At 36.1% G+C, this 72,089-nt stretch overlaps 2 long non-coding RNA genes across 4 annotated transcripts; one reads left to right on the top strand and one right to left on the bottom strand.

Moving 5' to 3' along the window:
• Positions 1-32,172: 32,172 nt before the first annotated feature.
• Positions 32,173-36,398, top strand: LOC130228561 (uncharacterized). Its single transcript, XR_008837778.1, has 5 exons — positions 32,173-32,235; positions 32,525-32,584; positions 34,611-34,779; positions 34,876-35,033; positions 36,190-36,398. It is a non-coding gene; the product is annotated as an uncharacterized LOC130228561 (long non-coding RNA).
• Positions 36,399-40,011: 3,613 nt separating this feature from the next.
• LOC130228560 (uncharacterized) lies at positions 40,012-42,375 on the bottom strand. Of its 3 annotated transcripts, none has more exons than XR_008837777.1 (7): positions 42,054-42,375; positions 41,577-41,632; positions 40,791-41,158; positions 40,599-40,706; positions 40,463-40,516; positions 40,197-40,371; positions 40,012-40,100 (listed from the first exon to the last, which is right to left on the bottom strand). It is a non-coding gene; the product is annotated as an uncharacterized LOC130228560 (long non-coding RNA). The 3 variants fall into 3 exon arrangements; XR_008837776.1 differs by having other exon boundaries at positions 40,463-40,519; positions 40,791-40,968; positions 42,054-42,369; XR_008837775.1 differs by having other exon boundaries at positions 40,791-40,968; positions 42,054-42,367.
• Between the last annotated feature and the right edge of the window lie 29,714 nt (positions 42,376-72,089).

The following is a 72,089-nucleotide window of genomic DNA, read 5'->3' as shown; positions in this document are numbered from 1 at the left end:
CTCAAATTAGTGAAGCCTGTTCAGCAGTGTGGAGCCACAAAACAGATTAACAACAATCTCATAATAGATAAAACGTCATATATAAAATGTCACTATAAAAAAATGTACATTTAAACAAATTGATAATCTTAACAAAGACTTTGATAATGTGTTGTAAAAACACCTTTTCTTTGTCACAGTTAAAATGCATAGGGCAATCCCAGAAGGGACACAAGATCTTGAAATGAAGTCAAGAGCCGTGTTTCCACTCTCACCAGAGCCAGTCGCGTTTGAACAGTCACTTCCGGGGCCTGATCAGATACCTTGGGCCAAAGCGGGCCAGTGGGGGCTTTGGGGCGGAGTGAAAGCAAACTTTGCCCGAGTATTTGAAAGATAAAGTCTATAAGAACTTTAACACCTTCGATGATGATGATGCCAGTGTCTTTAGGTGGCCACTTGTAGAAGACAGCCATTCTGGTCAACATTACTGCCATCACAAACCGTTCAGTTCCTGTCGGTTCTTCATTGTCCAACACTACTGAGCAACAGTAAGAAAAAAATGAATAAAAAATAAAATGTTAACAATCTGTTATGTTATAATATGTACAGCCTAAAATAATAAATGTCATAAACTCTACCTTTAGTCTTACTCCAAGGCATGCTCGAGTGACGTCACTGTCGCTGTCACCGGACGGTAGCTTCGCTGCGTTTGTTTAGAGTTTAGATTCGCAATTTACATTTTTATCATAAAATACCTCCTCATTCACTAAATATTTATCTCTCCTACTTGGGGTGAACAATCCCTTAACACACTCATACAAACAAATCTACTTTTAAAAGTTCTGTCTCTCGAGCATCCGCTTGGTGTTTGTAGCTTTAGCCTGCTAGCACCGCTGGTCAGCTAAAGCTACCGACCTCTTTCATTCACTTATTTTCTCACTTACTGGCTTTGCTCTTCACCTTGTACAATGTCGCATGCGTGTCTGTCCTTGAGTGCAGGAGAAGCATCGATGGAAATGAAATGAAATGAAAGGTTCAGTAGACTTTTTGCTCTGAATGAATGGCTATTAACATGGTGTGAAGAACAGAAATTGCTCTTTGCCAATAACTGGAATCTTTTCTGGAAGCGTCCTAGGCTTTTCCGCGCTGACGGGCTGCACCCCAGTCGAGCTGGAGCTGAACTCCTGTCGGACAACATCTCCAGAATACTTCGCTCTATCTGACTAGTAAGTAAAAATTCACAAAATTCACAATTTAGCCATACAGACTCCTATTCGTCCCACATAAATAACAGTAATGCATACCTAGCTAACCCCATAGAGACTGTGTCTGTTCCTCGCATTATTAGATCAAGAAACAAACGTACTGTGTGCTCCAGAAATAATCTATTAAGAATTAAACCAGAAAAACCACTAAAAAGTGAAAATACAAATTTCATGAAGCTTGGTCTCCTAAACATCAGGTCACTAGCACCTAAAGCACTTATCATAAATGAAATAATAACAGATAACAATCTTAATGCACTCAGTCTCACTGAAACCTGGCTGAAACAAAATGACTATATTAGTTTAAATGAAGCAAGTCCTCCAGGATTCTTATATAAACATGAGGCTCGTCAAACTGGTCGTGGTGGTGGAGTTGCGTTAATCTTTAGTGATATTCTTAATGTTAATCAGAGAAACGGACTTATGTTTAGCTCCTTTGAAGTATTAGCGCTTAATGTTGTCCTTCCAAACACTATGCAAAAACCTATGTTATCTCTCGCTCTAATCACCATATATAGACCCCCAGGACCCTATGTCAATTTTCTAAAAGAGTTTTCTGATTTTATCTCTGACTTACTAGTTAAAACTGATAAAATACTAATTGTAGGAGACTTTAACATTCACATAGATGACGCTAACGACACATTAGGGCTCGCGTTTATGGACTTACTACATTCACTAGGGATAAAGCAAAATGTTATTGGTCCAACCCATCGCCTAAAGCATACACTAGATCTAATTCTGTCTTATGGAATTGAGGTCATTGATGTAGACATTATACCACAAAGTGATATTACAGAGCACTACCTCTTACTATATAAGTTGTGTTTACCTGAAATTAGCAGATCGGCTCCGATATATCGCCCTAGTAGAACTATTGTTCCATCCACCAAAGATGAATTTATAAATAACTTACCTGATCTTTCTCTACTTCGAAATGCACCCGCAAACCCAAATGACCTTGATGTAGTAACCAGCAGTATGGATGCCATCTTTACTAGCACTCTAAATACTGTGGCACCCATCAAACTAAAAAAGGCTAGAGAGAATAAAACTACACCTTGGTATAATAGTCATACCCGCGCTCTCAAAACAGCAACCCGTGCCCTGGAGCGTAAATGGAAAAAAACTAATTTAGAAGTCTTTAGAACTGCGTACAAAGACCGTATGTCCAGCTATAGGAACAATCCTAGATTCTTATTTAACACCATCGCTAAATTAACAAATAATCGGTCATCTTTGGAACAAAATGTTCCACCGCAAATTAGTAGTGATGACTTCATGAATTTTTTCAGTGATAAAATAGAAGGCTTTAGACAGAAAATAGGAGATATTAAACTTTTTGCACCGCCTTATACTTCAGAACCAGTAAACACGCCACTGAATCTAAATAACCTACAGTGCTTTAAAATCATAAAACAGGAAGAGCTAGACAAAAGTATAAATAGCTCTAAAACGGTATATTGGACCCAATTCCAACAAAATTACTGAAAGAATTGCTACCTGTTATAGGAGAACCTCTTCTTAACGTTATCAACTCTTCTTTATCTTTAGGCCATGTTCCAAATCCTTACAAGTTAGCTGTTATTAAACCTATTATTAAGAAACCACAACTGGACCCCAGCAACTTAGCTAATTATAGGCCTATTTCAAACCTTCCATTTATACCTAAAATACTAGAAAAACTTTTTTCTGCTCAATTATGCTCCTTTCTGCAGACGAACAATGTTTTTGAAGTGTTTCAGTCAGGTTACAGAACTCATCACAGTACAGAAACTGCATTAGTGAAAATAACCAACAATTTACTCTTAGCTGCTGACCAAGGGTGCATCTCGCTATTAGTTCTACTCGATCTTAGTGCGGCATTTGACACCATTGACCATGGTATCCTCATTAATCGCTTAAAGTCTACAGGTGTTCAGGGACAGGCCCTACAATGGTTTAAGTCATACTTAGCTGACCGTTACCAGTTTGTGAATATTAATGGACAGCCTTCACAAATCAGCCCAGTAAAATACGGGGTAGGATCTGTTTTAGGCCCTTTGCTGTTTACAATATACATGCTACCCCTGGGAGACATTATTAGAAGACATGGGATCAGCTTTCACTGCTATGCAGATAATACTCAATTATATATTTCAACTAAACCTGACGAGACGTCTAAACTGTCCAAGCTAACTGAGTGTATTAAAGATGTTAAAGACTGGATGACCAACAATTATCTTCTCTTAAACTCAGACAAAACAGAATTATTACTTATTGGGCCTAAATCCTGTACACAGCAGATCTCACAACTCGACCTACAATTAGAGGGATACAAAGTTGGCGTTAGCTCTACTATAAAAGATCTGGGTGTCATATAGACAGCAATTTAACTTTTAAAAATCATATATCCATGTCACAAAAACTGCTTTCTTTCATCTGAGAAATATCGCTAAGTTACGAAGTATGCTATCCATCTCAGATGCAGAAAAGCTAGTCCATGCTTTTATGACTTCTAGGCTGGACTACTGTAATGCACTGTTTGCTGGCTGCCCAGCATTCTCTATTAACAAACTTCAATTAGTACAAAATGCAGCTGCCAGAGTTCTTACCAGGTCTAGAAAATTTGATCACATCACCCCAATTTATCCTCCTTACACTGGCTGCCTGTTAAGTTTCGTATTGAATTTAAAATATTGCTTCTTACATATAAAGCTTTAAATAATCTAGCTCCTGTTTATCTAACCAATCTTCTGTCTCGCTACAATCCAACTCGCTCTTTAAGGTCTCAAAACTTAGGGCTTCTGGTAGTACCTAGATAGCAAAGTCGAGTAAAGGAGGTCGAGCCTTCTCATTTATAGCTCCTAAACTCTGGAATAGCCTTCCTGATAACGTGCCGAGGCTCAGACACACTCTCCAAATTCAAAACTAGATTAAAGACCTATCTGTTCAGTAAAGCATACACTTAGTGCACCACTTAGGGGGCTTCCACACAGGTTCTGCATCTGTTGATATACACTATGAACAGCAGCTACGCTAATTATTTTCTTTATTCTCCATTTCCACCTGGGGATACTCTTCCCGAGGCCCTCAGACTATGCAGAGTCACTGATTCGATCCAAGACCAACGACGAGATGATCCCAAGGTTTCCATATCCTGACCAGGCCGTATCCTGAGCAGCTACTGTGGTGGTCATGGAAGAGTGGAGAACATGAGACTGATTCCTGTGACGCTCCAGAGACAGACGAGTCTTCGCTGAGGCCAGCTTCCAGCCTCCGCCACTGAGACTGCAGCTCTGCACAAGATGTTTGGCCAGCTGAGAAATTAAAATGGTCGTGCCCAACTGAGCCTGGTTTCTCTCAGGTTTTTTTCTTCACTTCCGCCATTTAGTGAAGTTTTTTTTTCCCTCTCCGCTGTCGCCACTGGCTTGCATGGTTCGGGATCTATAGAGCTGCGCATCGATGGCTTTGCTCTTCAGTGTTTGGACTCTCAGTAGTGATTATTAAACCACACTGAACTGAGCTAAACTGAACTGAACTTAAACACTACAAACTAAACTACACTGTTCCAATTTACTATGACCTTTTATGTGAAGCTGCTTTGACACAATCTACATTGTATAAGCGCTATACAAATAAAGGTGAATTGAATTGAATTGAACTCCAAGAGCTCCTCAGCAGCTGTAAAGATCCATAGGTCACAGTGGCTTTTCTCTCAATTCACAACCTTAGAAATGTAATGACAGAAAAAAAAGTTTACATGATTGATTGCATTCACTTTAACAGTAAGCTACTGTGACTTGTTTTACTAAATGTTGTCTACTAAATCACTGTGAAATTACAGCCATATGTGACTTCAAGGTAGATAGTAAGGCCCATTGCTTTGTAGAATTAAGTATATTTTACTGTGAAGTTACTATTAATGGCAATAATCGGTCATCTGTCAGACAAAATTCAAGTCTTTCTTCAGGCTGACTGGCAGAATCAACTGATCCTTTGTCATCCCACTCCCTGAGAACACGGCAGTGTAGGTGAGAAACTTGTTGAATGCTCAAAAGTGTATTTTAGAATTTCTGAGTTTATATTTGCAAACACAGAGCCTGTAGTGTGAAGCGATGCTCAAAAACACAATTTCACCACGTGCTGGAATACTTAACCTTCACACATTCATATTTTCATGTTAATCTGGCCTGTGACATGCATGAGATATTACTTGAAAATTAGTTTTATTGTACATTTATAAGTTAATTACTAATAAAATGTACTTGTTTTCTGACTAGCATTAATATAGTAACTGCAATAAATGTCTGTTTCTCACTGTTGATTTTAACACAATAAATGTATTTTATAATCCATTTGCTATTAAAGTTTTAAACATTTGTATAAAATATATTAATATACAATATAGTTTTTATTCCTGTGGTGAATATTGTGATTCTGCATATTCTGATAAAAGCTTTAGTACATAATTGCAACTTGAAAACTTCATGTCATCATAAGCCTGATGTTAGCTATTGGTCTGTCTCCAGCACGTCTGCATGTTCTGTTGAGAGACTGGATTCTGAGAGCGAGATCCTGTGAAGTGTTCATGAAAGCTAAAGAGAAGAATTGGGTCAGCGTAAGTTTAAAATGTGACAGAATGTGTGTCTCTGTCTGTGTAGAGGGATCGTTCTGACTGGGATTTTGGTGTCACATTTAGGTTTTGCAACTGTCAAGAGTTGGTGGAAGCCGTATCACCCAGAGGAAACCCACACAAACACGGGGAGAACATACAAACTCCACACAGAAACACCAACTGACCCAGCCGGGGCTTGAACCAGCAACCTTCTTGCTGTGAGGTGTTTGTTTGTCAAAATGTTCGCTTTGTCAAAGCTTGTTTTTCATTTAATCAGAAAAGCACAGCTGTGTGGAGTGAGAGCAGAAGGTGTGTGTGTTTATCCATAGATTGTTATAATATCTGCATATTTGCAGTTCTTTGCTACAGAAACTGTTGTATCACATGTACCCCAATGTCTTGGAGGAGCAATCGGGTTTCAATCTACTGTTTCCTCGGCGCTCCCCTCATCAGCACAGCTGTTTTCTCCAGCGAAAATGTAACTATTAACAGACATTTCGCTACATGTTTATTTCAAAATTAACTATGACTATAAAAACACATTACAGTGCATATGACATTAACTATATCATGCATTCATGCACAGGATTAAACATAGTCACAGAATCACTCAGTGAATGCACTCATTTTAACTGCATATCAGAGTGAAACATGTGTTGTATCATAATAAAAATTTTCCTATTATGACTTATGACAGTGAAATATGTAAATTAGCCTGTACATTTTTATATGGTTATTTATGCCATTTCGAATTTAAAAAGGGGCATTGAAAAATACTTGAGTATAGGCTAGTATTTGAGTTTTTGAAGAAGTGTGCTTTGCTTTTGTTTTCCCGATTAAAAAAAAAGAATAGTATTGTTGACAACATACAATACTTGATATAGCTGTCTTGAAATTTTTTTTTAACGGTATTTAAATAAATACCCTTTTTTATTTTCTTTTTTTAGTAGGCTTATTTTACAAGTCTCTTTAGAGTTAAACAATTAGCTTTTACCCATGTTTTACCACAGCTTAATATACTCAGCCAATCTCTGGGTCTGCTGAGGGCACTATTAGCTAAGCATAAGTCATTGAATAGGATTAGACTATTAGCATCTCACTTTAAAATGAACAAATTTGTTTAAATATTTTTCCTTTTTTAATGGATAGTTCACACAAAAATAAAAATCATTTACTCAACCTTTACTTTTGCCACACTTGTTTGCCTTTTTTTTTTATTCTGTTGAACACAAAAGAAAATATTTTGAAGAAAGCTGGACACCTGTAACCATTGACTTCCATAGTATTTGTTTTTCCTTTTGTGGAAGTCAATAGTTACAGGTAACCGATGTTAAATAAATAAATGTAAAAAAAATAAATATATATATATATATATATATATATATATATATACAGTTGAAGTCAGAATTATTAGCCCCCTTTGAATTTTTTTCTTTTTTAAATATTTCCTAAATTATGTTCAACAGAGCAAGGAAATTTTCACAGTATGTCTGATAATATTTTTTTTCTGGAGAAAGTCTTATTTGTTTTATTTTGACTATAATAATAGTTTTTATATTTTTTAAAAACCATTTTAAAGTCAAAATTATTAGCCCCTTTAAGCTATATTTTTTCGATAGTCTACAGAACAAACCATTGTTATACAATAACTTGCCTAAATACCCTAACCTCCCTAGTTAACCTAATTAACCTAGTTAAGCCTTTAAATGTCACTTTAAGCTAAATACTAGTATCTTGAAGAATATCTGTCTGTCGTGGCAAAGATAAAATAAGTCAGTTATTAGAAACGAGTAATTAAAACTATTATGTTTAGAAATGTGTTGAAAAAAATCTTCTCTCCGTTAAACAGAAATTCAGGGATAAAGGCTTATATATTTATATATTTATATATATATATATATATATATATATATATATATATATATATATATATATATATATATATATATATATTATTTATTTAACATCGGTTACCTGTAACTATTGACTTTCACAAAGGAAAAACAAATACTATGGAAGTCAATGGTTACAGGTGTCCAGCTTTCTTCAAAATATCTTCTTTTGTGTTCAACAGAATTAAAAAAAAAGACAAACAAGTGTGGCAAAAGTAAAGGTTGAGTATTAGGTATTAGTACACCACTTTTTTTAGGACTACACCACTGGACATGGGTGAATATGTGGATATGGACACTTGTAAAATGCTGAGTGGGAGGGAATGTGTATGTATTGACATTTTACTGTTCATTCATGAAAACATGACATTAATCCTTGATCTATTGTAAGTTTTTAGTTGTAGGATCGTGCAAAATCATATTCCCTTCCCTCGGATGCTGTGGAGTCTATATTCTAGACACAGAAAAAGATGCAGCAATGGAGGAACACAGCGAGCACCTTCCAAGAAGAGCTGGAGGATATTAGAAATAAAGACTCCAAAATAACATTTCACTTGTGTTGTCCATAATTCTGTTTTGTTGTTGTTTTATTAACTTATAAGGTGTGTGTTTAGCAGTGATGTAAATCTGTCACTATGTTAAAACTACTAAAATGCACATTAAATAATTTAGCTAAATTGCAACACTATTGCATCCTCAAATAATATATTAATTATGATGTACACGTAATTACAACATTATAAAGACGTTCAGGCATAACTGAACCGAAATCTAACCTCTTAAGAACCTGATTGCCGTTCACAGCTTTAAATAATGAGTGTGATTATTTTATATGTATAATTAGGCTATTAAAACACATAAATAACGCAGCAACACATCTTATAAACAATCATAATGAGGCATATTTACACGTTCAGATGACATGCAGAAAATGCCAAATCCAAAACGTCATTTCAATTCCCGTTTTGGATACATTTTTCAACCATGACACAAGGTGTCAGAGAGACGTCTTTTTTCAACGGTCATCGGACGTTTCTTGGGTACCTTCAAGTAGGCCGCCATCTTGGATCAAGCCCCACAACCAGAGATTTCGGAACGCGCGTTCTAATGATGGCGTCACAGAACGCGGGTTCGCAGGAGTGTTCAATAGAATCTTCCAATCAGTTCAAGCACAAGTAGTTTACAGCTGTCAAATCGAGTTTGTGAAAGAAGCTCAGTGCAGAATTATCGAGATTTATCAGCTTTGCTATTTTGAATTTCCATATTTACTTGTTGTTGTAACTAACTGTAATGGAGTACGTTTGGACGTTGATTGGTTTTCTTAAAGGGGACACAAGCAATTGTCCCCGCCCTGAAGCAGAAAACATCAGCTCAGGTGAGTGTACTATGACAAGACTCTTCATTTCTCCAATTCTAGTTTGATAAATGTTGTCCTTAAAATACAGTTTGTTAAGTTGAGCAATATGAAATGCTGGTTGTGATTCAGAAAGAGTGCCATGGGTAACAAACTAAAGCCATCCCTTACTAAATGCCCCGTGGTATTCCATATGATAAAACACAAAAACTGCAGTGGTAATTGTGTAGTGCTGTGTTGTTGTAGTTTTCTAAGGTTTTGTTGGGTGTAATATTTCTGTGATGAAGTGAATAACTTCGATATATCTGTAATATTTACCACAGAATTTTGTTTACTGTAATATTCTCCAGGTAAAATGTAGTATTAATTTCACATTTTTTGTAATATTTACCACAGGATTTTCTTGTACTGTGCAATATTCCTGTAATGTTCTTGTGGTAATCAGTTGATATCGCCACATGAAAACAACAGAAAAATCAGATGCATAATTTTAAATTCTTGTGATACACTACTACAGAAAGTGCTGTGGTGATCCTGTCATACTTTGTTTAGCAGGACAGCAGGATTATCAATGCTAATTTTTTGTAAAGGATTTAACATGGATATGAGTATGAAATTGGGTTTATGTGACCATTTGATGACAATTTGTTACATGCATAGAAACAACCACAGTGTCACAGATTATAATCACTTGTCAATTGATTTTAAAGAAAATTTTGATACTTTGAAAAATATAAAATCTATTTATATCATGAAAATTGAACAAAAGGTATATTGTATCTAATCCATTTTAGGAGGCAGTAAAAGAAAAGCAGAGGAAGCTTTTCAGGATGATAAGGATCAGGAGGACTTGATGCCGACAAAACGCCGTAAACCAACACAGTTCCCTGATGAAAGTGATGAACCCGGCACCAGCTCAGGTCAGTTTGCTATGACAAGACCCTTAATTTCTGTAATTCTACTATGATAAATTTGGTCCTTAAAATGGTCCTTAGAACATAATGATATGATAAAACAGAAAAAAACTCAAAAACAGGACTGTTTTTGAGTTATTGACAATCAATATATCATCAAGTAATCGTTTGTATCCCTAACTTTAATATATTCATGGATATTTCACCCTAAATTCACTATTAAAAGGAGAGTTCATCCAAAACTGAAAATTCTGTCACCATTACCTCACCTTTTACTTGTTTCAAACTTGTTTTATTTTTTATTCTGATGTTGAACAATAATATACAATAACTTGTAGGGTAATGTCTTTGGTTGTTGAAATCTTGAACAGTAAATGTTAAATTAAGATTGTTCTTTTGTTTATTATTTTATTATTTATATTGTCAGCTAAAACATTTTGCAAAATGTGTTAAATCAGATGCACAAAGCAATTGGCATGCTGAAAATCCTATAAAATTGATAGATATAAAGATTTGACATTTATTGTAATAGTTATCGATATCGACTGAATTTTTTTTGCCATATCGCCCAGCCCTAGTGTCCAGCGACCTTTGGTGCTTGTATTTGTATGTCGTTTTGATTTTATGTTGTCATTTTAGTGTTTTTATTCTGATATCTTTGAAAAATAAAAAAAAATAAAATTATATAAAAAAGAGATTCAGAGTTCAGCCAAAAATGAAAATTCTGTCATCATTTACCGACGCTTTATTTGTTCCAAACTGTTGCAATTTTCTTTTTTTCTCTTAAACAAGAAAGATTATAAACATATATACAGAAGAAAGCTGTAAACCTGTCATCATTGAATTCAATAGTATTTGTTTTCCTACTATGGAAGTCAATGGTTAGAGGTTTTCAGCTTTCTTCAAAATATACTTTTTTGGGTTCACCAGAAAAAATAAGCCCATAAAGGTTTGTTACCACTTGAGGGGCAGTAAATTGTGAACAAAAAACATTTTTGTTGCTTAAAATTCTACATTGTAAAGTAAGGAGTGAAACATTTTAATCAGTTAATCAAGAACTAAATTAAAATAAAAAGTTTATTAAAATTAATTAAAAATAACCAAGTAGTAGTGGTGTGCCTGAATCAGGATTTACATAGTCTAAATTTAATTCTGTATTTGACTGATAGTCAAATCATATGGTTTGGGGCCGGAGTAGAGGAGGGTTGGTGTTTGGGAAAATGGAGATTGGCGGGGTCTGATAATCAAAAACTAAATAATTAATAAAATAAGTAAATAAATAAATAAATAATCACACGTAAAGCGCAAAACTGACACGCAGAAAAACATTAATATAAAATTAAGGATTTTTATTTGAACAGAAAATATGTCAATCTTTTCAACTAATTAATATACAAAAGTAAATGTCAGAATCAAGCCATAAGGTATAGACAAAATGTGTTCAAAATGATTAGTGCAGGGAACATGTAGTCAAAATGTGGATCAAAAGTAGTTCAATAGATAACACTGAGTGATTGATTAATAAATAAAAAAATTATTTAAAAGAAACTATTAAAATTGTGAAATAAACAGAATGTCTTTGACTGCAGATAATTCTAAACTTACACTAAACTAAAGCAGTCTTTTTAGCCACACATGCACTCCTCTCTTTTGGAAATGATGTATTTTGGCTCAAGTGTGTGCGATAATAATAGCAGTAGTAATGAATGAAGGAAGATTACCAAAATTAACGATAATCTGTAATTACTCTTCCATATTTTGATCCCCTTTAGGAGGCAGAAAAAGAAAAGTCAAAGAAGCTTTTCAGGATGACGAAGATCAGAAGGACTTGATGCCAGCAAAACGCTGTAAACCAACACAGTTCCCTGATGAAAGTGATGAACCTAGCACCAGCTCAGGTCAGTTTACTAACACAAGAACACACTTTTCTACAGCTTCGTTAAAGAGAAATACTTCACCAAAAAATGAAAATTCTGTCATCATTTACTGACCCTTTACTTGTTCCAATCCTTTATGATTTTCCTTTTTTCTGTCAAACAAAAAAGACGATGATTTGAAGAAAGCTGGAAACCTGTCATCATTGAATTCAATAGTATTTGTTTTCCTGCTATGGAAGTCAATGGTTAGAGGTTTTCAGCTTTCTTCAGAATATCTTCTTTTGGGTTCACCAGAAAAATTAAACTCATAAAGGTTTGTTACCACTTGAGGAGAGTAAATTGTGAGTAAAATTTCATTTTTGGGTGAACTATCTCTTAATTTGGTGCTTCAAATTCTACATTGTGATGTAAAAATAACCAAGTAATAGCAGTGCCCCTGAATCAGGATTTTCATAGTATAATCTAAATGTACAAATTCTGTATTCAACCGACAGTCAAATCATATGGTTTGGGGTCTGGGTTGGGGAGGGCTGGTGTTTGTGGGAGTGGAGATTGATGGGGTCTTATAATAAAATGAATAAATAAATAAATAATCTCATATGGAGTGCAAAACTGACACTCAGAAAAATTTATCTGGTCAAGTTTGGTAAAACAATAGGCTATATACCAATTTAAGGGATGAAAACTGGTGGTTTGATTTGAAATCAGACATTGAGGAACCCCCATATAGCCAAAATGGCATGATCCTCGTTTCATAATTTACCTTTGCAAAAATTCGACTGAGAGATTGGTAGTTGCGAAGCTTCGACTATTCGGGGTCACCCTATAGCAAGTAGCAATGAATGAAGGAAGATTACCAAAATAAGCAATAATCTGTAATTACTCTTCCTTGTTTTGATCCATTTTAGGAGGCAGAAAAAGAAAAGTCGAAGAAGCTTTTCAGGAAGATGAAGATCAGGAGGACTTGATGCCAGCAAAACGCTGTAAACCAACACAGTTCCCTGATGAAAGTGATGAACCCAGCACCAGCTCAGGTCAGTTTACTAACACAAAAACACACTTTTCTACAGCTTTGTTAGAGAGATATACTTCACCCAAACATGAAAATTCGGTCTTCATTTACTGACCCTTTACTTGTTCCAATCCTTTATGATTTTCCTTTTTTCTGTCAAACAAAAAAGACGATGATTTGAAGAAAGCTGGAAACCTGTCATCATTGAATTCAATAGTATTTGTTTTCCTGCTATGGAAGTCAATGGTTAGAGGTTTTCAGCTTTTTTCAGAATATCTTCTTTTGGGTTCACCAGAAAAATTAAACTCATAAAGGTTTGTTACCACTTGATGGGAGTAAATTGTGAGTAACATTTCATTTTTGGGTGAACCATCTCTTTAATTTGGTGCTTCAAATTCTACATTGTGATGTAGGGAGTGAAGTAGTTTGAATCAATTAACCAAGAAACAAACTAATAAAAGTAAATTAAAATAAATTAAAAATAACCAAGTAATAAGAGTGTTCCTGAATCAGGATTTACATAGTCGAATACACATGTACAAATTCTGTATTCGACTGATAGTCAAATTATATGGTTTGGGGTCTGGGTTGGGGAGGGCTGGTGTTTGTGAGAGTGGAGATTGATGGGGTCTTATAATAAAATAAATAAATAATCACATATGGAGTGCAAAACTGACACTCGTAACATAATGTAACATAAATCTGTTAAAGGTTGGTATAACAACAGGCTATATACCAATTTACTGGGCAAAAACTGGTGGTTTGATGTGAAATCAGACATTGAGGAACCCCCATATAGCCAAAATGGCATGATCCTCGTTTCATAATTTACCTCTGCAAATATTCGACTGAGAGATTGGTAGTTGCGAAGCTTCGACTATTCGGGGTCACCCTATACCGAGTATTAATGAATGAATGCAGATTACCAAAATAAGTGATAATCTGTAATAGGGTTTTCACGATACCATATTTTCAGGCCACGATACTATACCAGCTGAAGTATCACGATACCAAGTAGTATCACAATGCTGTAATAATTCATAACTCAAATCTACGAAATAAAGCAAATAGTCAGAAATACTATATTTTATATGTCATAATACTTAAATTGGTGAGGCAGTGGCACAGTAGGTAGTGCTGTCACCTCACAGCAAGAAGGTCGCTGGTTCGAGCCTCGGCTGGGTCAGTGGGTGTTTCTGTGTGGAGTTTGCATGTTCTCCCTGCGTGTGGGTTTCTTCCGGGTGCTCCAGTTTCCGCCACAGTCCAAAGACATGTGGTACAGGTGAATTGGGTAGGCTAAATTGTCCGTAGTGAATAAGTGTGTATGGATGTTTCCTGGAGATGTGTTGCAGCTGGAAGGGCATCTGCTGTGGCGACCCCAGATTAATAAAGGGACTAAGCCGAAAAGAAAATGAATGAATGAATAATACTTAAATTCAATTCCCTTATTATTGATAAAGTAATTTTTGTACAGACTTTCTCTGCTTTTTTGTATTTACTGTGACTCTTTTGTTGTTATTGCAATAATAAAATTAATAAATAAATAATTGATCACGCCATATGATCTGTCATGACTGCAGCAAACTATTACCCGTATGCAGACAGTTAAAATAAAGTATAATAAAGTGGTCTATTGATTATTTGCTGGCACAAATGTTTGAGCATTTCAGTGACTTTTCCACATGCAACATATTGTAGAATCGTTAATGACGATATTACCGTTTACAAACTACAGTGGCACCACCAGTATTTTGGAGCAATAGTATTGTGGTGTCACCGTAGTACCAGTAAAACGTGCAACCCTAATCTGCAATTAACTGTTTCATATTTTGATCCCCTTTAGGAGGCAGAAAAAGAAAAGTCAAAGAAGCTTTTCAGGATGATGAAGATCAGGAGGACTTGATGCCAGCAAAACGCTGTAAACCAACACAGTTCCCTGATGAAAGTGATGAACCTAGCACCAGCTCAGGTCAGTTTACTAACTCAAAAACACACTTTTCTACAGCTTTGTTAAAGAGATATACTTCACCCAAACATGAAAATTCTGTCTCATTCTGTTTGTGGGAGTGGAGATTGACGGGGTCTTATTATAAAATAAATAAATAATCACTTATGGAGCACATAACTGACACGCAGAAAAACATATCTGGTAAAGGTTGGTATAACAATAGGCTATATACCAACTTAAGCGGTGAAAACCAGTGATTCGATGTGAAATCAGACATTGAGGAACCCCCATATAGTCAAAATGACATGATCCTCATTTCATAATTTACCTCTGCAAATATTGACTGAGACATTGGTAGTTGCGAAGCTTCGACTATTCGGGGTCACCCTATAGCGAGTAGTAATGAATGAAGGAAGATTACCAAAAAAAGCGATAATCTGTAATTACTCTTCCATATTTTGATCCATTTTAGGAGGCAGAGGCAGAAAAAGAAAGGCCGAGGAAGCTTTTGAGCATGATGAAGATCAGGAGGACTTGATGTCGGCAACATGCCGTGAACCAACACAGTTCCCTGATGAAAGTGATGAAGCCAGCACCAGCTCAGGTCAGTTTACTGTGACAGGACCCTTCATTTCTCTAATTCTACTATGATAAATTTGGTCCTTAAAATACAGTTTGTGAAGTTGAGCATTATCACATGACTGTCGTTGCTGATTGTGATTCAGAAAGAGTGCTATGGGTAATAAACAAAAGCCATCCCTCACAAAAATATCCTGTGGTTTTCCATATGATAAGACAGAAGAAGAGTTGTATGTATTATTCTTGTAATGTTCTTGCATTAATGAACGATTTAACTTTCATATTGTTATAATATTTACCACAATATTTAGTTTACTGTAATTTTCTCCAGGTAAAATGTGGTATTAATTTCACATTTTTTAATATTTACCGCAGGATTTTCTTGTACTTTATGCAAAATTCCTGTAATGTTCTTGTGGTAATAAGTTGATATCGCCACATGAAAACAACAGAAAAATCACATGCATAATTCTAAATTCTTGTAATACTCTACTACAGAAAGTGCTGTGGTGATCCTGTCATATTTTGCTCAGCTTATTTGTTCAGTGGTAAATTTGTTTTATTCAGCAGGACAGCAGGATTACTAAAGCCCATTTTTGTAAAGGATATGACATGGATAGAAGTGTAAAATTGGGTTAATGCGGCCGTTTGATGACACAAATATGTAAACTGCATAGAAACAACCACAGTGTCTTAAAAATCCTTTTGTTTGAGGAAACTGTCACAGATTATAATCACTTGTCAATTGATTTTAAAGAAAATGTTAATAAAATATAGAATATCAAATCTATTTACATTATGAAAGTTGAATAAAAAGTTTATTGTATGGAATCCACTTCAGGAGGCAGCGGCAAAAAAAGAAAAATCGAGGAAGTTTTTGAGGAAGATGAAGATCAGGAGGACTTGATGCCAGCAAAACGCTGTAAACCAACACAGTTCCCTGATGAAAGTGATGAACCTAGCCCCAGCTCAGGTCAGTTTACTAACACAAGAACACACTTTTCTACAGCTTTGTTAAAGAGATATACTTCACCCAAACATGAAAATTCTGTCTTCATTTACTGACCCTTTACTTGTTCCAATCCTTTATGATTTTCCTTTTTTCTGTCAAACAAAAAAGACGATGATTTGAAGAAAGCTGGAAACCTGTCATCATTGAATTCAATAGTATTTGTTTTCCTGCTATGGAAGTCAATGGTTAGAGGTTTTCAGCTTTCTTCAGAATATCTTCTTTTGGGTTCACCAGAAAAAATTAAACTCATAAAGGTTTGTTACCACTTGAGGAGAGTAAATTGTGAGTAAAATACTTGTTTTGGGTGAACTTTCTCTTTAATTTGGTGCTTAACATTCTGCATTGTAAGGTTGAAAGTGAAGTATTTTTAATCAATTAACCAATTACTAAATCAAAGGAAAATAGTAAATTAAATTACAAGCTGTAGGAGTGTTCCTGAATGAGGATTTACATTGTCGAATCTAAATGTACAAATTCTGTATTCGACTGATAGTCAAATCATATGGTTTGGGGCTGGGTTGGGGAGGGCTTGTGTTTGTGGGAGTGGAGATTGGTGGGGGTCTGATAATAAAATAAATAAATAAATAAATAATCACATATGGAACATATAACTGACACGCAGAACAACATATCTGGTAAAGGTTGGTATAACAATAGGCTATATACCATCTTAAGGGGTGAAAACCAGTGATTCGATGTGAAATCAGACATTGAGGAACCTCCATATAGCCAACATGGCATGATCCTCATTTCATAATTTACCTCTGCAAATATTGACTGAGACATTGGTAGTTGCGAAGCTTCGACTATTCGGGGTCACCCTATAGCGAGTAGTAATGAATGAAGGTTGCCAAAATAAGTGATAATCTGTAATTAACTCTTCCATATTTTGATTCATTTTAGGAGGCAGAGGCAGAAAAAGAAAGGTCGAGGAAGCTTTTGAGCATGATGAAGATCTGGAGGACTTGATGTCGGCAACTAGCCGTGAACCAACACAGTTCCCTGATGAAAGTGATGAACCCAGCACCAGCTCAGGTCAGTTTACTGTGACAGGACCCTTCATTTCTCTAATTCTACTATGATAAATTTGGTCCTTAAAATACAGTTTGTGAAGTTGAGCATTATCACATGACTGTCGTTGCTGATTGTGATTCAGAAAGAGTGCTATGGGTAATAAACAAAAGCCATCCCTCACAAAAATATCCTGTGGTTTTCCATATGATAAGACAGAAGAAGAGTTGTATGTATTATTCTTGTAATGTTTTTGAACTAATGAACGATGTAACTTTCATATTTTAGTAATATTTACCACAATATTTAGTTTACTGTAATATTCTCCAGGTAAAATGTGGTATTAATTTCACATTTTTTAATATTTACCACAGGATTTTCTTGTACTGTATGCAATATTCCTGTAAGGTTCTTGTGGTAATGAGTTGATATCGCCACATGAAAACAACAGAAAAATCACATGCATAATTCTAAATTCTTGTAATACTCTACTACAGAAAGTGCTGTGGTGATCCTGTCATATTTTGCTCAGCTTATTTGTTCAGTGGTAAATTTGTTTTATTCAGCAGGACAGCAGGATTATCAAAGCCCATTTTTTGTAAAGGATATGACATGGATAGAAGTGTAAAATTGGGTTAATGCGGCCGTTTGATGACACAAATATGTAAACTGCATAGAAACAACCACAGTGTCTTAAAAATCCTTTTGTTTGAGGAAACTGTCACAGATTATAATCAGTTGTCAATTGATTTTAAAGAAAATGTTAATAAAATATAGAATATCAAATCTATTTACATTATGAAAGTTGAATAAAAAGTTTATTGTATGTAATCCACTTCAGGAGGCAGCGGCAAAAAAAGAAAAATCGAGGAAGTTTTTGAGGATGATGAAGATCAGGAGGACTTGATGCCAGCAAAACGCTGTAAACCAACACAGTTCCCTGATGAAAGTGATGAACCTAGCACCAGCTCAGGTCAGTTTACTAACACAAGAACACACTTTTCTACAGCTTTGTTAAAGAGATATACTTCAACAAAACATGAAAATTCTGTCTTCATTTACTGACCCTTTACTTGTTCCAATCCTTTATGATTTTCCTTTTTTCTGTCAAACAAAAAAGACGATGATTTGAAGAAAGCTGGAAACCTGTCATCATTGAATTCAATAGTATTTGTTTTCCTGCTATGGAAGTCACTGGTTAGAGGTTTTCAGCTTTCTTCAAAATCTTCTTTTGGGTTCACCAGAAAAATTTAACTCATAAAGGTTTGTTACCACTTGAGGGGACTAAATTGTAAGTAAAATCCTTGTTTTGGGTGAACTTTCCCTTTAATTTGGTGCTTAACATTCTGCATTGTAAGGTTGGAAGTGAAGTATTTTTAATCAATTAACCAATTACTAAATCAAAGGAAAATAGTAAATTAAATTACAAGCTGTAGGAGTGTTCCTGAATGAGGATTTACATTGTCGAATCTAAATGTACAAATTCTGTATTCGACTGATAGTCAAATCATATGGTTTGGGGCCGGGTTGGGGAGGGCTGGTGTTTGTGGGAGTGGAGATTGGTGGGGGTCTGATAATAAAATAAATAAATAAATAATCACATATGGAACATATAACTGACACGCAGAACAACATATCTGGTAAAGGTTGGTAAAACAGCAGGCTATATACCAACTTAAGGGGTGAAAACCAGTGATTCGATGTGAAATCAGACATTGAGGAACCCCCATATAGCCAAAATGACATGATCCTCTTTTCATAATTTACCTCTGCAAATATTCGACTGAGAGATTGGTAGTTGTGAAGCTTCGTCTATTCAGGGTTACCCTATAGCGAGTAGTAATGAATGAAGGTTACCAAAATAAGTGATAATCCGTAATTAACTCTTCCTTATTTTGATCCATTTTAGGAGGCAGAGGCAGAAAAAGAAAGGTCGAGGAAGCTTTTGAGCATGATGAAGATCAGGAGGACTTGATGCTGGCAACACGCCGTGAACCAATACAGTTCCCTGATGAAAGTGATGAACCCAGCACCAGCTCAGGTCAGTTTACTGTGACAGGACCCTTCATTTCTCTAATTCTACTATGATAAATTTGGTCCTTAAAATACAGTTTGTTAAGCTGAGCATTATCACATGACTGTCGTTGCTGATTGTGATTCAGAAAGAGTGCTATGGGTAATAAACAAAAGCCATCCCTCACAAAAATATCCTGTGGTTTTCCATATGATAAGACAGAAGAAGAGTTGTATGTATTATTCTTGTAGTTTTCTTGTATTAATGAACGATGTAACTTTCATATTGTTATATTTACCACAATATTTAGTTTACTGTAATATTCTCCAGGTAAAATGTGGTATTAATTTCACATTTTTGTAGTATTTACCACAGGATTTTCTTGTACTTTATGCAATATTCCTGTAATGTTCTTGTGGTAATGAGTTGATATCGCCACATGAAAACAACAGAAAAATCACATGCATAATTCTAAATTCTTGTAATACTCTACTACAGAAAGTGCTGTGGTGATCCTGTCATATTTTGCTCAGCTTATTTGTTCTGTGGTAAATTTGTTTTATTCAGCAGGACAGCAGGATTACTAAAGCCCATTTTTTGTAAAGGATATGACATGGATAGAAGTGTAAAATTGGGTAATGCGGCCGTTTGATGACACAAATATGTAAACTGCATAGAAACAACCACAGTGTCTTAAAAATCCTTTTGTTTGAGGAAACTGTCACAGATTATAATCACTTGTTAAAATTAAATAAAATATAGAATATAAAATCTATTTATATTATAAAAATGATTAAAGTGTTTATAAATCTAATCCACTTTAGTTGAAGAAGCTTTTCAGGATGATGAAGAGCAGGAGGACTTGATGCCGGCAACAAGCAGTGAGCCCTCACAGGTCCCTGATGAAAGTGATGAATCCGGCCCCAGCTCAGGTCAGTTTACTGAGACAAAAACACAGTAGGTGCGTTTACATGGAGCCTTTAAATCGGTTTAAAAGTTTAATCTGAATGAAAAATGCTCCATATAAAACTCCAGTGGAATGAACTTGGTCAAACCAAATGAAATTGTAATCGGTTTGAGAGGGGTGGTGTAAACCTTGCCGGATTTGAGTTTTGTTTGTATTGTTTGATACTTTCAGGAAGCACATATAATTAAAAGTTCAGTTCATATATCTGACTGTTTTTGTTGTTTTTAGTTTTGTATTAAATAACAAAATTGTTTCATGTGAATAATATTAAAAACTGTGTGTATCGAATGCTTCGTGATGTAGAATTAGATCAAATCTAACCAAACCATGAGGACAGTGAATGTTTACAGCCCTATTAAATAATGTTTGTAGCTCAATGTGTGCTTAAGCCATGTAAGTGGAAGTGTGTGGAGTCAGGGGTGAACAAGGTTCAAGGAATGTTTGTTGAAGAATGGAGGCGCTGTAATGGTGTAATAAAAACAAGCTAAAGCTATAAATTATGGGTCCTGTTCCTCTCACAATAATAAACCTTTGTTCATTTTAATCCACTTAAGGAAGCAGAGAAGGAAATGCTGAGCAAGATTTTCTGGATGATGAAGATGATAAAGAGGATGATGTTTCTTCCAACTGCGACTCAGAAGTTAGTACAACAGACACCAGCCCAGGTCAGTCTTCTATCACAAGATCTCACGTTTCTTCTGTAATTCCTGTAACATGGTATCATGTTTCTCCTGAGAAATCTCTGGTAAATTCTGGATCATTTTTATTAGAGGTGGGCAGAGCGAGGATTCATGAAACACTGAAATCCAAATCACCACCAAATCTATTAGTCTCAACCCACTTTGACAGAGAAACAGTCAAGCAAATTGAGGAATTATTATATGTTGTGTAAACCGTTCATTCCATCAAGTGATGGAGAGTGGATAATGTTCATGTCTGGAATGCAGTTGTCATGAGTTTGAATCCAGGGCAAAGCATGTAATAAACATTTAAAATATGTGTCTTTATAGTTCTGTTCTTGTAATGTGTTCGCTCTGACATCTGAATAAGCTCTTTGTATAGAAATGCAAAGTTTAAGAGAAAGAGTAGGAAGGTCCACAAGCCAGGATTCAGAGCATCTGCAATGTGCTGTAGTTGCGGTACATGTTGGCGCACTGCCCACTAGGCTATGTGTGATTGTGTGGTTTTTCAGACCCTGTCAATCAAACGCAGATTCAGAAGGGATGTCAAGTCTCTGATCACCGAGTGAATGTGACATGTGTGTTTTAAATCAGTGTTTGAGTAGTGCTGAGCAAAGGTTAATCGCGATTAATCACATCCAAAGTAAAAGTTTGTTTTGACATAATATATATGTGTGTGTATTATATATACAATACAGTGTTGGGGGTAATGCGTTATTAATAACCCAAGTTACCTAATAATCTTACTTTTCTAAGTAATGAGTAAAGTAACGCATTACTCAAAAAATAAAGTAATAATGTTTGAGATACTTTTTATGTAATGTAATGTAATGTGAGTAACTTTTTAGTTTAATTAATTCATTTTTCAAAATAAATTGCTGAATTAAAATTAATGTTGAATCCCGCACTCAGTGAGAGAATAGTTTCCCTGCAGAAACAGACAGAACTTTAATTTTCTTTGATGAAAATATTCTCATTAATCTCAACACATGGAAGAAAAGGAAAAGCGGATTATAGTCTCAGTGCTCATTTAACTTCACTAATAAGACAAAAAGTACAGAAGCATCAGACACATTGCTTTTAACATTCATTCATCTGTAAATACGGCATGTACTGTATAGCTCTGAGGTCAGGAAGTTCTCAGAAGATAACATTAATCCCACATTATTAGTTTTTGGTGTGTTTTTAAGGTAAATGAAGGTTATACCGTGTGTTGTTAAATGCAGAGCTCCTCTATTTAAAAAAAAAACGGTGAAAGAAATCAAGGCAGGTCAGAAAAAGTAACTTAAAAGTAACGTAATGCATTAATTAACATAAAAAGAACTGGGTAATGCAAGGGCGACGCGGTGGTGCAGTGTGTAACACGTTAGCCTCACAGCAGGAAGGTTGCTGGTTCAAGCCTCGGCTGAGTCAGTCAATTTCTGTGTGGAGTTTGCATGTTCTCCCCGTGTTCATTTGGGTTTCCTCCGGGTGCTTCGGTTTCCCCCACAGACCAAAGACATACAGGTGCATTGGGTAAGCTAAATTGGCCATAGTGTATGTGTGTGCTTGTATGTGTATGGATGTACCCCAGTGATGGGTTGCAGCTGGAAGGGCATCCGCTGCGTGAAACAGATGCTGGAATAGTTGGTGGTTCATTCCACTGTGGCGACCCCGGATTAATAAAGGGACTGAGCCGAAAAGAAAATGAATGAATGAATAATGCAACTAGTTACTTTTTGTGGATTATCTCAGTATTGCAATGCATTACTTTCTAAAGTAACTTTTCCCAACACTGTATAAATATATATGCACAGTGGGGACAGACACTATTCAGACCCCTTTAATTCTCCACTCTTTGTTATATTTCAGCTATTTGCTATAATCATTTAGGTCTTTTTTTCCTCATTAATGTACACACATGTTGACAGAAAAACATTTTGTTTGTTTTTCAGGATCTCCTCTTGACAAATACGAGCTTGGAAGAAAACTGGGAAAGGGACACACTGGCACTGTCTACTTGGCAACCCGTAAATCTGATGGAAAAAAGGTAAGTCACTTTTGCTGTACATGTTGTTTACTTAATCTTTCTTCTTGTAAAAGGAGTGGTGTGTATGTGAACGCATGTCCATGTTGTATTATACACATGTATTATTGGATTTATTATGATCTGTTTTTCATTGCTTTGGGAAAAAGTATTAATATTTTGTTGCTTTTGCAGGTTGCCCTGAAATTCGTTCTTGATTCTGACATTCCCGCATGGCGGATTGTAAGTAAACACAACACAATGAATATACGTGTTAAATCTTTGCTGTAGGAATCTATATTATACACATTATATTATAGTTATAATTATGCAGTTACATTATACAGTACACATACTCTAACCTTTTTCTGATGTTTTTCTCTAGTCTGGACATTCCTATTATGCGCCTTTGGAAGCTAAAATACTTCTTGACCTGAAGACGCCTCCCATATGTCCCCACATCATAGAGTTGTATGACTTTTTTAAAGTGGGAGAACATCGTGTTTTGGTCCTGGAGTACATGCAGCCGAGTATGACCTTGACTGCATTCATCAGGAGAAACAATGGCCGCTTGACTGAAGGTGTAGCACGTCACTTGACCCTGCAGATCCTACTCGCATTACAGAACTGCATGGAGCATCGCATTCAACATAGAGCAGTCCATGAAGATAACGTCTTGGTGAATCCAAAGACCCTTCAAGTCAAGTTGATTGATTTTGGCTGCAGTGACTTCTGTCTGGGCCGCTTAAAACCGCACGTTGGTAAGATGCTTGTCACTCTACCTCCCCTGCTGAAACCTCATCAGTCCTAGATTTGAGAATTTATGCTGGCTGTAATGCTGCAATGATTGTTTCTCATTTCTTAATGCTACTTATTAACATCCCAGCTTATTGATCTCCTACTATTACACTGATCACTTGTAATGAAATAGTTTTGATGATTATTGTAATAAATTGCTGTTCCACTCTTCTAACTTAAAATCTGTTGCTTACAGGACTTGACCAAATATACTGCAGATGTTACCGGCATTCTCGTCTAGTAACCTTTTCTGGCCCGAGGCCTGTAAATTTTGCTCTAGAAGAAAATGTTACGTCTGTGGCAAGACTTCTGGCAAGGATGGTGAATGGATGTTGGCCTCTTCGCTCTGTGATTGAGTATCCAAGATTTCACCCCAGTGTATCCAAAGGTGAGACGATAACCCAACATAAAGTGCTGTTACAGATATAATAGGACCGTGTTGTCATGGCTGTAAAAATGGGAAATTAAGTATAACTTTCATATACAGTTTATATGTTAAGCATGTGAGAACATACACGACTAATCAGTTCTCTCCTTTTCTACAGAATGCAGAGATCTTCTGACAATGTGCTTCAGATTCTGTCTTAACTATGGACCCACTTTAGAGGATGTTATTGAACATGAGTGGTTCAGCATGAAAGAGAAAGACATCTAATGGACAGAAACCACTGGCAGTCTCTGATTTGGCTTATTAACACTTTTGGTGGCACATCTGGGGAGCTTGATCATGGATATGGTGCAGGTCCAAGTAGATCACCAGGCAGGTGTTTAGACTAGCCAACAGGATCAATGCATAGATTCGTCTATACCTTTAGTTAAGTGACAGGACATCTGACGCACAGAAGCCATTGCACCTGTTAATATGCTTGGCGACTGGTGTCAGTGGATAGTGGCCCGTGCCACTGGAGCTTGTGACGTGCTGTTGCGTTGCGCCCTGTGTCACTGAGATAGTCGCAGTACATGTCGCTGTGTGGCTCCTCTAGTGGTGACTGACAGCGACTGCTGCTGCTGCTGACCGCTGACTGAGCATGAAGTAGGTTGTGTAACACACACACTTAACGACAGAACAACATTTTAATAATAATATAAAAACTGGCCAAAATAATATTAATTACATTGCAGAGTTTGTTTATACAGCATACTGGTCTTAGTAAAATTATTATTATTACTGCACTGTAATGCTAAAACAGCGTAAGATAAGATGTTTAAAGAATCAAATCAGAAAAGAATGTAAAATATGTAGTTTAGTTTGTTTAAAAATCACCAAATTGGAGATTTTACTTAAGTGTTTTATTTTGTCGTTCGCTATACATACTGTGAAGTAATTGTGGTAATGTCAGCAACAATGCTTTTAAAAAGGAAAAATAATGCAAAAAAGATTTATGAATCTTAATAAATTATAATCCTAAAAAATATATTAATATTATAAAAAATTTATAAATTATGATGATCATTTCTAAGTTAAAACTGGAAATGTATATAATGCACAAAAGTAATAATAAACATATTTTAAAGTAATTTTGATTAAAAACAATAAATAAATGTGTCATTTTTGACTGTTTAGTTTTCTCTTCGTTCGTTTCACAAAGCTTAAAAATGCAAAAATATCAAATGCCATCATTTGGATGAGAAGTGCAGTTTTGTTTGCCTTTTTAAAAAGCACAAAATATTACATTATTTTAAAATATGCAAAAAGCTTCTTAAATATTCATGAAATATTTTTTTACAAAATTTAAAAATGCAAAATATACATGTGTAAATGTTTACTGTAATCTGATAATAATAATAATAATAATAATAATAATAATAATAATAATTTGAACTTATTAAAATAATGAACTAATTTTAAAATACAAAAGCCTAATATTGTTGTACAAATAAACTCTGCAATGTACACTGACATCACTTTGCATTTTCATCGTCACACATGACAAAAATGAATAGAATTAGTTTGGTCATAATTGAACATTTTTCACGTTTTTGAAAGCACTATAAAATTAAGTTTTGTTGTCATCTGGTGTGACACCCTTAATTATTGTTTATTATTATATTATATATGTTAATTATATAACTAATGCATTAACTAGTGTGTTAAATAATGAATAAACAATTAACTATATACGTTTAGTTTACATGTGAGATTTAGTATCGCTGAATAAATGGGTTGTTCATTGTTAGCTCTTGTTATTTAATCTATAAACAAATGCATTAGTGTATGTGTAAGTAAACGTTGTCTAATTATAAAGAATAAATGTAAAGTGGTGCATTAGAAGACGAGTAAGTTAACCAGTAATGTCCACTAATAGTCATTTCTCCTCATGTATTAAATACCAGATTAATATATGTTTAGTTAACATTAACAAAGGTTAAGTAAAGCACAACAGATGTGTTGTTCACTGTTAATTCATGTTACCTAATGCGATAACTAACATTAACTAAAACTCTTATTGTTAAGTGTTACCAAGACATTCGTTATTAGAAATTAGTTATTCAAACTGTTTAAAATGCTTTAACAATATTTTTCAAGTTAGCAACAAGTGTATGTGAAAGGTATATAAATCTATTTTTTCACAGCAGGGCTAATAATATTGATATTTTATTCATATTAGATTATAATATATTTATTATTATGTTATATATTATTATATCATTTTGATCCCTAGCTAGAATAATACAATATTATATTGATATTTAATTTTAATATAATATAAAATATGTTGTTCTGTCGTTAAGTGTGTGTGTTACACAACCTACTTCATGCTCAGTCAGCGGTCAGCAGCAGCAGCAGTCACTGTCAGTCACCACTAGAGGAGCCACACAGCGACATGTACTGCGACTATCTCAGTGACACAGGACACAACGCAACAGCACGTCACAAGCTCCAGTGGCACGGGCCACTATCCACTGACACCAGTCGCCAAGCATATTAACAGGTGCAATGGCTTCTGTGCGTCAGATGTCCTGTCACTTTACTAAAGGTATAGACGAATCTATGCATTGATCCTGCTGGCTAGTCTAAACATCTGCCTGGTGATCTGCTTTGATCTGCACCATATCCACAATCAAGCCCTCCAGATGTGTCACCAGAAGTATCAATAAGCCTATCAGAGGGTATTTCGACCTGCACCATAACAATGATGGATGCTCATTCTTATTAAACCCTCCGACATCCAGACTACAGCTTCACCCATTTGAATTCAACTGAACTGGATGAAACTGAAGCAGCTTCAACAGTGACATTTGTATTAAACTGAATTGAATGAAACTGAAGCAGCTTCAACAGTGATGTTTGTATTAAACTGAATTAAATGAAACTGATCTAAATTAGTTTTGATTTAAGTAGAACTACTGCAGCATTCTACCTCCACTCTCCTGTTTAACTGCTTTGTCACAGTCTACAGTGCATCCGTAAAGAATTCATATCGCTTCACTTGTTCCACATTATTTTAAAGTTATTTTGTACTAAACCGGGTCAGCACGGATACGGGTTCATTTTCCACTGTCGTGCTGCAAAGCTCGTTGGAACATTACACAAAGCGCATTAGTAATTGCCTGTATAACGAAATGTAAACAGCTCCCTTTGTTCAATAAATTTAAATAAAAGCCTAAACTAGTTTTTTCATGTTCATAAAAGCGAAAGCAACCATGTGACTAAGCACTGTTATGTTGCTCTCTCATATAGGGGTGCTAAATATAGCTACATGCCACAGCACCCCTGTTTATTTAGAGGCCATATGTTGCGCGGCTCTGGGCAAATTTTATTTGGAGGGAAAATGACCAAAATGTAACGCAAAATGAAAAAAACAATAATACTGCAACAATAATAGTGAATTTGTATTAGTGGCAGAAATATATTTTTGTACAGGCCTTGTCAAAAGTGAGCGGGCACTTTCACTAAATAAAAATGTAGAACTTAAGTTATTTAATTTTTAACAATCAATTTCATTACACAGCAGTTTTATATCAAAAGTTGATAATGATATAAAATATAACCATTTAAACAATGACTGTTATTTGTTTCAGTATTCAAACATTAAATAACGAATGCAGCAAGTGAAATAATAAACAAATATAAAACAACACAGGATACAAAGCATATAAAGGACTATTATATATTAGCAAAATGCTGCTCTTTTTATCTTTGTATTTTCATCATTTTATTTATGTTATTATAATTATTTTTTATCTATAAACAAATAGACAAATTCCTGCTCAATGTTTTAGAAAATATTGTGCGCAGCTACCCCAGTAGCTATAAATATAAATATAAACGTGTTACACGGCCCCATAAATGTCCAACTCATGCAGAGTCAGGCGAAATAAAGGTCTCATTGCCTAGGATGTCAATCAAATTAATCAAGCTCTAGCCACAAATAAAACAACAGAGTATTTTATTAGTTTAAGATTTTAGACGACAGGTTAGTAATTATATTATACATGGTTATATTCAAATCAAAGGAAGATAAAGAAATTGTCTGTAGACCTCCGAGACAGGATTGTCTTAAGGCACAAGGCTGGGGAAGGTTACAGAATTTTTTTTACAGCTCTAAATATTCCAATGAGCACAGTGGCCTCCATCATCCGTAAGTGGAAGATGTTTGGAACCACCAGGACTCTTCCTAGAGCTGGCCGGCCATCTAATCTGCGTGATCGTGGGAGAAGGGCCTTAGTTAGGAAGGTGATCAATAACCCGATGGCCACTCTGTCTGAGCTCCAGAATTCTTCTGCGGAGAGAGGAGAACCTTACAGAAGGACAACCATCTGTGCAGTAATCCACCAATCAGGCCTGTATGGTAGAGTGACTAGACAGGAGCCACTCCTTAGCATGGAATTTGCCAAACAGTATCTGAAGGACTCTCAGACCATAAGAAACTAAAAGCCTTCTCCCCCAACCTCCCGCTAGCCTGCAGGTACACACACACACACACACACACTATAGTGGATGCTGCTCTCTCATTGGCTGTAGGCGATCGCTAATGTTATTTTCAGTCAAAACTCATTTTACACGGCATGATTTGAATCGCTGACAGCTCCAGATATTTAGCATGCCAAATATCTTACAGGCATTGGCAACTTATCTGCGATTCTCTCAGATGGCGTCTTTAACAGTTCACACTGTGTGATTGTTACTCACGTGAATGAGCACCGATTTGCCTGTGATTTCAGACATTTGTCGCAGATTTCTCAAAATTGATCAGCAAGTCAAAATCGGGGCTAAAATCATGCCGTCTGAACATGACATTAGTGATATAGAATTTTGTTTAAAATGCAAATGTATCTAACGCAGAGTCAAGGATGAAGCATTACTCCATTTGTCATTAATGTCCGCCTCCTATTCATAGCAGTCAAGCAGGAAGTTTGTTCTTTGCTGTTTTCACATCCAACCGACTTGCCATTATAAACTTATATGACACTTGTGTATGGACATATGAGTTGCTGGCACATGACGATTGGACTTCTGTGCTCGATATGTTGAATGTTTCTTGCTGGTTGGGTAATAATCTTTTCAGAAGTTAAATGGCTATCAGATGTGGTGCAGTTTTTTTTATGTGTTTTTATTATTATTATTATTTTTATTTTTAATTTATTTTATTTATCAACTGCCAACATCAAACTCTGAACTTTAAAAGTCACCACTTAGTAGAAACTGTGTGAATGGAGTGTTTGTTATGGGCTTTACTTTAATCCATGATTAAATAACATTACGTTTGGAATTTTAACGTGATTAAATTCATAAGCATATCTAGCCCAATTCATTCACAAAGTCTTTTACAGCTGAGTTCATTCATAAATTGTCAAGAGAGAGGGTGGACCATCTCGAGTTTTGGGAGCTCATTAGATGGTGACACTTCTCCTTTCAGCTATTGGCTCAGTGAAGTGTCGGCGGCCATTTTGTTGACCAAAAATTACTAGTGTTTTTGTGTGGAAGACGCTACTGCACTCCAGCGACTAGTTTGGATGATAACAGAGCGTTCCATGGATATTTATCAACATGAATATGTTGTTGACTAATGTTTTACGGATTAGTTTGCCTGGATCCTTGCAGTCGAATTACTTTTAAATGTTATGGATCTGTGGACGGGCGGGAGACTTGAAAGGTGAGTTCTTTGGTTGAAATCTTTCTAGTCACGCGAGTCTTGTCTCTCAAAAGATTTATAAAACGTTTAGTCTTTGTTGGAGAGTAGTTATGTTTTGTGAGGCTTCTCCTTAAAGCATGCCATGTACGTTACTGCGGGGGGACCGCTAGGAGAGCAGTGAGAGTTCGGCTTTGATTGCAATGGCTTGGATCGCCAGCGTCTTGAGAGTTTAGTCGGAGTTTGTGGACTGCATTTTGTGAAGCAGTAAATGGTGCGATGCTGGAGCGTATGTAGCGGGAAGCATTCTTCAAAACAAAGATGACTGGAGCATAAGCTCTGGTAATTTATAAGCTGCGTCTCAAATCGCATACTTATGCACTATACTATGCCATTTTGTAGTATAAACAGTGTTAGTAGTGCGTTCACACTGAGAACTCTAAAAATAATAAGTGTACTTTAATTACCCGCATGATGCACTCATTCAGCCGGTAAAATGAAGTGTGTAATGATGGACACTTCACGCACTCAATGAACGCAGGTCAGCTCACGTAGCGGAAGGGGCGGAGCTATCGGGCGCACATGTTGATTAACTTTATTTATTTTAGATTGTGAAAGCAAAATTCTCCTACGAGAGTGATTATAGCGCCTCCCGATAGTGAATGCAGTTAGACTAATGGCAGGTATTATTTGATAGTTTGGTCATTTATTTCACTGATTTGGCAACCATCACACGTCATCAGGGAAACGGTTTGAATTTTCGCTCAGTAAAAAAACATTAGTGTTTCATTTGGGAAGACACTACATACATATACTATGCTGTTGAGTGTGTAAGTGCATAAGTACATAGAGCATAGTGTATATTGTGCCATATGAGAAGCAGCTATTGTGTGTCAGTGTTTATCTGATTGGTGAAATATGCGGAGTTAATACGGTACCAGCTGTGTTCAATCATTAGCACGTGATCCTCTCGAAATTTGTTTATAAATAAACCACACTTCGGCTGCACGTTCGCCTCACAGCAAGAAAATCACTGGTTTGAGTCTTGGCTGGGTCCGTTGGCGTTTCTGTGTGGAGTTTGCATGTTCTCCCTGTGTTCACGTGGGTTTCCTCCGGATGCTTCGGTTTCCCCCACAAGTCTAAAAACATGTGAGATGAACTAGGTAGGCTAAATTGTCTGTAGTGAATGAGTGTGATTGAGTGTGTATGGATGTTTCTCAGTGATGAGTTGCAGATGGAAGGGTATTCGCTGCATAAAACATGTGCTGGATCAGTTGGCGGTTCATTCCGCTGTGGCGACCCCAGATTAATAAAGGGACTAAGCTGAAAAGAAAATGAATGCACATGCAAATTTCAGTATGTCACACTGTGTGTGTTTCAACCCAGTCTCACGGCAGTTCGTGAAATAGTCACGAAATTTAATCTATTGATTCGTGTTCATGGGCACGAATTTCCCTCTTTTTTCGTGTCACCTTGCACGAATTTCCATCCAATGTATTTCAATAGGAAATCATTTTCGTGTCTCTAGCACGACTTATTTTGCCATAGGGTACCTGATGCTGCGCTTTTTAAAAAATATTTTTATTAAATATTATTATAACCACAGGGTACCAGACGCAGTATTACGATTATTATTATAGCCACAGGGTACCAGACGCAGTATTTTGATTATTATTACAGCCACAGGGTACCAGACGCAGTATTTTAATTATTATTGTTGACACAGGGTACCAGACGCAGTATTTTGATTATTATTACAGCCACAGGGTACCAGACGCAGTATTTTGATTATTATTACAGCCACAGGGTACCAGACGCAGTATTTTAATTATTATTGTTGACACAGGGTACCAGACGCAGTATTTTAATTATTATTGTTGACACAGGGTACCAGACGCAGTTTTTTCATTATTATTATTGACATAGTGTACTAGTTTTTCTAAACCGACGCAGAAGGAATTCCATTGCTTTCAATGGGTTGCCTCAGGCGTCATACGGAGACGTTCAAAGCCATCAAAATATGTCAACGCAATATTTTAAACCTGGTTAACGTCTATTATAACAGTTTTTTTTTTTAAATATGTGTTTTTTGTTTTGTTCATGAAAAGCGTCTGTAAAGAGGGTCGAGACAACTGTAAATGAGAATATACATCGGTCAACTTGACTTCTATTCAACAGTGAGTTTAACATCGCTCAGCTATTGGTCAAAATGCATCACCGGTGAGTTCACCGATGAGTTAAACTGCAGCAATATGTGGTAGGTTAATGCTACATAATGTATTTTTTTTATATTTTTATTGGAGATTAGTTGGTATTTATAAATATGTTATCATTTACTTTATATTTAATGAGTGAAATTATATTCAATTGCCCAGTTTAGGGTAATTATGCCTAATAAAACTGATTAATTTGTTTGTTTTTTTAACTTAAAAAATATTACATTTAAAGTACTAAGTTTTAAAAATATTTTTAGCTGATCTTTGTATTATTAAATTATTCATTGAAGTTGGGGTCATAGTACGTCGAGATCTGTTTTTTTTTTACAGTCTATGGTCGCAATCCCAAGGTTCATTGCGATCCCAAGGTCCACTGCGGTTTTCCACGCGGTAAGTAAAAAGTAAACAAATAAAGACGATTTGTTGATTTAGATAAGTGGTTTGTTTAGAACTTTTATAAAAGCAGGGAAGTTATCTCCTGATGCATTAAATGACTGCAGACTTGATATAAATAAAGCATGTACTGCAAACTAGCGATGTTATCTAATTACATCTAAGTTCATTTATTAAAAAATATATTTTTCCCACATATAGTCGTGCATAGCTCAGAACAATATAGTTATACATTTGAAGATGAGGAGCAGTGTTACCAGATTGTTGTTTTCCACAATAGTAATCGTCCAAAATCTAAATAAATTATGCAATAAATATTACCTCTAATAATACAATTGTATTCATAACTACATCAATATTAAAGCAAATCAAGTGTTTCTCTTAAGTTTAAAGGCTACATTGTAACTGCAATTATTTTTCATGCCTTAAAACAGACACACACACAAACACATTATATATAATGCCCCCCTTTGCTTTTTTTTTCTTTTATGAATATTTCCCAAATGATGTTTAACAGGGCAAGGAAATTTTCACAGTATGTCTGATAATATTTTTTTCTTCTGGAGAAAGTCTTATTTGTTTTATTTCGGCTAGAATAAAAGCAATTTTAATTTTTTTAAAAACCATTTTCACCTCTTAGGGCTTAGTGGCCACATACATGGACAGCACATTTTAGCTGTTATGTCTTATGTTTTATATTTTGTTACAGACATACAGTGTCATACTGCAACTGTTTTGCAGCATATGAAATGTCCCAAACACTATTTTAACTGTCCAAAAAGGGCAAAAAAATGTTTTTACTGATAGTCAAAGCATGTTCAAAAATATGTGTGTATGTGTTATTAATGCATTAAAAAGGCAAGAAAAAAACTGCAGTGTTCAAGGCAGAAATAAAGAGTTTTTCATTCTATTACACAAAGGTGACTTTATTGTGTTTTATATAAATTCGGACATATTCCACATATATGGACATACTTTTCTCTAAAAGTACATCATTTAAAAAGTTGGTACTTAGGTTTTATTCTAATCAGGTTCCAATAAGCCAAAAAAAAAAAAATAAAATAAAGAGAAATAAAAAATGCGTGTAAAAAAAACAGCTTGGGCCTTAAGAGGTTAAGGTCAAAATTTTTAGCTACTTTAAGCTATATTTTTTCGATAGTCTACAGAACAAACCATCATTATACAAAAACTTGCCTATTTACCCTAACCTGCCTAGTTAACCTAGTTAAGCCTTTAAATGTCACTTGCAGCTGTATAGAAGTGTCTTGAAGAATATCTAGTGTAATATTATTTACTGTCATCATGGCAAAGATAAATAAATCAGTTATTAGAGATGAGTTATTAAAACTATTATGATTAGAAATGTGTTGAGAAAATCTGCTCTCCGTTAAACAGAAATTGGGGTAAAAATAATCAGGGGGGCTAATAATTCTGACTTCAACTGTATATATGTGTGTGTGTGTGTGAGTGAGTGAGTGTGTGAGTGAGTGACTGAGTGAGTGAGATAAGCCTGTTGAGAAAAGAAGGCTGGACAATTGCAGGGCATGTAATTGATTATGCCCTTATTACAGTAGGTAAAAATGCAACTTTTCATTATTCAAAGCATAACATAAGCTCAAGTTTAACATAAACTGATGTATTTCACATAATATCATACACTATTACCAGTACAATTTGGCCTTTAACAATTTATTTAATAAAAGAAAGAATCTATCATCTCTAAATTGTGGTAAAGAGACGCAACAAGCTGTCAAATACTTCTCAAATATTATGTTAGTCATGATGTTAATGGTAAAACTCAAGGATTACCTTGCACCTTCTCAGAAATTTACCATTGATCATATGTATTACAAGAGGCAGGGTTTTTTTAATGCAAGAAATGCTTTTTAAATCCTAATCTTAAACAGATTAAGGCTAATTTTGGACTACACTTAAATTACATTACAATTGCTTAAAGCAGTACTGATGTATCTAGTAGTTTAGTGGGTTTAACTAATGTCACATCTGTTTTTATTCATTTCAGATGCAGAACCTTTAGACACTGGATTAATGTTCTGGATTAAGTCCAATGTATTTATTGGAAAACAGTAGAGAAATCTGCAAATAAGTGGGTTGCAGACATAATTATTTATCTGTCTTCCATACATGTAGCAAAAGAATGCAGAGGCCATATGAATTCATCTTGACTAAGGGTAAGGTTTTTTCAGAATTAATCATTATTTAAAATGATTGTATTTTCTTTGTTAATATGTGCAGATTTGAAAAGAATGTACTTTCTTTTAATAAAGAACTCTTCACAGCACTGCATCTGAACAGTCACAACCTCACAGAGCAGCACAACAACCCCACTTAGGATCAGTGTTATGGTGCCATTTTGAAGCTGGAACCTCATCTTGTGTACAGAAAAAGTAGAGTTGAAATTTCACTGGTTGTCTTGTATTGTGTGGTAAGTCATAGTTTTGTTATTTGTTTAATTTCATTGCAACACTAAGTAGTCCATTCTGTGGCCAATATGATATATAGGGCATAAAATAGGACTGATCTGATCATTGTTTTGATTTCTAATTAAGTACTCAAGGGGCTACACATGTAGCTGAAGTTAGCATCATTGAGTAGGACATTTCTTTCAGTATACTCTTAAAGAGATAGTTCACCCAAAAATGAAATGAAAACTCTGTCATTAATGACTCATCCTTCACTTGTTCCAAATGTGTCTGAGTTGCTTTCTTCAGTTAAACACAAAAAAATATAGATTTTAAAGAAAGATGAAAATCTGTAAACATTGACTTCCATAGTATATTTTTTACTCCTATGTATGTCAATGGTTTCAGGTTTTCAGCTTTCTTCAAAAAACTTCCTTCATGTTCCACACAAAGAAACTTGGAAGTTTTATAATAAAGGTTTACAACCACTTGAGGGAGAGTAAGTAGTGAACTATTCCTTTAACCAAATCTAGTTGACTTTACTAGAAAATTGTATAGAAACTCATTGCCTTAAACCCCTTACATTATATGCAAGATAAAACTTAACAGCCCTACTTAAATTAAAATGTTACTGTAAGTCCGATAAGATTGTAAATGTTGTAAGTTAATTCAAGTATGGCTGTTTAGTTTCCCCTTGTATAAAAACACAAGTGGTTTAAGGCAACAGGTTTCTATGCAGTTTTCTAATAAAGTCAATTAGGTTGGGCTAAGACTGTAATGGGTTACAGTAATAGCAGTGAATCATGCAGCTATAACATAAATGTTTAGCCATGTAAAGTAATAGACTTGTCATAATTTAGCAATATTATTAGGGTGGAGCACTGTATGCTGTTGTAGTTTTCATATAATTGATGAGTCAAAGAGTGTGTTTTAAATAGCAAGAAGTGATCAGTGCAGTCACTATCTTCATCTCTGAGTCTGTAGGACTGTCAGATCTGCTTGGGATACATGAAAACATGCTGAAAATGTTAAACTTATTCAAGCAGTTAATTCAAGAGTGCCAGATTTAATGACACTTTACAGATATAAATAAATATCACTGAACTTTCTAAATGAAACCTAACAATCATCTTGATTCTTTGTTCTTTAATGATATTGTGCACTTCTGATACTTTACAGTGGCAAAACCTGGGATAACACATGGGAGCCTTCCAGGAATTTCCGACACTTTACACCCAAGTCTCCTCATGCCAACCGGTTTGCAATATGACAGTCTAGTCACCATAAACACCTGGACTCGCCAAGCACACATTGGTTCTCAGTGTTTTGTAAAAATGTTGCTGTTCTTCAGTAAGTACTTGAATATGTTTTTGAAAAGTGTTATAGCTTTTAGGTACTTTTGCTGTTCAGTTCAGAAAGTTGTCATTATAAACATTTTTGTATTTGTCATGAACTTGACTTGCTGTTGTGAAAGTTTGTTATAATGGCATTTCCAAAGGCATCATTTAAAAAGATTTTTTGCAGTGCAGTTTTACTTGAGCTTCACATACCAGATGTATGACATGAATAAATATCACAAAATAAATAAATATAATAATAATAATACAAAATATACATTTCCTTCAATTATAATTGTTTTTAACCATTTGCATATATATGTATGTAATAAAACATTGCAATAAAACTGTTATAAAATATATATTTTTGGTGTTTGCATGTTTGTGTGATTTTTTTTTTTTTTTTTTTTTTTTTTTGTGGTATTATAAATAAATTATAAATGTTTCATTAAAAATGTATTGTCTTTATTTGCATACTCATTTACAACACTATTTTTACTATTTAATGGGCACAATATTTGTCCTTGAAGTTTGACATATTTATATTTGGATGCCTATAGGATGCAGGGTCAATTTACAGGAAATGCTGAACTATATTTGTTTTCAAACATGACATTTATTATTTTATTATTCATTTCAAATGTATGCCTATGATCTGGTTTCACTGTGATCATTTTGCACATCAGGTTACACCCACAAAGGAATCTCGCTGTAAATATACATTTGTATTTTAATAAGACATAATGTTTAATATGTAATATTAATATGAATTTTAATATTTAAATCCTTAATTTATAATCTACCTTCAGCCGAATTACCAAATAGAGACAACAAGTGTGACGTAGATTGCGACGTTGTGATTGGGCTAACTTTAAAGCCAAATTAAAGGATGCTTCGTGTTGCTAACTATGTTTTGCTAACTTTGCCACTTTACTAACAGTGTCCTTTATCAATGAGGTATCGCCATGTTTCAAATAGTTACCGATTAACCAAGATCGTAACCCTAAACCTAACCCTAATTACACATTTCAATGAACTACAATTTGCAGCGCCATGTTGTTCCCGTCCCATCTATAGAGTGACAAAGACTTGTGGGTAATGTAGTTTAAAATATTTTTGTAATAAAATGGAATAAATACGATCTTTAATGAACATAGGACTATCTATATAAGGTCATTGTCCATATATTTATGACATATGTGAAAGCCAGACATAAATTTGTTGTTTTACAATGAGTGTTTTTTTAAACAGCTTTTATTGACTTTCAGTATATATCTGATAACTATGTCCAATATTATTTATTGAATATAGCATAAGTAATAGTGTCGTGGGTTTTCCCTTATATATTCTAATTTGACTTCGAGTTAGAGATGTTTGAAATGTGAATAATTTTTTCTTTTTCCATGGGGCTCTACACATCCCCTGGGAGTAGAAAGGCAGTAAAACCTATGTAGATGTATCATCTTCAACATGAATAAGACATTGTTATTGTCACATGTACAGTTGTGTTAAAAAAGTAAGCTGTACAACATCAGTATACTCTTAAATCACTAGTTATTAGCAATAGTGATCAATATTCATCACAAATTATATGAGTAATTGGTTAATTCACTGGTGTTCTGAATAATATGTGTGGATTTTATGACACTGGATTAATCATGGAAAAGAAGTTTCATTAATGGTCATCATGTGGTTTAATTGTTTCTACTTTATTTGAAATATGGATAAGTTATATTAAAATATGTAAATGTTTATAAATGTAACCTTTTAAAGACTTTTTGTATTTGTTTTGAAAAAAACTCTTTATCTGTATATTTTTACTCTCTAAATCTTCAACTTGTTTGTGTAACAGTATGTTTTGATGACAATGTATGAACTTATGTATTTAATCCAGGAAATAATGATTCCACATAATGTCTTTGTCCTGCATGTGTCCCTATAATAATAATCTTTAAACAGTTTTCAGTTATTACAGCATACTACACTAAGATACTGACAAACGTGGCCTTTGTTATCTTTCTTCAGCCAAGGACTGAAGTCTAAAATAAAAATTTCCCCTTTACCATACCATATTTATTCAAATTAGTATTACACCATGCAACTTACTGTGTCTTGTGGTGAAACTCAATCTGGATAATTTTGTAGACACTGCATTTAATTATTGTTTTTATCACGGGTTAATTTGCTAATTATTTTCTTTATTAATCAAATGATTTGTAAGAATTTCTGCATTGTAAAAATCATGAAAATAGTAAGAAATGAGGTTACAATGACGAAAAGAAATCTTTACAAATGCTGTGAATAGTTCAAACCTCCAAATGATTATAACACATAGCCATTAACCAACAAAATAAAAATGCAAACCTTCAGATGATCTAAACTAAAAGTAAAATAATTTTGTGCTGTACTTATATGTGAGTATAAGCTATTGAGATTGATTATGTCTACCAAAAAAATCATATTTTATAGATTTTCTGTTAGTTTTGAAAATGTTTTAATTGGCATCATTTGATTTATTTTATTTTTTTTGCATTCAATAGAACATTGTACAAATAGTTTTTTTATTTTATTATTATTATTTTAATTTTCAACAGAACAACAGTGGTACTGGTATCTTGTAACAATATGTACAGCAGTTTTTGTTGGACATTCTAACAAATGCATGCAAATGCAACAAAGCAAAGACAAAAATAAAAGGAGATAAAACAAATTTAGAAAGACATATTGTCACCTTAGAGTTATAAGGTTCTATCTGACATGTTTGTCAAAATTGGGTTATTGACATATTCTTATTAAATGACAACTTATTAACTTTATGGGATGTTTTTTGTATGTTGTAAGTTTAAATTTTAAGACTTTTTATTTAAACAAATGTTACACACATACTGTTTGCTATGAAATGCAAAAACTTTGAAGCTCAACATCTCAAAATCATTCAGAACGCAGATAGAACCTTATAATTCCAAGGTGAAGAAATAGTCATGGAGTACCCTCAAGAAAAATCCAGAAGGAGGACCAAATGCGCCAGAACACATCAGATCTTTGATGTAAATCATAGGTAAATTTTTCAAGTGGTAGAAGTCTGGTTGCCTGACTCAGCCACATATTGACTGGAGGTATCTGAGCAGTTGACCATAATAATAATAATAATAATAATAATAATAATAATAATAATAATAATAATAATAATAATAATAATAATAATAATAATAATAAACATTTTTTGGCCAAGTATATGCAAAAATTCAATACACATTCTTCATCATAGAATTCATATTTTAAAAGCTCTCAATGTCAGTTAATGTATTTATTTTATTTTCATATAGAGTACCTCAAATCTATACATGTTGTAAGCAGTTAGGCGTTCAATAATGCTCCAAATTAACACCACTGATTGATTTAAGAGGCATGCATACATACTGTACATGTATATGTATTTGAAAAAAAAGAGACAACAATTTGGTTATAGATTATGAAATTCAGATTTTATTACATGCTTTAGATTCAGTGTTAAGGTCATCGTCTTCTTTCTTTACAGTAAAAGAAAATCTGTAGTCAATGTCATATTCATCAGTTGGAGCTTTATTTAAAAAATGTATGTTCTCTGCTCCGGCCAAAACATGCAGGTACCTTGCAGGTCTCTAGCTTGCACCCTCGTGTCATAGTTTTTTTTTTCTCAGTTATTTTGTTGCTTTCTGAGAATGATGATCCACAGACCTTTTAACCCCTCTTCGTTTAGGCCACATGTCGTATCTTAAAAGAAGAACACAACCACATTAAAATGTATTAACATCCTTTGGACTGGGTAGCCTTATGCTTATGTTTGTGCTAAATAATACAAATACATACTTTTCAGTAGCACACAAGCAGGACAGTTCTCTGAAGGAACCAGGATGAGTTGAAAGGTATTTGGTATTTATAATGGTTGGCCATCTCTGCCACAAGAATCCTCTGTTCTCTTGAAGAGTCCTTACTAGCAGGATAATGTTGAACGCCCTTCTCGTTGTTGTTAGATCGACAGTGTCTGAAATGTATTCATAAGAAGAAAGTTGTCTCACATGGATTATACATCAACTTTTAAAGAATCAAAACTGACAGAAGTCTAGTGTACATACCATGCTATAAGGCGAAGACATCCACATCACTTCTGTTTTTTGTTGTCTTTGCTTCTGCTAGTGAAAATACAAAACAATAATAGTAACACTTACAATTATTCATGACTATATGTAATATTAATAATAATTTCCTCACCGTCTGCCCACTTCTCTACATCATAAACCAAAGTCTTCCAATTGGTTTCCGGTCACTGCCAGTTTCATGGATTCTGTTTTGCAACTTGCATTGCAGAGCTGTTGTGGTCTACAGTGATAAGAAATCAAAAATCATAATACTATTCAAATAGGTTACTGAACATCTAAAACAAACTCTACTGGATGTCTTTACCTTCTGATATCAACAGGTCAGCGAGATGGGCAAATAGTTGAACATCTGCTAATTCCAGCACATGACCATGAGAGTTACAGTAGCATGTCTGGTCACTGCAATCCAAGAGAGGAAACATTGCACTGTTCCAACCTCCTTCCCAACAGTTAAACCACACCTATCCTGGTATGCCAATATCCTGGAAAGCAATAACAAAATTTTGGCATTAGTTTAAGATGCTCATATAGTTCACCAATCTCACATTAAAACTCATGTGCTTTGGCATGGAACACCAAAATGAAGGACTTAAAGAGGGTGCTGGAACTTTGGACAGCTTTTTGCAACTCTTTGGAGGTAGTGTCATTAGTTAATGTAGTCCACAAATCTTCCTGTCAAGAACAAGTACATGACAGTTTATATCTTCTAATCTAATTTTACTAGGTGAACATCAAAGAGCTGTTTTCTTGTTAATTTAGTTTCAACAAATACAGTTTAAAGTACTTAGTACATCCTTCTTGCAAATACTATCCACCTTGTATTGCACAGACTCCCACTCAAGAATATCTAAGAAAAATGTCTGCTGAGATCTTGGCAGTCTATTAAAAATAATTATACCAACATCTTTTCCACCTACAATGGAAAGAATATAAAAATATTTTATGATATCAATTAATTACTTGCATGACCAAATCTGAGATAAAAAGGCCATCATTATGCCTTAGTTTAAATAAAACCAAAATTTCACTCTAGCCCACTGTCACCTAGGTCTACAGATACAGGGACTAATGGAAACAATGAAGTACACACCAACAGTCACTGGAGCAAGGCCCTCTCACAGTTGGGACGATTGGAGTTCCTATGAGCTGTACAAGATTAAAACAACAGAAAATTAACATTAATAACATTTCAACTTATCCCAAGACTAGTAGACAAGCAGCATAAGCAGACTTCTAATTTCCTGGACTCCAATGTGGACAGCCGAATCAGTTTATGGTCTATAAGGTGTCATACAAATCAGACAAAACACTTTCTGTAAAATAAAAAAAAAGGTGGGCCACTAATCAACACATAGAACAAATTGTTTTAAACAGTTAAGCCACTATATTTTGTGAGCTTATACTGTAGTTTAATGTTTTTCATAAACAATAGTAAGAATAAAACTTATGCGTCTCTTTCCGTTAATACAATAGTAGTGGAAGAATAAATGCATGTAAATTTTATCTCATACAATCATATATGCCTAAACATTGCAGATATTTAATATACATGGAATGAAAAACTAACCCTTTATTGATTCCAGATTGGTCTTGGCCTTCCTTACACAATGTGTCTCTTTCTCCACCATACCCTTGGTTCAGTTGTCTTTACTGGAGTTGCTTCCTGCAGATCACCAAGTTGTCATCAAGACTTGAGCTTATAATTGAAATCTTGATCAATCCGAGTATCAAGGTTCAAAAGTTGCTCTTGAAGTTCTGAATCACTCATTGTGATAGGCAGAAACAGACTGAAAGACACAAGGATTAAACAAACAAACACAAATGTGTTAACAGAGATAGAGAGAGGGACAAGTGCAATTTAACAATATAAACATGGGTTCTAAAAGTGCCTTTACCTTTTGCTTATTAATAAAATTGGGAAATTGGATTTAAAGTAATTCGAAGAACCTAAAAAAACAAAATATTCATATCTGAACACCTTATACTTATATATATATATATATATATATATATATATATATATATATATATATGTATATATATATATATATATATATATATATATATATATAGTTGAAGTCAGAATTATTAGCCCCCTTCTGTTTATTTTTCCCCCAATTTCTGTTTAACAGAGATTTTATCAACACATTTCTAAACATAATAGTTTTAATAACTCATTTCTAATAACTGATTTATTTTCTCTTTGCCATGATGACAGTACATAATATTAGACTAGATATTTTTCAAGACACTTCTATACAGCTTAAAGTGACATTTAATGGCTTAACTAGGTTAATTAGGTTAATAGGCTAATAATTTTGACTTAAAAAAATTAGAAACTGCTTTTATTCTAGCCAGATAAAACATATAAGACTTTCTCAAGAAGAAAAAATACTATCAGACATACTGTAAAAATTTCCTTGGTCTGTTAAACATAATTTGGGAAATATTTAAATTAAATATATAAATTAAAAGGGGGGCTAATAATTCTGACTTCAACTATATATATATATATATATATATATATATATATATATATATATATATATATATATATATATATATATATAGGCAGAAAGAGACTGCATTTAATAGTACAAAGATTAGTTTTGCGGTCTAAAATGAATAAAATGTGCTCAGACAGGCAGAATTTCAGTTATGTCTGCTTTTTTGTTTCTTTTAAGGCATGAAAAATAATTGCAGTTACAATGTAGCCTTTAAACTTAAGAGAAACACTTGATTTGCTTTAATATTGATGTAGTTATGAATACAATTGTATTATTAGAGGTAATATTTATTGCATAATTTATTTAGATTTTGGACGATTACTATTGTGGAAAACAACAATCTGGTAACACTGCTCCTCATCTTCAAATGTATAACTATATTGTTCTGAGCTATGCACGACTATATGTGGGAAAAATATATTTTTTAATAAATGAACTTAGATGTAATTAGATAACATCGCTAGTTTGCAGTACATGCTTTATTTATATCAAGTCTGCAGTCATTTAATGCATCAGGAGATAACTTCCCTGCTTTTATAAAAGTTCTAAACAAACCACTTATCTAAATCAACAAATCGTCTTTATTTGTTTACTTTTTACTTACCGCGTGGAAAACCGCAGTGGACCTTGGGATCGCAATGAACCTTGGGATTGCGACCATAGACTGTAAAAAAAAAACAGATCTCGACGTACTATGACCCCAACTTCAATGAATAATTTAATAATACAAAGATCAGCTAAAAATATTTTTAAAACTTAGTACTTTAAATGTAATATTTTTTAAGTTAAAAAAACAAACAAATTAATCAGTTTTATTAGGCATAATTACCCTAAACTGGGCAATTGAATATAATTTCACTCATTAAATATAAAGTAAATGATAACATATTTATAAATACCAACTAATCTCCAATAAAAATATAAAAAAAATACATTATGTAGCATTAACCTACCACATATTGCTGCAGTTTAACTCATCGGTGAACTCACCGGTGATGCATTTTGACCAATAGCTGAGCGATGTTAAACTCACTGTTGAATAGAAGTCAAGTTGACCGATGTATATTCTCATTTACAGTTGTCTCGACCCTCTTTACAGACGCTTTTCATGAACAAAACAAAAAACACATATTTAAAAAAAAAACTGTTATAATAGACGTTAACCAGGTTTAAAATATTGCGTTGACATATTTTGATGGCTTTGAACGTCTCCGTATGACGCCTGAGGCAACCCATTGAAAGCAATGGAATTCCTTCTGCGTCGGTTTAGAAAAACTAGTACACTATGTCAATAATAATAATGAAAAAACTGCGTCTGGTACCCTGTGTCAACAATAATAATTAAAATACTGCGTCTGGTACCCTGTGTCAACAATAATAATTAAAATACTGCGTCTGGTACCCTGTGGCTGTAATAATAATCAAAATACTGCGTCTGGTACCCTGTGGCTGTAATAATAATCAAAATACTGCGTCTGGTACCCTGTGTCAACAATAATAATTAAAATACTGCGTCTGGTACCCTGTGGCTGTAATAATAATCAAAATACTGCGTCTGGTACCCTGTGGCTATAATAATAATCGTAATACTGCGTCTGGTACCCTGTGGTTATAATAATATTTAATAAAAATATTTTTTAAAAAGCGCAGCATCAGGTACCCTATGGCAAAATAAGTCGTGCTAGAGACACGAAAATGATTTCCTATTGAAATACATTGGATGGAAATTCGTGCAAGGTGACACGAAAAAAGAGGGAAATTCGTGCCCATGAACACGAATCAATAGATTAAATTTCGTGACTATTTCACGAACTGCCGTGAGACTGGGTTGTGTGTTTACACCTGTATTATGAGAAACTGCACTGCAGGACAGCTGCACCTTCAGAAAACCTCCTAATACATGCAGCACAAGGACTTTTATGAATATTTATGAGCGTCAAAAGTGGCTGATCTGTTCTGTGAAATATTTGACTGCGTGTTACTGCATATCAAACAACTAAAATGATACAACTAAAGAAATCTCCACTGTGCTGAGCCAGAGCACTTCTCTTCTGTTAAAATGAATAGCGCATCATCGATGACGTAAGCGTGCTCTGGCTCAGATGCAATGTGAGTGCAGGTTGTCAGGGAAGAGGGGAGTAGGGATAAGCGTGCTTCGGCACAGTTCAGGGCAACTATACATAGTGTACACCCTGAGACTCTTTGAGTTCAAAAATAACTGAAAAACTCTGGGAGAATGAGAAAACTGCTCAAATAATAGTAGTTTTGAATGGATTGCTGATGTAGATGCCAAGAAAAAAGACAAACAACATTAAAATAAGTCCTACAGTAGAAATTCCTACAATACTTCATAGGCTACCAGTAGCTGATCTGCAAGTGCACTGTATAGGTAATGAAGAGGAAAGATGTCCATCTAAAGATGTCAGTGGCAATATACAGTATATGAGACACTATTATTTAATAATACTCCAGTTTATACAGACTAGTAAAAAACTCCTGTTACACAGCAGCAGCAGGATGTATATGTAGAGTTCATTTGCAAAAACAGATGACTACATCTTTTTTTTGTTGTGCATTGAAGAGTACAGTTGCAAAAACATAATTTATGGAAGTTTTCAGAAATCATGTTTTTACATGAAGTATCGAAGATTTGAATTGCGAAAAAACAATCAAAATTTATTTTAAAAATATGTATGAAAAAAATTAAAATATCCTCATATAAGACTTATAACATATAAGACTGTTAAGAGATGGTGTCAATTTTACTGGCCACACTATGGATGGAAACACAATAAAAAGATATACTGTAGTTCTATGATCCAACTCAGAAATAGGACTTTCCTGTATGAAATTAGAACTAAATTTGTACTAAAAACCAGGAGAAACAATTGTTTATAAATACCTCCTTATGTACAAGTGTAGAGGTGAATGAGCTGGCAGAGAAGCTGACTTTAACTTAGAGAAGCTGTGGCTGTCAAACGCAACGGTTACTAAAGTAATCCGTAGCCATAGCCCACCGCTCTTTTTAGGTACGATGATAAATGGGCTGTAAAATCCGCTCTTCAACTCGCTGTAAGGACGGGCTGAATTGTATCCTTTGCCAGGAGGACAGCAATCTCCTCCAGCAAATCAGGGGCGAATGCAGGGCTGACCCTGGTAAAATACACGCCTGTGAGCTTGGGAGGCCGTTTCACGAATTGAATCACATTGCCGAGTCTGATTGTACAAATGAGCCATTGCGACAGGCTGGCCAGCACTAACCAGGCTGGCAGAGCCCTCACAAGTGGGAACCTTCGTGGTCCGTTTACCGGACTTAGTGGCGCCCTGGGGCGGGGGGAGCTGGTTGTCTGCAAGATGCTCAGCGCAGCTGCTTGGCCGAAGTTGCAGGCGGGGGTGGCGGAACAGATCTTGAAGTCGCAGGCGGGCGCCCTCGGCGAGAAACAGTGGATGTGGATGGCTCGGTGGGAGGAACGATCCTTACGATCCTGCCGATTGATTACCTCACCCATCGCATTCCACTGCTCCTTCACCGCTGTGAATTCCTGGGCGAATTCACAGACTACAATTTGTATCGCCTAACAGGCCAGCCTGGGATATGGGTGTGTTAAGAAAGCAAACTTTGTCAACATCACGCATATCAGCCGGATTTAGCCAGAGGTGGCGGTCCTGGACCACTAATGTGGCTATCGTCCTTCCCAGGGCACATGCAGCTGATTCGGAGGTATGCAGAGCATAGTTGGTCTTAACCACCCTTATGCAGCTGGGCCAGCACCTGCGCTTGGTAGGGCTGGTCGGTGGCCATAACATGCAATGCAGAAGCAGCCTGGCCCGCAGCTGTGTAGGCTGGCTTGGCTCCGAGGGAGCCAGATAACCTACACGCCTTGGACTGGAGACGAGACTGACCCCGCCAGGAAGAGGCACCACGTGGGTATAAATTGACCGCAATGACACGCTCAATCTGGGGAATCGACTTATACCCCCTAGCTTCTCCACCGTCAAGGGTAGAAGGGGACGGGAGGCTTAGAAGGTCGAAGGTCGATGAGGTTCGAATCCTCATCAGACAATGACAGCCCACCCTCCGATGCAGCGATGGACATCTGATCCTCGGTGTCGGACGGAGCGCTTCTCTCAGTCGAAGTTTGAATGGAGCGCGTGGTGGAGTGAGAGGGGTCCGCGAGCCCGAGGGTGGCGGATTTACTCCCACTGTGACCCTCAGATCTGTGCGAGGGACAACTGAGGTGGGTTGCCCTTTTGCAAGAGCAAGCCGAGATCTTAACTGCGCAACAGACATGCCATTGCAATGATGGCATGCACTGCCCACGAGCACCGCATCAACATGCTGGACCCCCAGACATGAAAGGCAGTGCTCGTGCCCATCATCTGGGGACAGGAAACCACCGCATCCAGAAACGCACGATCGGAATGCCGTCCTAAAGAAGATGTGCTGCACAACCGTGTTGCTTTTTAGAAAAACGGATCGCTCTGGAGGACCAGACCCAAAGGACGCCAGGCAAGGGAGAAACCCAGCTCAACCATCTGCCACCGCGTATCGCACACTCTAGACCGGGAGAAGCAGCCTGCTTTCTTGTACTCTCTCTCTGTGAAGACTCACTTGGAGAAAACTCTCGAAGACTGTCTCAGAAACTTAGTAAAAGGCTCTGAAAGCGAAAAGGATGCCTTGGCATGGCACGAGCGGCGTCTTCATACATTTCGGATTGTAATTGATGCCGGCTGTGCACACTGATGCTGCCAACTCACTGGCATTTCATTGGCCCGTTTTATTACTCTTTCAGATGATTGGATTCTGAAAAATCCCTATAGTGCAAGTTTTCCTCATAGCATTGAAGTTCCCCTCCCGATGGGGAACATTGTTTACTTCACTGAGTTAGTTTAATGGTGAAGGGATTGATCAAACAGGCCTATTGATGGAAGGTATGCAAAGAAATATCATGCTTCCTTGTAAAAGTATTTTGCAGTATTTTCGAAATACAAAATACAGTATTTTATTTTGATACTTGTTGTGGCTGCCGTATTTTGTAGTTTATTTTTATACATTTAAAGTTGTGGTATTATTTTAAAATACATTTCAATGTATTTTTGCCCATTTCTGGTTGCAATGGTTCACAAAATTCTCAATCAGTACATAATCTCAGTTAAGTCACAATGTGTTTCAGTTTCAGTACATTTAGAGAAAAGAAAAATTAAAAATTGCTCATTACTATTAAAAGTCGAACAGTATTCAGATACAGAGATGTGACAATCAAATGTAAAATAATGCTGTATGGTCTTTATTGTGTAAATAAGTATATACAATTAAAATTATATATAACATCCTGTAAAATTTCCATATTTTTCAAACATTTCCCAAGTGCTGTTTAACAGAGTGAGGAACGTTTTTACAGGATTTCCTATTATATTTTGTTCTGAAGAAAGTCTTATTTATTATAGTTTAATTGGAATTAAAAAAATAAATAAATAAATAAAGTAAACGGCTAATGTCAGCGTTATTAGCCCCTTAAGTAAAAGCTAGAATTTTTCCCCTCGAATGCTGCTGAACAAACCGAAAAACTGTTGTCCACTGACTTGCTAATTAACCCAGTTAACCTCACAGTTAACCTAATTAACCAATTTAAGCCTTTACATGACACTTTTAGCTTAATGCCACTGTCTTGCCAAATTATTTTATATACATTTTACATACTGTCATCATGGCAAAAAAAAAGTTATTAAATCTTATGTTTAAAATGTGTTAAAAACACAGTCTCTTCACATTCCGATAGTAATGATTAAAGTAAATGATCTAAATGTATTTATATATTCTGGGTAAGGCATTAGACTAAAAAAAATTCAGCCAACACTGTAAAAAAGAATCTTGAGGCTTGTAATTTTCATTAAAAAATTGATGTGGTCATTAGAAATAATGTGCATATCTTCTTTAAATTATATTCTGGATTTATTATAAAATATTGAGAACATTTTGCTAATAAAATCAAGAGATAAATTTCACTTATTTTTTTAAGTAAACCAGTGCAATTATTAAGCTTAATTTGAGAAAGCAATTAAGCTAATAAAATAGAGGAAAGATGGCTTCATGCTTATTTTAAGAAAATTCACTCAATTATGTGGATTTAATTGAGATGTTTGGATTTGAACCTCAACAACAGCAGTGATCAGATGATATTTTGAAGGAGCAGATCAACAGTGAGCATGCTAAGAGGTAAGCATTAACAGTTTATAATTTCTATTGTCTTAAATAAGCTCTTTCAAGAAAGACACATGCTGTTCAAGCTTGTTCGGGAGCTTAGTTTTTGCCATACGATGTATGGTGATACACGGGTATTTTTAACCACCCATTCCTATTTGAAATTGATTTGCTTCAATGTTCATTCTGAATTATATATTGAAATTGAAGAAATGATTTGCATTGTAATATTTAACAGAAATAATCAGGCAACATTTAAGCGTGGTGGACGAACAGCAGTGATCTGAAGTGGTAAGCCTAAGCTAAGCTAAGTAAGCTATAGCTATTCAATGGGGTTAATGCACAGCTAGTGTTTTTTCCATTTTATAAGGTTCCTTTTACAGCATTGATGATGTAATGTAATTAATAATTAAAAATTGTAACTAAAAGCCTACATTAATTAACTGTGCTTATATAATAATGTATATAAATACTAATTTTTGTTTGCTTAATTTTTCAGACTAATGAAGAAAATGTTCACAGTATTTTCCCACAAAAAAAAGCGGTTTACTCAGACAGATTTTGATAAAGAGCAGGTATTTTTATAATGTTATTTGTGTATTATTATTATTATTATTATTATCATTATTATTAGGCAATATTACTCATCTCTACAGTTTTGTTGCATTAGACCTCAAATTAAATCAGGGATGAGACGAGAGATGTCGTCCTCTGTTGCTGGTCTATGTGTATTTGTATTGTCATCCAGGAGTGGAATGTAAGTGTCTTAAACCGTTTCTGATGTTTATCGTTTTCTGAAAACTGCATTTTATATTTTTTGCATTTTTACAAGAAACAGAAATATAGCTCAAACCCTACATTATTGAATGCACTATTCCTTGTATAAACATGGTTTGTTTTTATAGACTTATTTCTTTGTAAACTAGTAGATATTTTGAAAACACCCTGTCCATTATAAGTCAAAACACTTGTGTACTTGTGTTATATTTAAGTCAGTAATGTCTACTCAAACATTTTTGAGAATTTCTGTTCACAGAGAGGCAAAGAAATGGTTTATTTCCCTAATGTCTTTTAGTAAACCTTAAACATTTGAAATTTACAATTGCATAATTTCATAATAATAAAATGAATGTTTATTTTACATTGTGGGAATGCACAGAGAATAGCTGTCTGCCAGAGGGATGACCAACCATGAGGACTTTTGCATTGTCTTCGAGGATGAGTGAGTCATGGCCAGCTTGGAAATTGGAATTACTGAACTGGATTTATACAAGTATTCCCCAAATTATAATCAACCTCAAATAAACTTTTGTTAAGTTTCTGACACAATTTCACTGCTACAACCTTTTGGAGAAAATTTCACTGCATTGACTGATTGATTGATTGATTGATTGATTGTGTTGCTAACATTTTGAGATACAGCTTTTTTTTACTGGTTTTATATGTTATGCAATACACAAATTCTGTCAGATTTTGTCTAAAATGTGACTATTCCTACAAAAGAAAGTTGACAGAACATTTTTTCCATGACATGGATAAAGAACTTTATCAGAGATTAACATTGCTGTAAATTTTAAATAGATTTCTTTAACAAACTGTACCATTTTGCTATCACTGGAACATCTAATAAAAGGATATTTGGCAAAATGCATTGTGTATGTGTCACGGTTGATGATGCATGCGCTCTCTCTGTCATGTCACGTGGGATTGTTTTGTATTTCTGTTGTGTGTTGTGATCACGTGACTCACCTCTAGGATCAGCTGATCTGGCTCTGCCCAGCTGTTGGCACTTAGCTTCTTCTATTTAAGAGTATGTTTCCTGAACGTCACAGTATGTATTTCATTATAAAATATATATTTTACATGTTATGAATGAGTAATGTTCATTAATAAATATGAGTAAATGGTGGTGGATTTGCTTAAATTATAAAAGCTTATTTCACTAATATTAAAATAATCATCTATCACTCAAATTTTTTTGTAGTTTTTACATGGCTCATTCAAGTGGTTTTTGCTTAAAAAATCAAGTCTTGAAAATTACTTCAAAATGATACGTGCAATAGTGCTTTCACTATTTTTTTAAGTAAATAGCACATAAGATTTTTTACAGTAAATAAAAATAATCAGGCTGATGTGTAACTCAAGTATGGTAGGTAACTCAAACTGTCAGTCAACAAATTTAAATTTGTATATCTGCGTTCCCTGTTCACACAGATAGATCCGTCACTCGTGTGTTCATGTGCAGCATGGCGATCTACAGCTGACAGAGTGACATCAGGTAAACTCAGCAAGCATCAACCTGAACTTCTTTCTGAAAGACCAACGGGCCCTTGTATCCATGAATAGAATGTTTTTTGGACGGGCTTCTGCCAAAAATGCAGAATCAAAATTTTTCTAAATCCTGAATCAATATAACAATTACTTTTGTACACTGGAGGGAAATACAGTTATGCAGTTTAAAACCACGATCTGAAGTATGACACCATGTTTGCAGTATTTCTTTTAGACAGATATGTTTTAAAACTATTTTAGTCATGCAAAGTTTATGTAGATTGTGAGCGATGTGCGTGAGGAGCAGCGAGCACAGTTGTCGCTTTGATCTTGAGATTCGAGTCTCTTGCCACATATAGGCTATAAAACAAACAGGATCCTTGTCCTTAAACAGCAATGATTAAACAAAAAATCTGTAAGTATAAAAGAAATATTTATATAATCGTAACAAATTTTTTACAAAGTAGGCTAAATGAACAGAACACCACAACAGTTTTGGTTTACTTTCTTGCTAAAAAGCGCTTGTTTTTCCATCAATAACTTTCTTTGACCTTGAAAAATATCTTTTGAGGGACTTATTTTTACAGCAGCCTAAACACCAAACATTGTTGTCTAATTTAACCTGCAGTGCATCTGTGAGAGGAATATATTCATTTATATAAAATCAACAAACCTTTCAGTTCACATCAAAATAAATAACCTTGTCATGTAACCTATCATTTTTCTATTCGCTCTATAAGATCAAGCAGATGGCACCAAGGACCGAATATGCTTTTTTATTTTTTACAGGCCTATAGAATGTCATGGGATCTTACTTTTCACTCCGGTAAAACATAATCGTGAATTGGAAAATGAAAGAACATCATTGAAAGGGGTTCAGTTTTTTCAGGTTTACCCTGTTTTCAGCTTAATTGTCCAACATGTTTACTACAGCAATGTCACGGTATTCAAAAGAATTAACATTGTATTGGTCTACTGTATGAAGCAAATAAAACGAAACACAATGTCGCATCATTTGTTTCGGAAAATTAATAAGCAGTGTCTCAACGTCTATATGAAAGCATCTGGCTGTCAGTCTTTGACATGACTGGACTTTGCTCCACAGCGCCCCCCACACCTTGATGCTCATGACAAGAATAGCATGTGTAGTTATCTTTTTTAAGTGGTGTAAATCACTGTCATGCATGGATGAATGATATTTTTGCACGTTTACACATAATAATCCATGATCACATTACACAATACTGAAACTGCACGTCGAAATAACACATTGTCAGTATTTTTTGAGACCCCCCAAAATTTCACAAATCATGTTTTCAGGGGAGCCCATGCCTTGTTTAGGGCTCCCCTATAGCTCCCCAGTAGTTTGCACCATGCTAGTTCTACTGGGGAAGAGGATGGGCTCTATTTTAATGGTCTAGGCGCAAAGTCCAAAGTGCAGGGCGCAAAAGGGCATGTCCGAATCCACTTTTGCTATTTTAAGGACGGGAAAATACTCTCAACGCCGCGGCGCATGGTCTAAAAGGGTTGAGCTTATTCTCTTAATGAGTTATAAGTGTGTTTTCCATTCCCTTTAAGAGTCAGTTGCATTGCTCCATGGCGCATATGCTATTTACATGGCAGACTTAGTAAATGGAAAAACGAAACACTTCGAGACCTCCTTCTCAGTTCTAATTTCCAGCAAACAAATTAATGAACAATAATAAAGAAGTGTGGTCAAAAAACTGAGTTATACCCAAAGACATGTCCTATGCCCCATATGGTCCAAAACCTGACAGGTGGACAAATCTAAGCTTGTTTTTTTAGTAAAACAAATATAAATATGCATATAATAAATACTACTACAAATAATAATAACATTATACTAAAGCAGTGTTTTTTATATTTATGTAGAAAATAATAATTTTTGTAACATTTAAATCCTTTAATTCTTTTTCATTTGTAAAGATATTTGCATATTGCTGTACATCCTGTGTGTTTTAAGCAATGTGTAAGCAATCGCTACATTTATAGCGGCAAAACTAACGCACTCTGCGCTGGACTTTAGACCTGCTTTTAGCTTGTCTATTGAGCAGTCTATTTTATTTGCTAATATATATATATATATATATATATATATATATATATATATATATATATATATTAAGGGTGTTACGATACGCGTATTCGTTTTGAAACGTTTGGTACGAGACTTTCGGTTCGGTTCGCATTGCAACCCGAACGATTTAGACTAATATCTAAAAAGATTAAAGAGAATAAGTACAAAATATAATGTTTTCAGTGCAACAACGCTAAACAAGGCATCCCAAATGACGTGACATGCTGCCTTCCCTGCCCACCTCCAAACAAACACTACTCCAGTCAGGCACACACTGCACTAGCTCGCAAAATGGCTAGTAACGTTAATGTAATCCTCCTATAACCAACAGCGAGTCTGGTGTTTGGGAGCACTTTGGTTTCCCTGTAAGTTATGAGAGTGATGGCAAGAGAGTGGTGGAAAAAAAATGACATCTGCTATGACAGTAAGCTATTTTAGCGGTAATATTTGAGCACGTCAACTCATTTATATGGAAACGCACGCACTACGCAACTATCCCCGCAGCATTCAGACAGGCAATTCCTACAGATTCGAGCAGGGCAAAACAAATCACAGAGGTGATCGGTACATTTATAGCTGTGGATATGACACAGGTCCTATTATTAAGAAACCACAACTGGACCCCAGCAACTTAGCTAATTATAGGCCTATTTCAAATCTTCCATTTATATCTAAAATACTAGAAAAAGTTGTTTCTGCTCAATTATGCTCCTTTCTGCAGACGAACAATGTTTTTGAAGGGTTTCAGTCAGGTTTCAGAGCTCATCACAGTACAGAAACTGCATTAGTGAAAATAACCAACGATTTACTCTTAGCTGCTGACCAAGGGTGCATCTCGCTATTAGTTCTACTCGATCTTAGTGCAGCATTTGACACCATTGACCATGGTATCCTCATTAACCGCTTAAAGTCTACAGGTGTCCAGGGACAGGCCCTACAATGGTTTAAGTCATACTTAGCTGACCGTTACCAGTTTGTGAATATTAATGGACAGCCTTCACAAATCAGCGCAGTAAAATACAGGGTGCCTCAAGGATCAGTTTTAGGCCCTTTGCTGTTTACAAGATACATGCTACCCCTGGGAGACATTATTAGAAGACATGGGATCAGCTTTCACTGCTATGCAGATGATACTCAGTTATATATTTCAACTAAACCTGATGAGACGTCTAAACTGTCCAAGCTAACTGAGTGTATTAAAGATGTTAAAGACTGGATGACCAACAATTATCTTCTCTTAAACTCAGACAAAACAGAATTATTACTTATTGGGCCTAAATCCTGTACACAGCAGATCTCACAACTCGACCTACAATTAGACGGATACAAAGTTGGCGTTAGCTCTACTATAAAAGATCTGGGTGTCATATTAGACAGCAATTTAACTTTTAAAAATCATATATCCCATGTCACAAAAACTGCTTTCTTTCATCTGAGAAATATCGCTAAGTTACGAAGTATTCTATCCATCTCAGATGCAGAAAAGCTAGTCCATGCTTTTATGACTTCTAGGCTGGACTACTGTAATGCACTGTTTGCTGGCTGCCCAGCATCTTCTATTAACAAACTTCAATTAGTACAAAATGCAGCTGCCAGAGTTCTTACCAGGTCTAGAAAATTTGATCACATCACCCCAATTTTATCCTCCTTACACTGGCTGCCTGTTAAGTTTCGTATTGAATTTAAAATATTGCTTCTTACATATAAAGCTTTAAATAATCTAGCTCCTGTTTATCTAACCAATCTTCTGTCTCGCTACAATCCTACTCGCTCTTTAAGGTCTCAAAACTTAGGGCTTCTGGTAAGTACCTAGAATAGCAAAGTCGAGTAAAGGAGGTCGAGCCTTCTCATTTATAGCTCCTAAACTCTGGAATAGCCTTCCTGATAACGTCCGAGGCTCAGACACACTCTCCCAATTCAAAACTAGATTAAAGACCTATCTGTTCAGTAAAGCATACACTTAGGGGGCCTCCACACAGGATCTGAATCTAGTTTATATACACTATGAACAGCAGCTACGCTATAATTATTTTCTTTATTCTTCATTTCTACCTGGGGATACTCTTCCCGAGGCCCTCAGACTATGCAGAGTCACTGATTCGATCCAAGACCAACGACGAGATGATCCCAAGGTTTCCATATCCTGGACCAGGCCGTATCCTGAGCAGCTAATGTGGTGGTCATGGAAGAGTGGAGAACATGAGACTGATTCCTGTGACACTCCAGAGACAGACGAGTCTTTGCTGAGGCCAGCTTCCAGCCTCCGCCACTGAGACTGCAGCTCTGCACAAGACGTTTGGCCAGCGGAGAAATTAAAATGATCGTGCCCAACTGAGCCTGGTTTCTCTCAAGGTTTTTTTTTCTTCACTTCCGCCATTTAGTGAAGTTTTTTTTCCCTCTCCGCTGTCGCCACTGGCTTGCATGGTTCGGGATCTATAGAGCTGTGCATCGTTGGATTTGCTCTTCAGTGTTTGGACTCTCAGTAGTGATTATTAAACCACACTGAACTGAGCTAAACTGAACTGAACTTAAACACTACAAACTGAACTACACTGTTCCAATTTACTATGACCTTTTATGTGAAGCTGCTTTGACACAATCTACATTGTATAAGCGCTATACAAATAAACGTGAATTGAATTGAATTGATGCTGTTAATCGTGCGACTGATACCACGTTTACCATCGCTAAAGAGCGTGCATTCATTGAGATTAAACTAATATTGCAGCTCATGAAAAGAACATTACTGCTATTAAGATGATGTATGCAAATAATAAGTTATATGTCAATATCATCTGTGCAATATCAGACAGCACCCGTGAGAACAGCACAGTTATTATTGTTAATTCAGTTCATCTCATTCACGTTAAGCAGTGCGTGCAGGGCCAGTGAGCGCATGCAGATTTTTGTTTATTTGTTAGTTGTGATTAGAGTGTTAATATATAATAGAATCTGTTAATATAAAACGTGTAGTAACGGGGCTCATAATTTTTGGTGGGTGCGACTGAATTTTGTGAAGTTAGGAGCACCGGTGCTACCAAGAAAAAAGGTTAATTTCGAGCCCTGTGAGACCTTAATCGGTAGTGGAAATGTCGGGTTTTAAGAAAATGTTAAATGTAATAGAGCCCTGTAACATTATTCCTTCATTAGCCTATTTCAGTCAGATAATTCCTGCTTTCAGATTTACATTTATATTTAATAAGCAGCTTTTTGGTTTTGAGTATAAAGGTTTTGTTTTATTTGCTGCTAAGCAGAAAGCCCAGAAGTATAGCTCTATCACTGTTTAAAGTAAAAGAAAAAAAACTAAACAGGATCATACTTTTATGATGTTAGTTATAATACATTAAAAAGATTAAAAACAGATAAAATCTCTGGCTTTTTTCTTTGTTTTTGCTGTATTGAAAACATACCGAACCATGACACAACTCTGTCGTATTAAACCGAACCATTAATTTTGTGAACCGTTACACCCCTAATATATATATATATATATATATATATATATATATATATATATATATATATATATATATATATATATATATATATATATTTTTTTTTTTTTTATTTCTTTATTTATACAAATATTCTGTCTGGTTCTTGAATCTGTTTGGTACCAAAATGGAATAAATTAATTTAATTTCCTCCAAATTCTACACACAATACCAAAATGCCAGAAGTACACATGGCTGCACTTTATCTTTAAAACGAACACTACGGGGCATTCCTTCTCGCGCTAACCAGCTGACCCCTTGCCTCCGTTTGGACGGCTTTCCTGCTGTTACCAGTTTGTCCCGCTAGCTCGCCATGCACATCGGTGGACTTGGGATGTAGACAGGAGTTGAGTAGGTCAATGATCGACTTTGTGGTTGTATCATCTGATCTCCGACCGTATGTCTTGGACACTCGGGTAAAGAGAGGGGCAGAGTTGTAAACTGATCACCACCTGGTAGTGAGTTGAATTCGCTGGCAGGGGGGAAAGCTGGACAGACTTGGTAGGCCCAAGCGTATTGTGAGGGTCCTTCTGGGAACATCTTGCTGAACCTCAAATCAGAGGGATTTTTCAACTCTCACCTCTGGAAGAGCTTTGACCAGATGCCGAGGGAGGCTGGAGACATGGAGACTGAGTGGTCCATGTTCTCCGACTCCATTGTTAATGCGGCCATGAGGAGCAGTGGCCATAAGGTCTGTGGTGCCTGTCGGGGCGGCAATCCACGAACCTGGTGGTGGACACCAGAAGTATGTGATGTCGTCAAGCTGAAGAAGGAGTCCTACAGGGCTTGGTTAGCTTGCAGGACTCCCAAGACAGCTGATGGGTATCGACGGGTCAAGCGTGCTGCAGCCCAGGCGGTTGCGGAAGCAAAAACTCGGGCCTGGGAAGTCTGACACGTCTTTCCAACATCGCATGGAGATCGGGGACAGTACCTCTGGACTGGGCAACTGGGGTGGTGGTTCCCATTTTTAAGGAGGGGGACCGGAGGGTGTGCTCCAACTATAGGGGGATCACACTCCTCAGCCTCCCGGGGAAAGTCTATGCCAGGGTACTGGAGACGAGGATCCGGCCAATGGTTGAACCTAGGATCCAGGAGGAACAATGCGGTATTTGTCAGGGCTGTGGTACACTGAAGTAGCTCTAAACCAGTCCACATGTGTTTTGTGGACTTGGAGAAGGCATTCGATAGATTTGTTTCCAGTGCATGTTGGGCTCTGGCAGAGCTGCCCCTTGTCAGCAATTCTATTCATAATTTTTATAGACAGAATTTCAAGGCTCAGCCTTGGGCTGGAGGGGGTCCGGTTCAGGGACCACAGGATTTCATCTCTGTTATTCACAGACAATGTTGCTCTGTTGGCTTCATTGAACATGGAACTTCAGCATGCACTGGGGCAGTTTGCTGCTGAGTGTGATGCGGCTGGGATAAGAATCAGCACCTCCAAGTCCGAGGCCATGGTGCTCCACCGGAAAAAAGTGGTTTGCCATCTCCAGGTTGGAGGAAAGTCCTTACCCCAGGTGAAGTTTCAGTATCTCGTTGTTTTGCTCACGAGTGAGGGAAGGATGGAATGTGAGATTGACAGGCAGATTGATGCAGCGGCAGCAGTAATGCGGATACAAGCGGCTGAAATGAGTTTTCTTCGAAGGGTGGCAGGGCGCACTCTTATGGATAGGGTGAGGAGCTCTGACACCCGGGAGGAGTTCGGAGTAGAGCCGCTGCTCCTCCACATCGAGAGAAGTCAGTTGAGGTGGCATTTGTTTCGGATGCCTCCTGGACGCCTACTTACAGAGGTGTTCCAGGCAAATCCCACCAGGAGGAGGCCTCGGGGAAGATCCAGGACACGCTGGAGGGACTGTCTCTCGGCTGGCCTGGGAACACCTCGGGATCCCACCGGAGGAGCTGGAAGAATTGTCTGGGGAGAGGGAAGTCTGGGGTTCTCTTCTAAGACTGCTGCCCCCGCAACCGGGGAAGAATGGCCCCGGAAGAATGGCAGAAAATTAATGAATGAATGTACAGGAGTTGACCATGACGACTGGGTTTGAGTCTGATGAAGACCGGTTCTAGAAACCAGGTAAGACAAAAACAGAATCCAAAAAATAAAAATAAACAAGTAAATAACAGGGTGAGAATGTGGTAAAATCTGAAAACAGGGTAAAATTCAGATGAGGGCTTTTCTTTTTCTGGATTGCATTTGAAAATTGTTTGTTGGGTTTAGGGAAGTGGATGGGCGGGTCAATCAATACAATTGGTTGGGTTTATGGAAGGAGTGTGGGTCAGTTGACCAGTCAGTCATTCAGTTAACAGTGGCCTCTGATGGGTTTACGCGAGAACAGCAGCCGCAAATGGCACTTGCAAGGAAAATTTGGGATTTCAAAAAGAGTACACAGCAGCCTCTAGTGGATTTGCAAAAACAAAAACTGCAAAAAAACATAGCTCCTGGGACGTATATGGCGCTCTACAGAAATGTATATAGAGGTACGTTTTCAGAATGAGCCTGGGTTGACTAGCACTGTTAGCATCATATATAGAACATGACTAGTGCAACTTGCTAACAATGCTAACGGTGCACATGTGCATAACGAGCCGCAAAGAGCTCACAAACATGTCAAACAAGACAAGACTGTCAGAGAAACGATTTATAAGCAGTAAAACTTACCTTTCATATAACAGTTGTCTTCAGAAATGTTCACCTCACAGGTGTCTTTTATGTGTAAATGACATTTCAAAATATAATAACAGTAATGTGTCTTCATATACAATTAATAAGTTGCAGAAAAGCGTTTAAATGGTTGGTAAGCTTTATTGTGAACGTTCAGGTGAGTTTAACAGCAACTGTGTGAAGTAGCCGGGCTTCTTCCCTTCGTCTGTCACACACACACACACATATACATACATACACTCACACACACACACACATATATACGCACATACATATGTCTACTCACCTCTCCATTTCCTCTCGGTACGCTGCTAGTGACAAAGGGCCGTTATCTCACACGCATCTAGTCATTCATTCCATATCTCCATCTAGCTGTGTGCTTTATATTTAGGAATGCCACATTTAAATGTTTATTGTTATAATGTAGATACTTACCTGAAATTACGTGCATATGGTAAGCTCCAAAATAGGAGGCGGAGTCTAACGATTAAGAGGAGACGGCAGATTCAGAACCAGGGTCAGTTTACCTGGCTAGCAAGCATGTTGTGGTAGAACCATAAGCAACCCACCCCCCCTGTTATCTAGTGTCTGTGTGACGTAGATAAGTTTCTATCTTATATATTGTAGATATAGATGTATTATATCGTATTTTTTGTTTGAGTTGTTACTTTGTTTTTTGGAGTTTTTTTGTACATACCTTTTGGGAAATAGGTCACTGTACGTTTATCTGCACTGGACTGTTTTACGTTATCCTTGTAAATAAACCATCTTTTTACACTTCCGGGACAAGGCAAAATCTTTTTTTTTTTTGAGAACTATATATTTTTTTGGTGTTGGGCATCCCATGCCTGGTAGTGAACCCCTTCCGGGTAGACTACACAATTACTCACGGCAGCATGGGAAACATTCTGACAAACACTACACTGGGTACTACACAGCAGGTGGCAGTGGTGAGCTTGTGGGTCGCGGGCCGTCGCAAACTGAATGTAGACCCGCCCACCCTGCCATATTGTTTTACCAATTCCCACGGCCGACACCGATCTGGCCAATCAGTGGCCTCCAATCCATACACAGTGTAAAACATGCTAATTTTTTATTGACGCAGAGCAGGGGACAAAAGCTACGGTCACACCAGCGTTTGTGTGTGCGAATTTCTGTCGTACTGCGCTGCGAAAAGGGGCGGGATTAAACAAGATAATTAGACATTAAAAAAGCCAGCGATTGCTCCATGTTTTAAATTTCTGTCCAGAGAGGTCATGTTTTGATCCTCGATTGATCTTACGCAGTCAAGTGATGCGATTTCGCAGGTCAGAGTTCACCAAGCTTGAACTTTGCACCGCAGCAACATGCGAAACTTGACGCATGACCCTGCGTTTCCGGTCTGACGCATTCGCGTGCGTTTGAATGGAAGTCTATGGGAGGAAAAGTCAAGTGTGACCGCACCTAAAGACGGGAAGCAAACGACTGTCAGTTGGCTCACAAAATGAGACACAATCCGTGAGAAGACCCATGATTTTATAGTTTACAAAGTTAAAATGCAAAGAAATAAATTGTAAGCAATTTTATGTCCTTTGTTATTCGTAATTTCATATACACATAACCACAATGTGTTATATCATTATAAAGATAATCGGGTTTATATAAACACTATAAATGAGGAGGACTTCTCTCCTCCTTAATCCTCGGGTCTGAATGCAGACACAGTGGATAGCAGTGCAGCAGGTCTCTTGCCCTATCCATTTCAACCATTAGCCCTGCTGGTAATCCGGAGGATTTTAAACATGTGGAGCACAGGAGCACGTATAGGAATGGTAACAAACTCAGCTAAAGACAAAGTCCACCATTCTCTAATTCTCATTCAGCTCTCCCGACAAAATTGCTTGCTGCACATGCGACAAACCCCGTGGATCATCAAAACAGATACAACCCTTCATCAGGCTGGGGGGAGGAGGGGAGTTACGTCCGACCCCCCCTGTTCTTTACTTCCACCACTCACAATCGCACAGCTTGGCAGGTCTGCCTTGTCTTCGGAAAGCACATGCAGTCATGAATAATTAAGAAGCAAGGTTTTCTCATAGGATAAAAACTCATCTATGAATAATAATAAAAACCAACATGTCAACACTGGACAGGCAGACGAGCAGTAGTTACCAATTTTTTTGTGAACAATTATTTTTATTATTTCAGTTTTTGTTTAATATAGAAAGAATACAGCATATGACCATATCATAAAACAACCCGAACCACCTGTTCTATAATAACAGAAGTTAAAAGGTTGCTGTGTTATAAAAAAAGGGAAAGAATAATGTAAAGCCAAATACAAAGTAGAAGTTAGGCAAGTACAAATAAATAACTATTACATCATGAGGTACATAAAGTGCATATAAACAGAAAAGCTGTACATTAGAACGAAGAAACAAAGGATTTGACAATATCAAAAGCTAAATTCCAGGACTTTTTTTGACTGAGCTCTATGTATACGCACTGTTGAAAGTTCCATACAAATAATGTCAAGCAAAGATAGGCCCCATTGACGTCTACTTATAATATGAGGAGGGATCCAGCGGCAAACCAACATTTTCTTAACAGCTGTGAAAGCAGCTAAGAGTAAGTTCTTTTGTTGCATTGAGAGTGACATGTTAGAAAAATCGTTTAGGAAAAAAACATACTGGAGTCAGTTCTACATCTTTACAAAAATGAAGTGTCATGAGCCAGCTGAGAACAAAAAGAGTGAAGTGCAGGACATTATCAATAATAATGAAAAATAGTGCCAACTGTCCTCTGTGAGCGTAAATTACAATCTGGGGAAGATGATAAATGCATATAAAAGCGTTTTACAGGGGATAAATAGAGTCTAATAGTTTCCAATGTATCATTTGATGATGCGAATTTTTTGAGGAGGATGAAATATTGTCCCAAGTTTGGTCAGAAAATAAAGATTTAAATCTCCACTGATATCCTTAGACCAAATAGTAGTAATGAATAGTGGTTTGTAGGAATTTCTAAGAAGAGAGGCATATATAAGTGAAGCAGAAGCAACAGATGTAATATTGGGTGTAATTATCTTCTGCAAAGGATGTACAGGCAATTGTGCATCCCAGGGAATGGCATATGCGCGAATCGCAGATCTAATGCGAAGATACATAAAAAAGTTCCTGGTAAACTAAAACGGTCCTTAATGTCTTGAAATGATTTTAGGCCTTTATCATCATAAATGTCACCCAAAGATTTAACATTGCATTTCTCCCAGTGTGGACAATGAAACGAAATTTTCCCTGATAAAAAATTATAGTTATGGAACAAGGGTGAGTGTCTGTGCCACTCCACATTAAATTAGTTTGGTTATTGATCTCCAGGTACAGTAGAAATGAAATGTGTGATGATAGGGCCAAAACGAAGTTTACATTGCCTTAGAGAGAGACCGGAAAAAACAAATATTCTAAGTCATGTGGGAAAACAATGGCTTCTTCAATTCTTCTTCTTCAGTTTCCTGCCATGACGTAGATATATTAGGACTAAACCAAGATGATAATGCAGAGAGGTGAAATGAGTCTGCATACAATTTTAAATTTGGGAAAGACCAGCCTCCATCTGTTTTGCTACGCTGTAGAGTAGATAACTTAATTCGAGGCCGTTTGCCATTCCAAACATAGTGAGAGATTACAGAATTAAATTTTTTCCAGTAACCAATTGGTGGAGATAAAGGTATCATAAAAGAATAAAAATTAAAGCGAGGAAGGATATTAATTTTTATAATAGACATTCTAGCATGGCGAGATGTAGGGAGGTGTGTCCAGTTTGCCAGATCTGAGGTGACCTTGGTTAAGTTGTTGTTATAATTTTTCAATACAATATTCTGTAGAGATGGATAGATATCTACACCAAAATATTTGAAGGAATGTACCACAGGAATATACCCAAAGTATGTTGTAGACCCCACATTAAAGTGAAGAGGAAGCAGAGATGACTTCGACCAATTCATGTTATACCCAGATAGGGTGCTAAATTTACTGAATAATGTTCAAACGTGGGAAACTGTTTTTTTTTTTAGCTGGTTTATCTATAAAAAAGTAAAACTTCATCAGCAAATAGTGATATGTGATGTGAGGTGTTCCTAATTGAAATGGGAAGTATTAATTCTGATTGACGTACAGCTTGGGCTAGTGGTTCTAAAAATAGAGCAAATAATAGTGGAGAGAGGACACCCTTGACGTGTGACTCTTCCAATAGAAAAAGATTGTGAAGATATATGACCTGTGAGTATAGTGGCTGTGGGATTAGCATACAGTATTTTGATCATTTTTGAAAATGTAGAATTAAAATCTAAATGACTAAGTACTGCCCAAAAATAATCCCACTCTAAATAGTCAAAGGCTTTCATTGCATCCAGTGACAGTATAGCAGAAGGAGAATTCCTTTACTCAGATGAAGAGATTATGTGAAGAAGTCTTCGTAGATTATCTGAAGCAGAGCGGCATTTAATGAACCCTGTTTGGTTGTGATGTACAAGTTTGGTCATATGGCCTTCTTGACGGCTGGCAAGGAGTTTTGCATAAATTTTAAGGTCTGTGCCGATTAACGAAAGTGAACGGTAATTAGAACATAGTAAGGGGTCTTTATCTTTTTTAATAACAAGGATATAATATGTACAATCATGTTTTGAGGAAAATATCCATGATCAACTGAATACTGCAACTTGTCTAACAAATAAGGACCCAGATCAGACCAAAAATACAAATATAATTCCACTGGTATACCATCTAGGCCTGGGGATTTCCCTTTGCTCATGCGTTTGATAGAAGCTTCTAACTCAGTAAGTGATATGTTTATCCAGCAGCTCAGAATCTGTTTCTGCGAAAGATCAAGAGTAGATAAGGAATAGTAGGACGTGGGTTTGCAACTAGAATTAGAAGTGTATAGGTCACAGTAAAATGAGCGAAATGTATCATTTATGCTTTTATGATCAGTCAAAATATCTCCATTTTGAGATTTGTTAGCAAATTTTTCACTGTTACGTAATCTTAATGCCAATAAATGACTAGGTCTGTTGCCTTGCAAATAGTAGTTTTGTCTGGACCTTTGAATCAGAAATTCAGCTCTGTGTCAATATAATAAATTTAATTCCTTTTTAATTATTTCAATTGAAGCTGCTGTACTGTCAGAAAAATATTGATGGTTCGTCTGCTCTAGTGTTCACAGATTAGATTCTAAATCAGAGATTTTCTTTCGATTGTTTTTTTGCCAAAAATACGCAAATGAAATTGAAAAATTTCGAAACCCCTAATCACTTGCTATAATGGCCGAGGATCCTCTACTGAGCCTTTATTTATATCGATAGATTCACGTAGTTTCAATCTAAATTGCTCACAAAAATTTTCATCCTTTAATAAATTTGTATTGAAGCGCCATCTTGAGGCTCGTGGGGGATGTTAAATAAACGAGAGCTTCACAAAATTACTACAGTGATCAGACAAAGAAACGGGGGAGATATCAACATGATGTATCATTGTAGTCATGGAAGATGAAATAAAAATATAGTCAATACGTGAATATGATTTGTGTCGAGCAGAAAAAAATGTATGATTTTTGAGAAGGATTAAATAATCGCCACATATCCACTAACGAAAATGAGCTTATACACTGTTTAAGATGTAGAGAAAAAGAAAAAGAGGTTTTATTAACTGACCTATCAAGGTCGGGGGACATTACAGTATTCATATCTGCTCCCATTATTAACTCACAATCGGATAAATCTGTAAGATACCTGGATAATTTTGCAAAAAAAACTTGGGTCTGGGCTACATGGGGAAGAAACTGAAATAAAGGCTATCTTCCTATTATCAATCTCAGTCTTTATGTAAGCTATTCTACCCCCATTATCACCTTGTCTGTCTAACATAGATAAATTCATTTTTCTTCTAGCAATGATTAACACTCCTTTAGTTTTATTGTCAGATGCTGCAAATGAGACCACCTCATAATATTTATTGTTGCACCTATGAAAATCCTCCTCTAGTAGATGTGATTCTTGAACTAAGGCAACATCAACTTTTTTTTGTTTTAATAAATCCAAGAAACTTACGCGCTTATGTGAGTCATTAATGCCATTATTATTACAGCTAAGTATGTTTAACTCAGTCATAACTATCAAACAACAAAGTAAATCAGATGAGTAAGATGAAACACAGCACTTGCATTATCTGAAGTCTACATTTAACCCGTTTAACGCACCTACAAAAAAACTGTAACATAGATAAAACCTGCCCCAAAGAACTGTTACAACCCAGGGTGAGAACTAACTCTGGGCTGTCGCCCACCCCGCTTTTAGTCAGTGACAGTGACATGACGACCTGAACAACATTAACGTTAGTCACCGCCATGAGCCCTATTGTAACGCAACAAAACAACTGGATTTAAACATACGGAGAGAATTTGGGGGTCAAATAATATATAGATAAAATAAAATGTATATATCAGGAAATTTCAGTAAAGTGTTCTTTAAGAAAAACAGAAATGTCGGATTTTATATGTAACAGTTAACCTAAAATGTGTGTATTATTGACAATATCTCTAGTAGCTTGTGAGCACACACAGCAAGTGAAAGACCACCATATTTAGAAGTTTAAAATCCTAAATCAAGTTACTCAGTATTAACCAACCCTTGCGACACTTCCACACTTGGGGAAAGTCCCGAAAACAAATTCAGGAACTGGCGAGCTTCCTCCGAGGAATATAGAGGTATTATTTATTCGCCAGCTACAGAATCCATGTCGGCAGTGATCGCTTCAGAAAGCCGATTGGGTCGTCTTTCTTCGCTCCTTCGGGTAGTCCTAGTAAATGGGGATTACTGCATCTGCTGCGGTCTTGTAGTTCAGTCACTTGTTGCTCGAGAGATTCCAGGCACCGAGCGTGCTCGTTAATCACCTTTTTCTGTTCTCTCTGCTCTCCAGTTAAGAAATCCACCTTGGAACACATTTTGAATTGTTGTCATGTGAGAGCTAAATTCTGAGCGCATTGCTGTAAGTTCAGCTTTCAGAATGTCCTCAGATCGCTTCAAAGTGGCCACCATGTTACCCTCCACCATGTCTGTTAGGCCTAACGTGGTCGACGATTTAGTTTTCTTCTTTATAGAAGAGGATGATGGTGAAGAATAAGCAAGTTTCCGACTGTGTGACATCCCCAAAACAAATATAAAGAAAAAACTACCCCAAATGTAAATTAACGAGATAAATCTAAAGGAAAAAAGGGCTACATGTGCGGAGCTCTTCTAGCGTGCGTCTGGGCTCATGAACGCATCACGGGATCTCCCCCTAACTCACCAATTTTGAACCCAAGCCAAAAATGATTTTAAACCCGGAAGATGAAATTAGCAGACAAAAGCTCTAAATGATCAATTTTTCCCAAACTGTGAAAATGCAGGGTTCCACACAATTCAGTCACGTTGTCCCAACACAAATTGATTAAGTTAACAACACTTTTAACAAATTTATGTCGATTGAACATAAAAAAATTAAGTTGTCCCGAAGAAATCTCTGGAATTGTGTTCTTTCAGCTCATTTTAAATAAGTAGTTTGAACGAGCAAAAAAAAATATTATTTTGAGAGCACAATTAAAGCTAACAATTTCAAAAAAGTACTCAGGGGTTTCTTGAACCTTTAATGACCATTAAATGGAAACATATACACATGTTCATTCGTTCAAGGGAGCAATGAACACTGTGCTATGTGTCAATTGGAACACAGTTAATCCACTGAGCTCACTTCTAATGAGCTGGTTTTCGGAATCAGATGTTGTTGTACGAAGACAGAGGCAATTGAAGTTTTCACAGAAACTTTATATTAACCTAAAGGCATTCATACCTTGTCCATCCGTAAAATAATGTATTTTTATCAGCGTAATTCATAGGCCTTTATCACGACATCCGTGTCCCCGCTCGCTTCACGACCACCCGCCTGCGAGTGCTGCGGGGGAGGAAAATAAAGTTAGACGGGAAATTCATGTTTTTTGTAAAGTTAGAAACTCTGGCGTGTTTATACTAGAAAATACTCCAAAAATAAAACGGCAACCAAGCGAAGCTTACTTTTATTTTACCATTAACCTACCTGTGTAACGTCACTCTAATGAATCTTTCACGACTCTCTTCCTGCCTGCTTTGACGCCAGCATTGTGCTGCTACTGAAGTGAAACGGAAAAATAACATTAGAATTGCGTGTACAGTGCTCAGCATAATTAAGTACACCCCATTTTGAAGATGAATATTTTTATCCATTTATCAGTGAATATAGGCAATGTATTTTAGTGCATTTAAACAAAACAGATTTATTAAAGATATATTTATTAAAATAATGATTTAGTCACCAAACAAAATAGAAAGATAATGCAATTAAATTCAAGCAAAATATTGCAAAAATAAATTACAACCTACATAATTTCAACAAAATTAAAAAAAAATTTCGCTTCTCTTTATTTTTCCACTTTTTTAAAATTTGTATTTAATACTTTTCTAACATATAAATATGGGTGAACTAGTTTTTGGACCGTTATTGTAAGTTATTTTGTTAGATAAGCTCCAGATTTGGCTTCAGTACTGACTAATCTAATGTATATGCACAAGAATAATATTGAATAGCTTCCTATTAAAAATATGAATTTAAAAGAGAGATTTGTGAGGGGTGTACTCATATATGCTGATCACTAGACATGTATCATCAGCAAGCACCCTCTCTATTAAAGACCAGCACAGGCTTGTTTGCAGGGTTAGCTATAATGAATTTCTATACAGCAGCATACCTTTAACTGTTTAGTGGGCATCCTGTCCCATTTGCTGCAAGTAGATAAACAAAGACAGCACAACTTGTTAAACCTCTCTGTGTGTGTGTGTGTGTGTGTGCACTGCAAGCATTGTAACAGCATTTTTGTGTGGCTCATTTATCGTTGCAGGAAGGTCAAATAAACTCCACAACAACTACATCAAATAACCATTTGGAAACTTCCTGCTTCGCTCTTAGCTTTGGAATTCATGACTGTGGCTTTCTGCTTCACCAGTCTCTCAGTCTCTATTTGTCATTGTGCTGTGCTCATCTGACATCTAAAGCTGAGTTTCATTCTGACCCATAGGAGAGGACAGGGAGAACCAGCTCATTTGCATTTAAATCATAGGCGTAAACGGCTAAAATTTAATCTGGCCCAAAAATATAAACTTTTAACAGGGTAAAATAAATGATCTGATGGGTACTTTGACCTGTAACTTCACAGGGATAAAAGGTAGAAGTTAATATTTCCAAGACATAAATACACTTAAGCTACAAACACTATTTATAGATGAATTAAATTTGTGTTATTATAAAAAAAATGCTGTTGAATGTTTAGAAATAGAAGAAGATTTATCTTGAAGACACAAAATTCACTTGCAATATGTACATTTTATTTGCATTCATAAAGTACAGCTTTATTTAAAGTTTGTGCCAACACTGGTGGGTGCTCTGGGGCTGGAGCGTCACTGGCGGGTGCTTCGGGGACTGGAGCCGTCATTGGCGGGCGCTCTGGGGCTGGAGCCGTCACTGGCTGGCACTCCTGGGGTTAGTGCTGAAACTGGTGGATGCTTTGGGGCTGGAACTGGGTTTTTTATCAGTTCACTGGCCTATTCTGTCATTAATTACTCACACTCACATTACTCCTCAGACCTTTGTTCAGTTTTGGAAGGCAAATTAAGATGTTCTGGATAAAAACTGAGAGCTCCTTCACCCTCCATAGCTAGCATTCATAAACTGTGCACAGATGTATACTGATGTACTGAAAAAGTTGCATTCAGGCATTTGGGGTATACAGTGCACTGTGCTTGTGAACGTGTGCTCTGAACAGAGGTCTCAGGGGTTTGGAATGGCATGAGGGTAAGTAATTAAAGACAGAATTTACATTTTTGAGTGAACTATTGCTTTAAATGTCTGAAACGCTTCTAAGCCATTTCATGCGTAAGATGCGTTCCAGACTGGGCTTCTGGGCACTTTTGCAAGCAGCAATACATTTCATCATTTCTGTATGCATTTTAGGAAGAAAGTTGGTTAGTCAAGGCTTCACAAAGTTCACATGTATCAAAACAGCTTCTCAAGTACAGTTCATCAAACGTAAGGCAAGCCTTGTAGACAGATATGTTGTAGTATTATAGATACATTGTGCAGAGGGCTTACTGTATGTACTGAATGTTATTGTCATTGTGTTGTTAGTGTCATTATCTCACCTTTAGGTACACAGGCATGGGCTGCTATTTGATTTAAACGATCACCCACAGAATTCACTGTGGTTTCAAGAGCATGTCGTAAGCATATTTTGAAATTGATGTGTGGATGCACTTCTGGTTCTGTAAGAAAAACAGATTTGAGGTTAGTAAACAGCAGTGGAGCACACTCAAAAGAAAACTAAACTCTTATTGCATAAGTTTCTGTACTAGAGGTTTGCTACTCCCTCTCTGACATTTAAGCTTTTGTCTACTTGCTATAAACGTCTGTCAATAAACTGTGAAAAGACCAAAGGACAACTTACCCCTGATTTGTAGTCCTCGTCCTAAGTCAATAAGCTTGATCTGCATCAAAGCTGTATTGATTAAAATGTTACCAGAGTGCATGTCATTATGGCAAACCCCATGGTTTATGCACTCTTGAGCACACCGGACAATCTGGACCATCAATCTCTTTGCAACACTATCTTCCAAGTGTCCACAGTGGCTAAGAAAACGTGCCAGTGGTTCACAGGGCTCTGGATACTCCATGACCAGGTGACAGTATTTTCCCTCTTGAAACCACTCAAAGAGGCGTACAATATAGGTGCTTGGAGGTTCCATGAGCATACTCAGTAGCACCACTTCTTTGGGGACTCCTTTGGGATAGCCAAGCTGGAGAAAAAAATATAATTGGATCTCTTATAATCTTGTTATTTTAATATCATTTTAATTCAGAGTCTATAATAGTAATATGCAGAGAATATTTATGCGAGAATAGTAATATGCATTGTTTTTCAATCTTACATAGTTTTTCTGCGGAATTATAGCCTTTTCATCGAATTTGATGGCAACCTGTGGATGAAAAGATGAAGAACATTAGTAAACGTCTTTATTGTGAGCACAGGTCTATGTTGATCTGCAGTCACTGAACTGAAAAAAGAAAACAGAGAGAAGTGTAGAGGAGGTTTACCTTCTGCCGATCGCACTTTCGTATTCCCATTTTGACGACGCCATAGCGTCCTCGTCCCAGCTCTCCAACTATATCATACTTTTTCTTCACTGAAAGATACAAGTACAGGTATCAATACTAATAATAAACACTGTTAAAAAACACCAATAATAAAAAAAAAACAATGTTTCAGATGTACCTGATCCAAGCGATCGGTTGATTAGCCTTGAAGCTGATGTAGCCTGTGTAGGGTGCAGTCCTGATGGGCCTGGGACTGGCTCAGTCTCCTCATTTCTTGTCAAACCTGGTGCACAGTTGGGATGATATTTATCTGTACATTTTATAAATATTCTTACCATAATCACTTAAAAAATAACTTAAACATGTATACAGCATAAGTTAAAAAAATACAATTAATACTTATCATACCTTCTCCAACCGTTGCAGCTTCTCTCAGAAAAACGTTGCATAACTTTAGTCTTTTTTACACTTCAAAATAAAACTTCACTCTACAAACTAGGGCTGGACAATAATTCAATATTGATATTCATTCATTCATTTTCTTTTCGGCTTAGTCCTTTTATTAATCTGGGGTCGCTACAGCGGAATGACCGCCAACTTATCCAGCATTTGTTTTACGCAGCGAATGCCCATCCAGCTGCAACCCACCACTGGGAAACATCCATACACACTCATTCACACATACACTACAGACAATTTAGCCTACCCAATTCACCTATACCACATGTCTTTAGAATTGTGGGGGAAACCGGAGCACCCGAAATGCCAAACCAGCCGACCTTCTTGCTGTGAGCCGATCGTGCTATCCACTGCGCTACCACGTCGGCCCTTAATATCGATATAAATCATGATATTTTTTGCAATAACAGTGATATGATTTTTAAACACATTTCCAGTATTCGATACAGTACACTGTAAAAAGTGCAGGGTTCCACACAATTCATTCATGTTGTCCCAACACAAATTGATTAAGTTAACTTAACATTTTTAACAAATTTATGTGGATTGAACATAAAAAATTAAGTTGTCCCAATGAAATATCAAGAATGGTGTTGTTTCAGCTCATTTTAAAGAAGTAGTTTGAACGAGCAAAATTTAAAAATAAAATGTTTTTTGAGTGTAAGCTGCAGCCTACATTGGTTGGTAATCGCCTCAAAAAACATTGAAATAAATACTTCATGTTTTATTA

Source organism: Danio aesculapii, chromosome 5 (assembly GCF_903798145.1).
Source record: "Danio aesculapii chromosome 5, fDanAes4.1, whole genome shotgun sequence".
Taxonomy (NCBI): Eukaryota; Metazoa; Chordata; class Actinopteri; order Cypriniformes; family Danionidae; genus Danio; species Danio aesculapii.
The sequence above is the reverse complement of the archived record's forward strand: the minus strand, read 5'-3'. Positions and strand labels throughout refer to the sequence as shown.